Here is a 72089-nt window from a genome sequence, read left to right as displayed (position 1 = left end):
TATCTTTACTTGTATATGATACTAATGTAAAACGAGTTTTGATTGATCCAGGGAGTTCCGTAAATATTATACTACTATGGGTATTACGTGAAATGTAAGCTAAATACAAAATGATACCCAAGGCGCATACTTTGTCAGGCTTCGACAATTCAAGTGTGGTAACAAAAGGAGATGTAATTCTAACAACTTTTGCTGCAGGTGTTGTTAAAGAAACTAAATTTCAGGTAGTTGATATGGAAATGGCCTACAATATGATCATGGGGAGGCCTTGGATCTATGATATGGATGTTGTTCCATCAACTCTACATCAAGTTATTAAATTTCCATCATCGTGTGGGATTTTTCAAATTCGAGGGGATCAGCAAATAGCCAGGAGTATCAACGCTGTAACAGATACGAGCACCGTAAACAAAGAAAAATAGCAATTACAGGAAACAGTTGAAGGTGTCAGCAATCAAACCTCAACTGAGCGAGAGAAAACAGATTTAGACTCGAGACCTGATACAATTCAAAAACCTTAGGAGAATGAAAATATCAAAACAACCATCGAAGAACTCGAGGCTGTGATATTATTTGAGTAGTGGCCTGAACGGAAAGTTTATGTTGGAGCTAATTTAAACTCAAACATGCGAGGTATGTTAATTGAATTTCTTAAATCTAACGTGGACTGTTTTTCTTGGTCCCAGGCTGATATGACAGGGATATCACCGGATGTGATGACTCACAAATTAAACGAAGACCCATCCTTTACACCAATAAAGCAAAAGAAAAGAAAGCAAGGAGCTTTCAAAAATCAGGTGATTCAAGATGAGGTCCAAAAGCTATTAAAATTGGGTCAATACGCGAGGTAAAGTATCCTAATTGGTTATCAAACACAGTTGTTGTACCTAAGAAAAACGGTAAGTGGTGGGTTTGCGTGGATTATACAGATCTTAACAAAGCCTGCCCAAAAGATTCTTTCCCTTTACCGCATATAGATCAGTTAATTGATGCAACTGCAGGACATGAACTTTTGAGTTTTTTAGATGCATATTCGGGGTACAACCAAATTAAAATGGACCCCAGTGACGAAGAAAAAACTTCTTTCATCACAGACAGGGGGACTTATTGTTATAAAGTAATGCCCTTTGGTCTCAAAAATGTTGGAGCAACCTATCAAAGGTTGGTCACCAAAATGTTCCAAGAACATTTAGGAAAAACCATGGAGGTATATATAGACGATATGCTCGTCAAAACCCAGCATTCTCATGATCATATTTCTCATTTATCTGTTACATTTGAAATTTTACGAAAATTTAATATGAAACTCAATCCAGAAAAATGTGCATTTGGGGTTGCCTCAGGCAAATTTTTGGGCTTTCTCGTTTCTAACCATAGTATTGAGGTAAATCCTTCTCAGATCAAAGCAATAGAGGAGATCCCTGATATCCTTACAAGTAAAAAAGAAGTCCAAAGGCTAACGGGAAGAATTGCAGCCTTGGGGAGATTTATTCCCAAATCTTCAGAAAAGTGCTTTAAATTTTTCTCCGCACTCAAAAAGCAAGATCATTTTGAATGGAATGAAGATTGTCAAAAAGCCCTTAGAAATTTAAAAGCTTACTTGTCAAATTCACCATTATTGGCAAAACCAAAAGAAGGAGAAAAGCTACTAATCTATTTGGTCGTGTCAGAAGTTGCGGTAAGTGCTGTTTTAGTCCGTGAGTACCAAGGTAAACAATCTCCTATCTATTATGTAAGCAAGTCTTTATTAGATGCTGAAACACGATATCCACAACTAGAAAAATTAGCATTAGCTTTGATCATGGCATCTAGAAAATTAAGACCTTATTTTCAATGTCATCCCATTGTTGTAGTTACTGTTTTTCCATTACGAAATATTTTGCATAAACATGAATTGTCAGGGAGGTTAGCAAAATGGGCTATAGAATTAAGTGAATACGAAATCATTTATCAACCTAGGACTGCTATAAAATCTCAAACCGATTTCGTAGCTGATTTTAGCCAGGGGATGCATTTAGAAGCAGAAAAAGAATTACAAGTTTTTAATGGTGCAAACTCGGGGACTTGGATTTTATTCACTGATGGTTCATCTAATATAAAAGGAGCAGGTCTGGGTATAGTTCTCATACCACCTACGTGTGAAACTATTAGGCAAGCTATAAAATGTCATTCTATAACTAACAATGAAGCAGAGTACGAGGCTGTAATTGCAGGTTTAGAATTGGCAAGAGAACTCGGCATAACACAAATTATAATCAAGAGTAATTCTCAACTCGTGGTCAATCAAATGTTGAGGACTTATACAGCCAGGGAAACTCGAATGCAAAAATATCTCGAAAAGGTACGGGAACTAATAAAGCAATTCCAAACTTGGAAGGTAATGCATATCCCAAGAGATGAGAATGTGGAGGTAGATGCTTTAGCTAATCTCGCATCTGCAGCTGACGTAGCAAATGACACAAATGCTTCAGTCATACATTTATTTCATTCCGTTCTCGAACCTGATAAGAATGAGGTAAATTTTAATCATTTAACATGGGATTGGAGAAACGAAATTATTGCTTTTTTACAGCACGGAACCGTGCCTAATGACAAAGGGAAGGCTCACGCGCTTCGCAAAAAAGCCGTTCAATATTGTTTATATCAAGGAAATCTTTATCGAAAGATGTTCGGTGGACCACTAGCAAGGTGTCTCGGACCCTCTCAAACAGAATATGTGATGAGGGAAGTGCACGAAGGACATTGTGGAAATCACGCAGGGGGAAGGTCACTGGTAAGAACATTGATTCAAGCAGGATATTATTGGTCTAATATGGAAGAAGAGGCAAACAATTTCGTGTCCAAATGTGATAAATGTCAAAGATACGACAATAATATGCACAGACCAGCTGAGTTACTACACCCTGTTATATCCCCGTGGCCCTTTATAAAATGGGAAATGGATATCGTAGGTCCACTACCACAAGCAAAGGGTCAGGTAAAGTTTCTACTTGTACTCACAAATTATTTCACTAAATGGGTAGAAGCAGGAGCATTTAAACAGGTACGAGAAAAGGAAGTTAAAGACTTCATATGGCGAAATATAATATGCCGTTTTGGAGCACCAAAGGAGATCGTGTGTGACAATGGACCACAATTCATAGGAGCTCAAATCACAGAATTTCTTCAAAGTTGGCAGATTAAAAGGATAACATCTACGCCATACCATCCAGTGGGTAATGGACAAGTGGAATCCACAAACAAAGTCATTATCAACAATTTGAAGAAGAGGTTACAGGATTCAAAAGGTAATTGGCCTGAGATATTACCTGGAGTACTATGGGCTTATCGTACAACGACAAAAACAAGCACTAGAGAAACACCATTTTCAATGGTTTATGGTGCGGAAGCCTTAATTCCAGTTGAAATAGGTGAACCGAGCACACGGTACATTCAGGCAACGGAGGAATCTAATGATGAAGAGATACGGGTCAACCTTGATTTGCTTGAAGGAAGAAGAGAAGCTGCATTGATAAGAATGGCAGCACAAAAGCAAGTAATTGAACGATATTACAATAGGAAAGCACGCCTCAGATTTTTCAAAATTGGGGACTTCGTGCTTAAAAAGGTGTTCCAATCTGCAAAGGCTGCTAATTCAGGAAAGCTAAGTCCAACGTGGGAAGGACCATACAAAGTTCGTGACATTGCGGGAAAAGGAGCATACGAGTTGGAGACAATGGACGGCAAAGTTTTACCCTCACATTGGAATGCCGTCCATTTAAAGAGATATTACTTCTGAGAAAGTACCCACGGTCAGGTATCGCCATGTTAAAATTTTTCTTTTGAATTATTAAAGTTTTACTAACGATTTTAGATGCTAGGCAAAAACCCTAACTCGTGCCAAATGATGAGTCACGACCTGCAAGGCAAAATGGAGTATTCTAAAATTCCCAGCCCAAAATTACAATTAATCTGATGAAAATACACACGAGTTAGGAAGTCTTCATCTATAATCGCACCTCCGAGTCCCATATATTTTTCTGTTTCAGGAAAAGGACCAAATTGAAAGAAATAAACAAGTGCTCGAGGCTTCATACTTCACCGCTCAAACACTTGGGGGACTACATATTATACACAGATATGTGTAGAAAAAAAGATACGAATATCGAACAAAAGTCACCCACAAAAAGACAAGTGTTGAGAAAAAGTTACGAAGTCTTCAGCATCCATCATAGTGTTCAACAAACACAAGACATTCATCATAATGTTTTTCCCATGAGAACAACAGAGTCATCTCTCAAACTCATAAACGAAGTCACCTCTCAAACCCTTCCTAATATATAAAGATAGGGTCATGACTATGTACTGAAACAGGTTATGAAGAAAAACCTTGTTTATTTTATATTTTGTAAAAATCTGTTACAAGAAAAATAGTTACGAGAAAGTTATAGATGTATTTTAATACATGTAATAGTCAAAAAACTTGTTAAAGTTCATGAATAAAAACTTGTCAAAGTTGTTTCATACAAAACATGTGTATTCCTATTTCTTTCATCGTATTATAACACCATTATGAAGTTGAGACGTCTTCTTCATTAAGTGTCGATAAAATAAAAGGGTCCTCTTTTATAAGCCTCATGTTGATAATCCATGAGAATAATCATAAAGCATTTTCAAAGGATAAAAATGCTAAGATATTCTATAAGTCCTAGATAAATAGGCAAGAATAGAATATACAGAAGTACCGATAAAACTTCTTAATATAAAAGACTAAGTACAAACTTAGTCAGCAAAATATTTATTTATTACAAATGCCCCATTATGATAACTGGGGACTTCATCAAAAGATCCCTTAAAGTTGCCAAGGGATAACACCACCAATTAATTAAAAAAAACAGTAAAGTTTGAAATACATTCAACTAGTCACTGAAGGGGTTGGAACATTAGAAGTTGCAATCTCATTTTCAGGGGCAGTCACAGGCACGGTAACAACTTCTGAGGGAGCAGCAATAGGAGTGGTTTCAACTGGGCCTAGAGTGTTAAAATCACCGAGGGAAGCAAGAGTCACGGGAGCTTCAGCTTCCATGGACTGTGTCATAGAAGTTTCACCCTCGGGAGCCGGAATTGCAACTCTAATTGCCGCAGTAGCCACTTCTTCATTTAAAAGCTCTTCTTCCCCAGGAGTTCCAAGTGCAAGAGAAGGAGTATCAACTGGTTGTTGGCTTTTTTCAATAATGTCTAAGACTTTGGCTAATTCAGATTGGAAATCAAAGTTTTCTTGAGTAGCTTCCATCAAAGCATCACGGCGAGATTTTAGAAAAGCCCAACTTACCTCTATGTTGAAGTTCTCCTCAAGAAGTCCATACTCCCTTTCCCACATAGCAAGATCGTTCTTCAATATCTGGTGTTCAGCTAAGTGGGAGTCAAGGGAAGCTTCAAGGGAGGCATGAGAACTCTTCAAAGCACGTATCTCGTCAGAGGAGATCCTTAAGTCAGCCTGAGCTTGAGTCAAGCTTTGCACTAACTCCTCTGGCATGAAGAAGCCTTGGCAATTACTAGCTCAGAAGTCAAACCACGCTTTTGCTTCTCCAGGTGATTTCTACTTTCTTGCAACTCCTCTATGGTCCCCTGAGCATTCTCAAACTGCTCCTTCCAGTTTGCTGCCTCAAGCTGGGTTTCCTTGGCTATTCTCCTAGCCTCAGAGATAGCCTTCGCAGACTCTCGATCCTTCTTCTCTAGAGTGGAGATTCTTCCCATTAACTCAGTACCAATAAGATTAGCCTACAAGGGAAAGGCATCAAATGTGAGAATATAGAGAGATATAAAAAAACTTGTAAGTTAAAAGAGAAGTACTTTCAAGGTAGAATGAACTATGTCATTCATCAGAGTCAAGCAACTGTGGCTCTCCATCTTCTTCTTCTCAATATCTCCGATTAGAGGCTCGAGCCAAACATCAGCTCCACCAGTCTTTCTCAAAAGGCTATGATTGGCAGGAACTTCAAGAGTAACACTTCTCATAGCCATGCCTCTGCTGCTAGAACCCGCCTCTGTATGCTGAACAGAGGGAGGGGGAACAATGGAAGGAGGAGTAGTAGAAGAGGTAAAAACAATGGGAGCTGTGGGAGTCAAAGCAGGGACAGTAGGAGCAGATATGGGAACCAAAACAGGTAAGGAAACAGGAGTCGATAAAATAGGCAAAGAAATACTCGTGGTTGTCAAAGGAATAGAAGGAATAGAAGAAATGGGAATAGAAGAAGAGATGGGAGTTTCATCAAGAACTGGTCCAAACTCTCCACTCTCAAAACCACTAACAAAGAGACGTCGAATTAATTCATTAGAGCCTCTTAGAATGGTATCCTCATCAGAAAGGATTTGAACAAGCTCGGAGATAGAGGCTCGAGCAGGAGTATCTTCAACTTCATCTCCATCAATGACGCGTCTCCTGGCTCTTGGCCTAGCTATCAAAGAGGTATTCTCTTCTTCCTCATTCTCAGAACTTTCTTCTACAACTTTTCTTTTCGGTAGCATGGCCCGAGTCTTTTCCAAATCAAGTGAAGCGGTTGAAGACGCTTGAATGGCAACGACTACCTCACCTGTCATACCCCTGATACCAAATCCTGATAAAAAGAGGGATAAAGAATTAAAATAAGAAAGAATTCAATATACGGCAAAGCATAAGGAAATACATACCATGGGTCTTCACTTTCTAACCATTCAAAAGAGAAATTGATTTCCAAGTTCTCGCCTCCATAGGCGCAATCTTCAAAATTGAATCTACCCAACCACGTAAGTTAGGAACGTGTTCCACATCTCCCATGGTTTCTACAAAAAGCCAAAAAGAGACGAGATTATAAAAGAAATAAAAATTCTTAAAAAATAGATACGGTAAGAAAAAGAAAAACTTACGTGCAAAATTCCACTTCTCAGGGAAGGGAATGTTTGTTTCACTCAACAAATCCACCGTACGTACAGCAACGTAACGACAATACCACCCTCGATCCTTGTCATCTTCGGGGTTTACCAAAACCTTCTTGCTTCTTGCAGTCAAGGTAAAAACTCCATGGCGGAATAATTTGCGGTGGTATAGGTGAATAAGATGGGAAAAGGTAAAATTAACATTGGCTTTGGTAGACAAATACCTTAAGCAATCCACAGCTCTCCAAACAAGAGGACCTACTTGTGCTAAGCAAATTTTGAAAAAGCGGCAAAATTCAAGTATAATTGGGTCAATGGCAGGATTAAATCCCAAAGTAAAGGGATACGTATAAACGAAAGAGAATCCAATTCTGAAAGAAGAAATTCTCTGGTTTGGGGCAGGAATCATTATACGAAGATTATCTCTCCAATTACAATTTTTCCTAACAGTGGGAATCACAAGTTCAGTTATTAAAGAAGGATAGGTGTCAGCTTTTTCTAAATTTTTAACTTGTTCTTGGAGAGATCTTCTATCATTCCCAAAAGATAAATCATTGGGTACGATTTCTTCAACTAAAAGTTCCTGAGTAGGTTTAGAAAGTTCTTTACCTTTAGAAGAGGGGGTCTTTGGGATAGAACTCCTAATACCAGAAGAAGAAGAAGCTGAACCAGATGAACCACCACGAATGGATCCTAGGCTCAAGCTCCGAAGCCCACCTCCTCTGTCTTACGGGGGCATTGGGGAAGTGATCTAGAATTAGAACTTTTCTAGGGTTAGGGTTTGGAGATGACATTGTTGAAGAAAGATGAACTAAAGGGGAGAAAAAGCAAAAGTGAATAATAAATTGCTTGTTGAAGATCTATGAAGAAGAAGACAAAAGAAAGAGGGTTAAATATGTTTATAATGACAACCGTCAAACTTAGAAGTGTAATGATGGAAAGCCTATAATAAAGGCAACTATCACTTAGTGAATAGTGGGAATGAAGAAGCCTTGAAAAAAGGGCGCACAATTGCAGAACCAATCAGAAAGTGACACGTGTGTAGAGCATTAAATAAAAGGTGACACGTATGCAAAATATTAATTAGAAGGGACAATTGAAGCGTCAGTACTGTCATAGTATTAATTACGGCAAAAATTTCTTTTTTATGAAGATCCACTTCCCAGATATTTAATTGATAAATAAATGGAAAGTGGGGGGGACTATCTGTATTGGGAAAAAACTGAATTTACATTGAAGGTGACGTGACATGACACGAGGACTGGTTAAATGGTCAAAACATGATGATCAGTTAAGAGGCATGAGTGACAGTAGATACGGGGAAAAGAAAGCTAAATAGGCACGAGAGGCAATTCGAATAATACAAGCTTCGTACCTATTTAGGTCATTTAAAGCCAAGAGATCAGAAGGCATTGAAGACATGAATATGATGACGAAAAGGAGTCCAAATTCAATATTAAATACCCAATACGTTAGAGAATTAGTATTAAATAGGAATGATTGTGTTACGTCTTATTTAATGTCATTTATTGCTCATAATTGTCTCATTAAGACTAAGGTATTACTCCTTTACTTAGAATCAACTATAAAAGAAGGAAGTCTCGTCATTTGTAAGGACAGAGGATATCATCAACATTACATTGGAATACAAACCTATTTACTGTTTATTTGTTATTCTCAAAAAGTCTATTATTTCTTTTTTGTCTCCTGATTATCAGTAGCCCGAATTTCTATTTGTCTTTAGCTTTGACCAAAGAATCATATTTTTTGTTAAACAATTTCCATTTCTGTGTCGTCTTATACATCTACGCCTCGTCCTGTTTCTGCTTGTTTGTTATTAGCAGTCCTTACTACAAGCTGCAGTGAATCAGAGGTTCCTCATAATTGAGCCTTCTCACATTTTTAATTTAACTTTCTTTTTTCTTTTCAGTTTTCAACTATTAGTAAAGTTTTATAAACAATATAATAGAGCAAGGCAAATGTTCACTAAGAAACCTCACAAATGAAATTAAATGTCATAATTCAAAAAACCAAAATAATACACTTCTGTTCCAGTTTATGTGAACCTATTTTCTTATTGGTCCGTTCCAAAAAGAATGACCATTTTCTAAATTTGGTAACAATTTAGCTTAAACTTACAATTTTACCCTTAATGAGAAGCTTTTATAGCCACACAAATACTCTGGATTCCTTTTTGACTTGTTTATGACCACAAATTCCAAAAGTCTTCATTTTTTCTTAAACTCCGTGCTCAGTCAAACATGCATAAATTGGAACGGAGGGAGTATAAGATACTTTTATTCATACACACACACATATTTGTATTTAGAATTATTTTCTTTCACACGCTACAAATAGCGGCGAAGCCAGAAATTTACTCAAGGGTGTTCAAACTTGAAAGAAGTGAAAAAAAAATTCCGAGAAAAAGTGTTCAATATATATTATATACCTCTAAAATCTAATATTATCTCTATATATACAGTGTAATTTTCCGACGAAAGGTGGCTAGTTGACCATCCTTTATAATATGTAGCTTCGCCCATGGCTACAAACAAGGCAATTCACGTGGTGGCAAAGTCTTAGTTACACGTAGCATCCAGTCAGCACAAAATTAATTAAGCCAGTTATATGCATCATCCATTAGAAAAATATAAATTCTCTTATATAATATTCTCATTTGTCCAATAAAGGATCACGAGGGGGCTTTGTTTATTCTTCCCTTTGCGTGTATATATCAAAAGAGGAAGGAAAAATATAATTGAAAGGCAATTCAAAATGAGATAGTATAAGAAACTAATAAGGCAAGAAGAAAAAAAGAGGCAAGAAGGAGAATGTAAAAGACGTAAAAAGGCATGAAGCGTAAAAAAAGAAAATAATCCAAAGAAAATTTGACCAAGAACTTTACCTAATATATACACCTAATATATATGGCATGCGTCATATATATAAACTTTTGCATTACAACATGATCAGAAAGTTAATAAATGTAGATTATAAATAAAAACTTCAAAATAAACTATAGTGTGATAAGGATATTAACCATACCCAATAAGAATTAAATGTAGAATATGGACATGAGTTAAATTAATTAAACTTGGTGTGATGCATTAAGTAAACTTTTCCCCCGAAATGATTGGAGAACAGCCGTATTTGTGCTACTTCCTATAAAATGATCTGGCAAGACCGTTCAATAATTTCTTTACCAACCAACAACGAACAATTAAGGTATATATTTTCACAACCTTTTTTAGGACATGCACAAAGGTTGTAAACGGACAGCTTGGCTTGGAATTTTCCCAGATCTTACCATCGGATCTTCCTAGCTAGACAATTCCAACGTGTTCATAACTTTTTCCCAACCACCAAATTAGAGTCAATATATATATTTAGTGGTATATATCCAGATCAACTATTCTTTAACTACCGGTGTACCCCACATTCCACCAATATATAAAGACCTCCGTTTCTGCTCCAAAGTCTTCTCTATATTCCATATATTCAACTCTTTTGGTTAATCGTTCTTAGGCTTTTCCTCTGCTCGCTGTTCTTCATCATACCAAGGTTTGTCCCCAGCATCTTTGCTGTTAATTCTTATGATGATAAGTGCGGATCCAGTATAGATGCAGTGGGTGCACGAGAGCCGCGTGACTGCACATGCACTTACTGTCTCGAGATATGTTTGTGTGTCTTACAACATTATAAATTTTAAATTTTGTATCCGTCTTTGGTCGTACTTGTTTCGTTCAATCCACCTTTCTAGTTTGTCTTGCTATGTATTGTTCTTGTTCCTTTTCCAATAGACTTTAATGATATTGTAGTGTATGTATGCCTGTTCAGTTTGTATTAGACACGATTTACACTGTAGTTATTTGCTCTGTCTCTGGCTTCTCGAGTATTTGCTGCGTTGCCTTCATCTTAATGAGAGAGAGAGAGAGAGAGAGATTTTGACTTGATTATGATTATGGCTAATTTCTAAAAATATGAACAAACTGGTGTTTTCCAGCTGGCTTCGAGTTATAACACATAATATTGTTCATTCTGATGCTTTCATACTAGTTTGCTTATTAAGGAAGTAAGTTGAGGTCTATAATCTGGAACTAAATTTTTGGTCAATACTGATGTCTAGCTGGTGCATTCCGAATAAAAGTTATATATGAATATTCCAATTCAAATAGAAGGATTATGTAGCGAACCCTAACTTGTTCAGGATTGAGACGTAATAGTTGTTGTAATTGATTCATGTGTCTGAATGTGATTAATAAACCCCATTCTCCCAAATACTTTCTGGTTGACTTTGAGATATTGCACTGTTATTACGTGATAGTCTTAAAAGATTGCTAATTCTATTGGCTAAGTGCAGACCTTGAAGAGGCAGTTCAAAATGCCTAGCACCGTGGATTCTGAGAATGGAATTGCCAAACATGTCGAGTCATCTCTTCCATCTTTATTCGAAATTGAGGAATCTGATGATTTGTCTAGATTGCTGGAAAAACCAAGAGCCATAAATATAGAAAGGAAAAGATCATTTGATGAAAGATCTTTCAGTGAAATGTCAATAACTCATTCGCCGCCACGCAATCTAGATGGGGTGTTTTCCCCAGGAAGGAGGTCTAGCATAAACTCACCCAGATCAAGCCACTGTGTTGAGCCACATCCCATAATAGGTGAAGCGTGGGAAGCCTTAAGGCGTTCTATAGTTCTGTTCCGTGGACAACCTGTGGGAACTCTTGCTGCTGTTGATAATTCTACAGAGGAACTCAACTATGATCAGGTACAGTTTTTTATCAAGTTCTAGTTCTTAGGTTGTTGCTACAACTTCATATACTCCCTTTTTTCCATGTTATGTCGCACTATTTCCTTATTAATTTGTCCGAAGAAGAATGTCACATTTTTATATTTGGAAGAAAATTAACCTTAAACTTCTCATTCTACCCTTAATAACATGTTTTTATAGCCACAGGAATTTCCTGACAAGTTTAATAGCCCGTTTGGCCAAGCTGCAAAAATAAACTTATTTTGAGAAGTGTTTTTTTTCAAAAGTGTTTTTCTCAAAAGTACTTTTGGTGAGAAGCAGTTTGTGTTTGGCTAATTAGTTTGAAAAGCACTTCTGAGCAGCAATTAGTGTTCGGCCAAGCTTTAAAAAACTACTTCTAAGTGTATTTTTCTCAAAAGTGCTTCTCAAAAAAGTGCTTTTGAAGAGAAACTACTTTTTTCTTCTTCTCCTCAAAAGCACTTTTTTTTCCTTCCAAAAGCTTGGTCAAACACCTCAATTTTTGGCCAAAAGTGCTTTTGGCCAAAAAAAAAAACACTTTTGGCCAAAAATAAGCTTGGCCAAACAGGCTATAAAACCAGTTGTTGAAAAAGTCTTTTCGTTCTTTATTATACTATATGTCTAGTCAAACATCACTACGTAAAACAAATAGGCAGTAGTTATTAAGAATGTTGAGTCAATGGTGTGATGCCCGTGACAAAGGACGGATAAGCTTCTAGGCAGGCAAACTTCTAAAGAAGGGGTGCACATGTTATCTTAGGCGAATCCCACGTCAAAATAAGAGAGGAAGGTGAAGAGCTTTATAAGGCATGACATAAGTTCACATGGTACACGTGCTTTTGAGGCTCGTTGTGGCGTAGCCCAAAAGACAAATCCGTACGGACCTAGCCCCAATGCGGACAATACGTGTTATGAGCTTGGGTCTGTCACAAGTAGGTTCAATTATCGCAATAATATGGACAATGAAGTTATTGTATTCTCACATCACAAAGATCAGTTTTCAATTCAACTGTTTGAGGTTGGCGGATAATGTCGAAGATTTAATTTAAGTTAATAAAAATGTATCGTCTTTAACAGCTTAAGCTTTGGATGAGATGGTGAACACCAGAATAATCCTGTTTGAGTAATGCTTGTAATGAAACATATTCGCATCTTCAATTTCCCTACTCATATTTGATCAAAACAAGAAGTAACAATTGCAGCCTAGAACAAGAAAGCCAGTTGTTTTAGCTGTCTCCGTTGCTTCTTTATACTTTCATTTTTTGTCTTTGCAAATTAAAGGGCAGCCTAGTGCACTAAGCTCCCACTATGCACGAGGTCCGGCCATCTTACCCTGCATTTCTACAAGAGGTTGTATCCACGGCTCGAACCCATAACCTCCTGCTCACCTGGCAGCAACTTTACCAATTACGCCAAGGCTCCCTTCTTAATGAACCTTGCAATTCTTGACTTTAAAAATTATGGCAGGTATTTGTGAGAGATTTCGTGCCTAGTGCTTTGGCATTTTTGATGAATGGTGAACCTGAAATAGTCAAAAACTTCCTTCTGAAAACGTTACGGCTCCAATCATGGGAGAAGAAGATAGACCAGTTCAAGTTAGGGGAAGGAGTTATGCCTGCAAGTTTTAAAGTAATTCATGACTCTGTTAAGAACTCTGATACAATAGCTGCTGATTTTGGGGAATGTGCTATAGGCAGAGTTACTCCTGTAGATTCTGGTTTCTGGTGGATTATACTGCTTCGTGCATACACAAAGTCTACAGGGGACACTTCTTTAGCTGAGATGCCCGAATTTCAAAAGGGTATACGCCTGATTCTGACTTTATGTCTCGCAGAAGGTTTTGATACATTTCCGACCCTGCTTTGTGCTGATGGATGCTCTATGATTGATCGCCGAATGGTTAGTCTCATGAACTCGATCTCTTCTCTTTTCTTTGCCATTGTTGTTGAGATAGAAACGGATTTAGGGCAAGTTCTGTGGGTTCAATTGAACTCAGTGTTTTCGGCTTGAACTAAAGTTAAAATATTGGAGTACTTACATCTTAAAAACGGGTATATGATTTGTTTTTTAGCCTACTGAATGATATTGAGATAGACTTTTGCCATATTGCATGTCTAAACTAAAACAAAATCTAACTTTTTTCGACTTCCTTTATAGCATCCACCTCTAGAGGCAGATCCAGAATTAAACTTAATGGGTTTAATCTTTAAGATTGTTAGCATTGAATTCATTGTACTATTAAACTTAATGGGTTCGGACTAATATTTGTTTATATTTTAGTAGATTTTTACATATACATCTATACTCTATATAAAAAATTATGAGTTCAAATGAACATTCCTTCAATATAAAGTTTTTTTCTTTTGAGATCTCCACTCTTTTCATCTTGTACTCCTTCCATTATTCTGAATGTAGTTTCGAATATGATCGTTTGTGTAAATTCTTTCTCTACTATTCAATTTCTTGTCAATACCAACTTATTACTTGTGTCTATTAAAGTTCCTCTTATCGGTGTTTTGCCAACTCACGAGTTCGACTACTCATGTCCCGTTGTCAATGTGTCAGGGAGTTTATGGCTATCCAATTGAGATACAAGCACTTTTCTTTATGGCCTTAAGATGTGCTCTATTTCTACTAAAGCAAGATGAAGAAGGCAGAGAGTTTTCTGATCGAATAATTAAACGCCTTAATGCCTTAAGCTATCACATGAGAAGTTACTTTTGGCTTGATATGAAACACTTGAACGATATACACCGTTACAAGACAGAAGAGTACTCTCACACTGCAGTTAACAAGTTCAATGTCATGCCAGATTCACTACCAGATTGGGTTTTTGATTTCATGCCAAGTCGCGGCGGTTATTTCATTGGAAATGTTAGTCCTGCTAGAATGGATTTCCGTTGGTTTTGTTTGGGTAATTGCATTGCAATTTTGTCATCTTTGGCTACACCTGAACAAGCTTCAGCGATAATGGATCTCATTGAATCGCGATGGGAAGAGCTTGTTGGAGAAATGCCACTCAAAATTTGTTATCCTGCTATGGAAACTCATGAATGGAGGATTGTTACGGGGTGTGATCCTAAAAATACTAGCTGGAGTTACCATAATGCTGGATCTTGGCCAGGTTAGTTCCTCCTGTTTTAAAATCCCTAAAGTTCATCTCTAGTTAGTGATTTATTATTTGACAAAACATATTGTGATGTATGCAATGTACTTGTTGAGTAGCTTAACTAACTAAATAGTGAATGGAGTGTAAGGTTTTGAACCTGATAAATTCAACCTTTGATGTGTTTAGCACTAAACTTATTGTACTTTAGAAATTATTGATTCAGAATTTAGTATTTCTTGAAATTTTAGTAATTTTACACATGTATATAGTTTTGTAAGAAAAATACTAGATTCAATTGAACTCCTCGGATAAAGGCTCCCTCCACCTTGCCTATGTGAGCAAAGCATAACATATTCCAAACTCGAATAAAGGAGGAGGGGTTGTGTTTTTTTTACCTAAACTGGCCCAATGATACTCTAAAGGGTTAAGCTTGCACCGTTTTTCCCAAAAAGCCTCACACCATTAAGAGTATCCACCATCTTATAAGTAACTTTCTTTTCTTTTCTACTTTTCATATGGGACTTTGTTCACACACATCCAACAGTGGTAAGTTGATGGTCAGTGTAATATAAACCAAATGATTCTTCTAAACCGAAATTGGCTTGGATAGAGCATGTGATACAAGTGATCCATATAGTTAAACTACAACTAATTTGAGATAGAAGTGTAGTTAAATGACACTGACTTGCTTGTTTTCTGTGTGTAGTTCTTCTGTGGCTCCTTACTGCTGCATGTATCAAGACTGGAAGACACCAATTAGCAAGAAAAGCTATTGAACAAACAGAAAATCGTTTGCTAAAGGATAGTTGGCCAGAGTACTATGATGGAAAACATGGTCGTTACATTGGTAAACAAGCTCGGAAATTCCAAACATGGTCCATTGCTGGTTATTTGGTAGCTAGAATGATGCTTGAAGATCCATCTCATTTGGGTATGATTTCACTCGAAGAAGACAAACAGATGAAACCTCCCATGAAAAAATCTACTTCTTGGTTTTGTTAATGTCCTTATAGTCACTTTCAATTGCTTAAAGTACTTGTCTTTTAGATTTTATTTTGAGTTTTTGACATTCTTTTTGATTTGTCATGAAATTTTCCTTATTAATGGTTAGAGTGTATTGTGTTTTTGTTTCTCCTCTTATATTGGTCTTGTCCTAAAGATAAACTTCAAATGATAATTATAATTTGTTATATACATATACTGGTAAGTATACATTAAGAGAAGTACAGAAAGACATCAATAAAAGTACGTTGTTGTAAGATGTTTATGATTATTCACCAAGAATTACATTATGTCGATGGAGGTTTACCAATTACTAGGTATTACTATTTGACTAGTTTTATACATTGGAGATTTGGGGTGATCACTAAAAGGTTTGGAAATCAAGATATTTGTTAAGCAACACGCAATGGCAAATTCATCTATCATAACATCTGCATTCTGATAGAGAAGAAAGACACTTCCAGAGAAATTCTTTACTAAAATAAGCAAAAAGAAAACCTCCTTTACATGTAAGAATGAAAGAAATGATCCACGTTCCAATAGATAACGGAAGCACAAGAACATTTAGATGTTTAACAGAGAAATACAGCCAGCAGAAAGAAGGTGTAAACTTTGGAGGCAAGGGAAGGTGCTTATCTGTAGCTGCCACATAAATCTCTATTCCTGCTTTTCCAACTCCCCCATTCTTTCTATAATTGCCTGCCATTTAAAAAAAGAGATTGTTCGGCAGCAAATTTTAGAAAACCACAGATTCTAGGAAGGATGAATAACAAGCGGAAGTTAGGGAGGGTTAACATGTGTGCGAAATCAATTAATTTTATTGCCATTATCTCAGGGATGAAACAATATCTAATCATCAATAGGTGCAGAAAATTGTCAATACTAGTGAAGCTTTTTTGGCTAAAAGTTGAAATTGACCACAATATTAGCATCCATCATAAGGACCAAATATTGTTCTGGCAGCTACAGGCTCTGCCTCTGACTATGGCAAAAGGTCATATGAGGAGGTGTTTTTCTATTAAATTTACCTTCTTACTCGTTTCTTGAAGTTCCCCAGCAAGAATGAACTCATCTAATATCAGATAAACCTGCAGACAGGGAAAATTTAACAAAGGGAAACAGCATGAGTTAGATGATGACCATCAAATCTACAAACAAAAAGCAATTTGGTGGTCATTATGTATATTTTTTCTGAAAAAAGCACAGTTTCACATCAACATATTCTCAATATTGTGACGACTGTAATTTTTTAATACAAAACTGTGCTGGAATATTGCTTTGCAAACTGGTAGCCTCATTTAGTGCATATGACTGAGCACAACAGAACTGTGACTTTTGCCTGCCATTTCATTGATAGGTTGGAAATAATTTCCATATATCCCCGGAAAACTAGAACACCAGACCTATTGTAATCCCTCTGAACCCCCGAAGTATTGTGATTCCATAAAGGATAAAAAATTATCACCGGACTTTGCGCAATCTTAGAATTGGTATTAGTTGTTAATTCTTGAGAATAAATGAGAGAACCAATAATATACATGGAGCTACTAATACTATTTTAGACACTTAATGGTAACGGTTTTCTGGTTCTTAACAAATCTAATTAATTCCAGCATAAGCTTAAAATTAAAATGGAAACAACATTCTACTGTGCTGACATATAGGTAGGAAAGAGACAATAAAGTGGATTCAGTTCCTTCATTTAAGGCTAGAGGAATAACTCCTATGACCTATGCAAACAGAAAAGACGGGGACCATCAATTCCAATGTGATAGGGGTAATGCCTCCAAGAGCTCCTAGGCTTAGATTGAGCATTTTCTTATTCCTACTCAATATAGGCCACTCACAGGTCTTCTAGTTCACTTCCTCTTAGAGAGGTTATGAAAAAGGTAGGGATAGCAGCTGCAGTCCTGAATCCTGATTGCAGATGAGGATGCTAATGATCAATGAAGAAACTAAAGGGGTGTTTTTGTGCATGGTAATACCTTTTTATTTTTGATTTTTTATTGCGCATGGTTATATTTAATAAACTAAGGTGGTGTTACTATCATTTAATTATTATTTATTTATTTATTTATTTATTTTGGGGGGGGGGAGGAGGGGGGATAAGGTACAATCGGTGCTTTTGTTACAAAAACTAAAATACATGTCTTATTTTAAGTTTCTCTGGAGGCACTTGGTGCATTTGTTCCCATATCCACCAGTTTTTCACCTAGTAAGAATCTATCTTGAAGGTATGTATCCTGCAGTAAACCGTTTAACTCAAGGAAGACCAAGCCACTACTGGGAGGGGAAAACTAAAGTAAATAAATACGACCCAAACTGCAGCAATCAGCAGATATCCCACCAGTACAGTTTCCAACTCAACAATTGACCAGCATATTGGCAATTCATTACGAGAGCCAACATAACAACAAAAGTTCAGCAGCACTTATCGGTAAGCTTCTAAGGTTCCACAGTGAGATTGTTGGATAGACTTGGAATTAATCAAAGCACCATTATGACATAAGGGGTGATGAAAAAAAAAAGATATTTAAAGAAAACCAGTCCTTCACTAAGTAGCAACAGATGCATGATAAGAAAATGTCTAACCTTGTGGAAGTTAAAAACCAAATCTAGTTCACAGACGTTGCTGAAGAAGTGATCCAAAATTTCGACAAACAAGTGGATGCTCTCCAGATAAGCTAACTCGTTGTCAGTAATATCAACACAGAGTGAGAAAAACAATCCTGCATACCTTCTGTATATAATCTTGTGGGTACGGAACTGAAAGGAAAAGAATCATGAACAGGGAGTGTTATTGCTTGTGAATGATCCAGGAAACACAGTTTAACAAAAATGAAGAGAAGTCGAAACAATAACAAAAAAGAGAGCTATTTGATGCTGCATCAGATGACAAACAGGAGTGAGAGTACATTTTTGACAAGTATAGCTTAAAAGATATTAAATGCCAATAAATCATAGTGCAATGAGACTCGTCCTGATATGCAAATATCATCATCAACCTAAAATACCAAAGAAAATAGGAGCAACTCCCTCTTCAAATATACTTCCCGCTGGATTCCTTTTTCTCTAGTATCCAGTTGAGGTTTAGCACAAAGGCTAATAAGTTTCCTCTATTTTCAAGTTTGACTAGCATACCTTGAATAAGAAGCAAATAGGCAAATTCAAATTTCTTTCACGCTTCTGTTTCCTTCTCTGTGAAATGAGTTCTCCTTAACTCTCCCCTAGATTAAAAGAAATTACTTACTAAAAACGAATTATCTGCTAAATTCTTGCTTTGAACTTTTATCTCTAAGGGATTTACACATCTAGTTTATGCATTTATGATGCATCTAATCAGTATTTTTAACAATATCACAGTAAATAGACCTTTAGTTGTTTTTGGAGGTTAAGTATATAATATATACCCAATTGTTCCGAGGAATCAAATCAAGACCTAGCACATCAATATGTTGAGCCCAGTACCACTGGAAAGATAATTGTGCTAGTTAGGTGTCACTTCGAAAATCATCTTACCACACATGACCCGAAGCCAAACCTGAACCTAGTGAAGGAGCCCTCCTCTTGCTTTCTCCTCCTCTCTCCCTCTCAGCCAACCCCAACCCCTCAGCTTTGCTTGTTGGGCTCAAAGATTGAACAATAAAAGGACCCACCAAGACAGAGAGAGTGACTTCAAAGCCAATCTTCCCCATCCATGATAAAGCTTTTCTCCCCCAAAAATTTTCCGCTGCACTATAGACTAGTCTTCATCCACAAACCATTTACTCATTTTACAGAAGTTCTTACATCCCACTAGCAGGTTTGCCCATTGAAGATCAATCCAAAATGCTGAATATTCCTCCCCAGTATATTGGAACAAGATAAAAAAGACATGAAAAAATGAAAGTAGAGGAAAAGAACTATCACTAGGCCATCTAAATATAATTGCACCAGAAACCGAAAAGGTTGGGACTTAGAATAATATTTTGCCTAATGGGAAAGGTAAAAATTTCCACCAAGACCACATCTTTCTTTTCACTAACATGACATAAGCTAAGATTGCTAAACACAAGAAGGAAAGTAGACACAGACAAGAATCTTAAAAATAAAAAATAAAAGAAATTACACCTACAGAAACCAACCATTGTACAGATAATCAAGTAAAACGATTTCCACATAAGTATGATTAAGAACTCAATGGTAAATAACTTTTTTTTGGTAGCTTATGTCATCGAAGCATAATAGGTTGACTGAACCTATCATGTACGGGAACTTAAAAGTAGAAAAATAGCAGCTTTTCAGCTAAGTCCTTAGAGTTATATGGAATTGGGACGGTTTTACCTCCACAAAGTTGGTGAATTTGGGATCTCTATTCACCACCAACCGATGAACCTACAGGACCAAATTGACATTGTAAGCAAAAGCCACAAGCGAAGAATTAACAAGATACAAAATTTCCTGAAAAAACGAGAAGCAAAAAGGAGCAAAATTATAATACCTCGTATTCGACCTTGTGCTTCTCGGATTCCTCGAGAGGAATGTAATATTTGGCCAAACGGGTCTTCCCTTGTCTGTTCTGAAGCACTATGAAACGGATCTGCCATTTAAAAAATGATCCAATTGAGAAAACAATCATCGAGATGATAAAGTTTTCTTGCAGCAAAATTACGCAGAAATGGAACACATACTGAAATTTCAATGAATTTACGTCCCCTAATTTATTATGTTTTATTTTCTAGAATGGAAGAAAAGGACTTGAATATTAAAATCACCATTTCTGACGAGTCGGAGGAGTTACAGATAACCGTTTTGATTTTTGAGTCGTAAACAACAGTGGGACTCGAGTTCAGAGCCGAGCTGCGAGACTATTAGGAAGATTTTCTTCTTTTATTTTAATACAGAAGGTAAATTAAGTATTATGAGTTCAGAAAATTTTAGCTTTCCTTTGGTTTAGAGTAATAATAACTCCCTTCGAAAAATATAACGGGTCCAAACTCCAAAGTCCTAACTTTGTAATTTAATCTATACTTTGAGTTTTGAGTTAGAGGCGGATCCAAAAATTAAGTATTATGGATTTAACTTTTAAGAATTTAGCATCAATTTTTTTTAAGTTATAGATTCTTATTTAATATTTATCAAAATTTTAATAAATTTTTATACAAAATTTTACTCTGCTCCGAAATTACTATGTTTGGATGACAAGTGTGCTGCATCTGCCTCTTGAGTCTCAAGAGAGGAAAAGGGAGGGAAATATCATCAATTCTACTCTCCTTTAATCTTCACTAATCACACAAAGGTAAATAAGTTTGTTCTCACATATCTTCGTGATCTCTTCTTATGCACCAATTAACTATATATAGTACTATTTAGCTCAGAATATTAACCACGGTGCTTGCATTAGTCTACATTTTCATTGGCTAGGATGATATTACCACTTTTAGCTCATGCCCGAAAGTATTTACATTCGAGAATCGAAAAAGTGTATAATTTGTGTATTTTTCGATTGTCGAATGTAAATAATTTCGGGCACGAGCTAAAAGTGATAATATCACCCCTGCCGGCCCATTGACCCATTTCCAATTATTTGCACTGATTGGCCTTTTTGAAGTCATTCTATAAATTTTGTCTCCGTTAGCATATTATATTACCCGAAATTGGTCAATTTTACCATCTGTTACATTTTTGGTATGACCAAATATCTGTTGTTGGCAAATCATTTTGTATTTTGTCTTACCCTTAACGATAATCTAGCTTAAAATGGGTGGACTCAGCACGTCCCGAAAAAAAGAATGCAAATTTACCCATTAACTTTTAATATGGTTTAGAACTACTCTTGATTATAAAATTCTTTTAGGTGCGCGTAAGTTGACTCTAATACCATAGTTATAAGACAATGATCCTAGTTGAACACTATAGTTATTTAAAAAAAAACATCCCAATTTGGAGCTAATCAAGGGTCTAAGTCAAAAGTGTAACGGTAGACAAAGTTGCTAAAATTTAAATGCTACATGGGCAAATTCCTACCTTCTCCCAAAATGATGTGAAAAAACTTAAAAGAATTATGTATGTATATCTATCTATATCTATATTATTATAAAAAGCATGAATCTTAATGTCGGATTACCAAAATAGCCTTAAAATATTAAGCATAATAACTCACTATAAAAGGACATAATCGAAATTCTAGACATTAACTTTGTAATCCTATTAGTTTTAGGACATAATACTACACGTTAAGAATTCTACATGATTACCTTTAGAAATCTTATTAGTATAATTATTTTCTGATATAGATATTAGCCTTGTATTCCTATTACTTTTAGGACATACTTATGAATTTTAATTAATATCCATGGAATTGAAAACAAGTAGGTCGACCATCATTGGTTACCAAACGCATAATAAAATATTTTAATAATATTTCTTTAGTTACAACTTGTAAATAATAGAACCTGATACAACCATAATATAACTACTGATACTAAGTTGTACATTAAGCAATTGAATTTAATCATTATATTCCACTTTTTTTTTTTGCATTTATTTAACAAGCGATTCTCTGAATAAAACGAAAAGAATGTGGAGGATTTCCATGAGCATGTCGGCCCCAAGCTTGCGGATGGAGAGTAACCATTGTTGATAGGGTAAAAATAAAAATAAAAATCTATCTGTCTATATCTATATCCATATCTATATTATTATAAAGGCATAAATAAAATATTAGATTACAAAAATAACCTTTTAATATTAAACATAATATCTCACAATATAATAAAAGAACATAATCGGAATTCTAGACATTAGCTTTGTAATCCTATTAATTTTAGGACATAATACTACACGTAATTCTACATGATTACCTTTAAGAATTCTATTAGTATAATTATTTTCGGACATAGATATTAGTCTTGTAATACTATTACTTTTAGGATATACTTCTTAAAAATTCCTATTACTAATTTAATTTGAAAATGTATTATATTATTTAAATTCATTTAGAAATAGGAGAGCCTATATTATTATAAAAGTACAAAAGTAATATTAATAGACCAAAATAGCCCTAAATATTAAATAGAAGAACTTGTGAGCACGTGATTTTTGCCCTATATATGAATAATTCCAACAAAATAATTTTTCCTTATTTTTATAATTTTTTGTGCATTTTGGTATCATTTTCTGATAATGGTTGCATTTTATTTGTGCATGTTAATTCATATAAAATACAAAAAATATGCATTTGCATTTAAGATATAATTTTATATTTTTAGGATCAATTAGGGGTTAGTTTATTTTAGAACCAAACATGAAAAATTACAAAATAGCTCACTTTCGCATTTTAATTATTTTAATCGTAAATTTGGCGTAAAATAGGTTTTAAATAATTTTAGAATTTAATTAGTTTAGTTTTGAAATATATTAGGACTTTATTTTAATTGTTGCAATTGTATAAAATCAGAAAAAAATAAAAACACAAAATTACAAAGAAGAAAACAAACAAGAACAAATTGGGCTTATCTCAAATTTAAACCCAAACTTCAGCCCGAATCAGTTTCCGACCATGCCCAGAACCCTCTCCCCATCCGGTCCAATTCGATAAAATCAAAACGACGCTGTTTGGCGTCGATTAATCCAAACCGTCGAGGTTAACAAGATCAACGGCTCAGAGGCAGGGTAGGCGTACTATAAGACTGTCCGAAGGTCCCCCCACCCCATTCATCATCGTCTTCCTCAACCCCCACAAACCCTAGCCGCGCCGCCCTGAAAACCCTAGATCGCCGGTGGCGGCGCCGACGCTAATCACCCCCAAATTTACACCCCTCGTCCTCCTCACTCTCCTCTTTCCATTCCTACCATTGGTTTCCCTCGAATATTGCCGGAGCTCGTCGAATCTCCGATTGAAGTTTCCGGCCAAGTTACAAGTTCATCCAAACCAGTCCAAAATCATACCACACCATCCTCAGACTTCCCTCAACCCAAATCCATGACCATCTTCCTTCGAATCCCGGCGAAGCGGCTCGAATTTCAGATCTAAGAATTTCTGGCCAAAACCCTAACCCAAAATCTTTGTGATTTTAGACCATAAAATTCTTAACCATGTGTTCTTTTGTGAAAGAACACATGGTTAGGGATGTTATGTGTCAAAAATCTGGAAAGATTCGGATGATAGCAATCGGCCGGAGTTTCTCGTGCTTCAGTGAGCTTTCTTGTTTCTTTTTACTTGCATAGTTATAGTTTTAATTATAAGTTTTTATTTCATTAAGGTGTTCTGTTAATTTTACGATTTTGTTTTTGTGTGTATTAGTATAGTTTAAATCTTCTTTGTTCCTTGCTCCTTGATCAGTAAAGCATCTTTGCATTTTAAATTTAGTTTGAGGCATGTGTCGTTTATTAGTTAATCACAATTTTAATTGTAGAATCGACATAATTAATTAGTTTGGATTCAGTACCATTTTTTTTTCTCCATTAATATTGACTGATCCTGTTTTTTTAAGTTGTTTGGGTTTGGGTGATTGAATAATTGGGATTGGTTAGATCAATTGGTTAATTTCTGACTTCTAATTAATCAGTCCTAGTTAGTTTTGAATTAATTCAGGGGATTGGTTATAGCTGTTGAGAATATAGGTAGAATCAGTAACTTGGAGGAGCTTTCAGAGGTAGTTTAGGCATGGAAAAGGGCAGTTTCTTTGGGAATAGTAATTTCAAAATAAGGGTAAGGGTAGTATAGGTATTTTAGGGGTAGAAGAGCATCCTAGGGCCTTCTAGAAGGGTATTTTAGTGTAGGTTTCAGCCAACTTAGGAGATTAGCTTGGGAAACAAGTCAAGAAATGAGGGACTAAACTGAAAATAGGGGAGGGACTAAAAAAAAACCAAAAATCTGATTAACTCTCTTGGATCACCTATAAAAGGGCATGAAGTGCCTTGAGGAAGGGGATCGAATTTTCAGCCTAGAAAAATTCCACTAAACATATTCTTCAGTCTCCAGATCTGAAATTCTATTAGCTGAATTACAACACTTTTCCTGGTTTAATTTCGAGTGTTTTCTAAATTCAAACAAGTCAAATTTGGAATCATTTATCTAGGATTTTTAATGGTTGGTATTCCTGAGTGTGTTTTGGGTTGATTCATTGGGTTTGCTCTGCATTTCAACTCATTTCTTCTGAATTGTTGAACCTGGGTGGACTGTATTACTCCTTTACTGACTGTGACTGGGTTATTACTCTAGTTTCTGAGCTGCTGCTGAGTTGTTACTGCTGCTAACCTCCCCTTCTCTATTTACATTCCAATTTCCAGGTACACTTTCAAAATCAACTTGATGTAATCAAAATTTTGGATGAAATGCAATCACCTTGGTCAATCTGTGCTCGTTGGATGTATATAGCTGTAATCAGTTGACTGATAAGTGATTATACATATCTGATTCGTTTGGGTTGAATCGTATTAGGGATTGTTAATTCAAACCATTTCCAGACTGTTCAGACTGTTGCATTCCATGTTTATGTAGCTGTAGCTTTCAGTTTGTTTAAGTTTAGCAGTTTGTTAAAGTTAAATTTGTAAAGTTACAACTGATTTTGAGTTCAATACGCGTGATTGGTTTCAGTTTTGGTTTTAATCTGAATTGCATATTCAATAGCTTCGTACTGTGCCAGTTTTCATTTGGGCCTGGGCGTATTAATAGGCAGCCCAGGTCTGTCTTGGACAAGTAGTGACTTGAATTGGGCCTAGGTGCATTAAAAGCCTGAAGCAATTAGTTAAACCGAAGGGTGCCCCAAGGGCTCGATCCCTGGGCTTTACAGATGCCTATCATTGGGTTTAAAATTTTGGCCTGCGTTAGGCCCAATGCTTGGAGCTGTAGGAGTTTGAGCTCGCAGCATGTGCAATTACATGATTTGGGCCTTATGGGCTCAAGACCAATTTTCTCTGCACTTTTTCCTGGATATTTGAACTCTGATTTGAAAAGTATTGGCCTTAACTAATCAGGATTCTTAGAGACAAATTAAGTAGATAACAACAGAATTATTTAAATGATTAAGTTTGGAAAGGTTGTTTAGTAAATTCCACCGCCTTCCCCAAAAAAATAATACGTTAGAATCTTTAGGCACGATTTAATTAAATCACTTTCTTAAATTCGGGCGCGCATTGATGCGGCCCAAATCCTAATCTCAACGAAGTTGAAGTGTGTTGACAACCACAGACGCCTTGATTGCGGCGCGGTTCGAAATGCATTTTCACGACGTTGCAATTCTTTTAAAAATAATTATAAAAGGCACATAAGCTAGCATGTATTAAGATCAGATAAAATTAAATACAATAGTTAAGCGACCGTGCTAGAACCACGGAACTCAGGAATGCCTAACCCCTTCTTCCGGGTTAACAGAATTCCTTACTTGGATTTCTGGTTCGCAGACTGTAACAGAGTCATATTTTTCCTCGGTTCGGGGTTCAACCGGTGACTTGGGACACCATTAATCTCCCAAGTGGCGACTCTGAATAATTAATAATTAAATCCCGTTCCGATTGCCCTTTAAATGGGAAAAACTCCTTTACGCCCTTACGGGTGTAATGAAAAAGGAGGTGTGACAGAACTCATAGGGAAAGGACATAGATGTAATAACTTATTTTTTTGGACTACAATAACTTCTATATAATTTTTTTAATATTTAAGATTTTAAAATCAATATAATCTTGTCTATTGAATTCTTATTAAAAATATGTAGGAAGATTTAATAAAATCAATTTCATAAGAATTCTCCATATTGGTAATACATTACCACTTTATAATATTCAATACCAAAAAAATAAAAGTAATGCTAAACAGACTGTAATAAAGCGTTGAAATTGAGAAAAAAATTCCCAAGATAATATATTACTATATTATATTTGAAGTGCTTTCTTATTCAAATAAAAAAAAATTATTATTAATTTTTTGTGTAATATAGAAAATTATACCCAATTATTAAAGAACAACTAAGAAAATATTTAGGAATATAAATGTGTGAGAAAAAAAAGAAAAATGTTAGTAAGAGGCAACACTACAATGATTTTGCAAACATAAAGATCTAAAAGCGGAATGTCATCTATCTTTTTACTCTTTGAAAATAAGATTTATGGTGGATAAAATTATAATCACGGTTAAATATTTTCAAATATGAGATGAACTAATATTAAGAATCTAATTCAACAGAAAATAAATTATATTTTATGTTAAAACCAAATAATTAAATCTTTTAATTAATTATTTAGGAAGAGAATCCAATTAAATTATTTTTTAAATTAATCGTATGAGTAAAATTATTTTTCAAGTTGAAAAAAATATAATATTAAGAAGGTCATACAAGTGTTTGAGGAAGCACAATCAAAGCTAAATCCTGAACAAGAATAAGCTTTCAAGACTATATTATAAAAAATCGATCCTGATATAGCGAGATTATCCTTTTCAGATGCCTCCACGTGGAATCGAAATGATATTGATATGTCATGCATTACTTGAAAATGTCAGGTCCGGAGGCATGATATTGTTAGCAATAAGAACAAGTGGTGTACCAACAACGATTTTATTATGAGATTATACAACTCACTTTAGATTAATATACCCTTTCAAATAACTGAAATAACCATCACAAATATATCAAATCAGATCTATAGTACTATTTCTATAAGGAAACCAAAAGTGATAATATGGGATGAAATGCTTTTGGCTAAGCGTCAGACGATCGAATCAATTGCCCATAGTTTTAGCAATATATTGGATATTGATGAACCATTTGGTAGAAAAGTAATAGTTTGGGAGGTGATTTTTGTCAAGTGCGATCAGTTGTTCCAAAATTGACCAAAGCAGAAACTGTACAAGCTAACTTGCCAAAATTATACTTATGATCTCAAATGAAAAATATTCAAATGACAAGAAATATAAAAGTAAGAATCGTTCCAACATTCAATGACTTATTGGCTCGCGTTTGAAACAAAGAAGAACATCCAATAAAAGATGATTTGGTTCTTCTAGAACACTTGGTTATCAACCCCAATGGTAATAGTAGTGCATTTAATAAAGAAAATATCTTCATCATTAGATTAAAACACAATTTGTGCAAATTACATAATAGAAATTAAAGAGCTATCTTAGCTAGCAGAAATTAATATGTTGATCAACTAAATAAAACGTTGATTGCTAAGTTTTATGGTAAAAACAAAATATTTTTTTAGTTTTGACTCAACAGAAGATGATACCAACAATAACTACTAAGAAGATACTTAAATACTTTAATACCAATTGGCCTTCTATTGTACATATTTGTTGTCAAGTTCATTATTTCTTACGTATATTAGTGTCACTATATATATATATATATATATATATATATATATATATATATATATATATATATATATATATATATATAAAATTAAAATTGATCTTCCATTTAATATAGGTTTATGCCCGTCATGCTAATGAAAGCTTAGATTCGCTAAATAACTTATATAATAATACACATATGGTATATAGAAGTCTTGACAATAACGTCATACATGTAGAACTTATGATATTGGTCAATGTGCGTCTAAGTATGTGTTTATCCCCAAAATCAACGTTCGTCTTCCGAAACTAAAGAATATCCTTTTGAATTTGTGTGAAAATAATTTTCAGTATGTTTATGTTTTGTAGTTATAATAAATAAAGCAGAAGGACAAACATCCTAAATATTGAACTATATTTATCACAATATATTTTCTTACACGAATAATTATATGTTGCATTTTTCAAGAGAGGTATCAACATCGACAACACGTGTTCTGATTTTAGAAGGAAACATATACAAAAACAAAATACCGTCTATAAAGAAGTGTTCGGTAAGACACCATCACATTAGATACATTTATATTACAATACATAATTATCTATTTAACATGACTAAAACTGATCATTTATGTAAGTTCCGATGATATCTTCATTTTGAATTCACGTATTATACTAATGTAATAATATTTTTTAGCATTTAAATTATTGTTGTAGTATTACATATAAATTTTCTCTCATTAATTAACTTTTATTGTTTTTTCATATAAATAAATATTTAAACCATCATGTGACATTATTAACGTGCAACGCACGTTTATAGATACTAGTACATAATAAATAGTTGAATACATAATAAATAGTTGAAAGGAAAGTCTATCTAGATGAAAAGGATTACATGAATACTTCGAAACCATTAATAGTTGAAAGGAAGGTCTCTGTACACGAAACTTAGATACAACTATAATAAAACATAAACGAAACAACACCTCCATAACCAAGCATCCTATCAAAAACCCCAATGAAATCAGTATAACGGGGAAAATTCCATCCACTATAAGGTGTAGTATGGTTTGCTACCCTTGCTTTTGCAAAAGAAACCAACTGATATAAGGATACAATTTGATCAATCTTATTGACTTCGAGTTATGTGTCATATCATCAGCCGAGTAGAATCTTGGTATTCAAAACACAATCTCACCAGGGATATATCAATACAAGTACAGCAAGTTTGATTTTCTCCGACATGAATATGTTCCAGTATATGTACAATATCAACCAACTACATACCAGTACAATATCAACCAACTACATACCAGTCTTCCCTGCCAATGCAAGGCATAGAAACAAAACAAACGCTGCAGAGAAAAGACTGTATGCATCTGATGATCATACTTTAACCAATACCACTTGATAAGTGTTCTCCGCATAGCTTTATTCATTTCGTGTCTCTTCTCACTCTTGCTCTTTCACCATCGAAATGGACATATTCCATTTGCTTTGATACCTTTGGACAACCAGTTTATGCTTATCTTCTTGGCCCAACATTTGGAAGGCTCTTGCAACTCTTCTGACTGTATCTACATTAGATTTTACCCCTAACTTCTCCATATCTGCGAACACCTGAAACTTCAAGGAGCATGCTTCAAAAAACAGCATTAAACTTTTAACAGTAGAGGAAATCCATAATGAAAAAGATAGAACAGAAAATAGTATATGGCATCAGGCTGCTCTGAAGGTCTAACTGAAAACCAATTACACTTGCACTAATTAGGAAGCATGCAAACAAGTTTCATTTACCTCAACTATCTTCTCTGGCACATGATGATGATCATACAATGAAATCATCCTGGAAAAGAGCCGTTTTGAGACAGACCGTGTGCTTGTATGCAAAATCATATTCCATAATGTTTCTGCTTCATCTACCCTTTTGTCCATATCAAATGCCAGTAGAAGTGTATCATAGGTTGCCATTGTTGCTCCTTGACCTTTGCTCAACATCCACTTAGCAACCTAAGCATAGAGTGATAGAGATCAAGCATTATTTGGTGAAAGATATGGCCATTCCGAAAGACTTGAGTATTGTGACGACCCAAAGGGTTCTGTGCTTTCGAGACCTTGAAAATCTCATTTAGAGTGATTTGCGTGCACAGTCCGGGCGCGTAGCCGGAAAGCTTAAATATGAAATTCTGTGAAAAATGATGAAATTTGAGTTTAAAATGAATAAATTTGACTTCGGTCAATATTTTGGGTAAATGGACACAGACCCATGATTTGACGGTCCCGGAGGGTCCGTAGAAAAATATGGGACTTGGGAGTATGCCCGGAATCGAATTCCGAGGTCCCAAGCCCGAGAAACAAATTTTTAAGTAAAATTATTTTCTGAAAATGTTTAAGGAATTTTGAAATGAAATCTGATTAGAAAGCGATGGTATCGGGCCCGTATTTTGGTTCCGGCGCCCGGTACAGGTCTTATATATGGTTTAAGTCATTTATGTAAAATTTGGTTGAAAACGGAGTCCGTTTGACGTGATTCGGACCTAAATTGCTAAAGTTGATGTTTTATGAAGTTTGAGAAAAATCCTTTGATTTTGAGGTTTGACTCATTGTTTTTGAGGTTAGTTTAGCGAGTTGATCGCACAGATAAGTTCGTATGAAGTTGTTGAGTTACTACGTGTGTTTGGTTAGGAGCCCGAGGGCTCGGGTGTGATTCGGATGTGTTTCGGAGGGTTTCGGACTTAGAAAATGTTGGAGGTTTCTCAGCTATTGGGTTTTTGGTACTTCCTTCTTCGCGTTTGCGAGAGTACCCATGCGAACGCGATGGGTTAATTGTTGCTGAAGGAATTTACTTCTACGCGAACGCATAGCTCAGGTCGCGAACGCGAGGCTTTGGGGGGAGGGGGATAACCCTTCGCGAACGCGGTCCTGGCCACGCGAACGCAAAGGTCAAATGGGCCTGGGCAGGGGGTGGGCTAGTTGTCTTACGCGAACGCGAACCCTTGGACGCGAACGTGAGGGCTCGAGGAGATTACTCTCCATGAACGCGACCCCGCGTACGCGAATGCAAAGGCTCACCCAGCCTGACCATCGCGAACACGAAGAGTATTTTCGCTCGGTGATTTTAAAAAGGCCAAAAACTATAACTTGTTTTCTTCATTTTCCATCAACACCCACTAGATTTTTAGGCCTAAAACATGTAATTAAGGGTAGAAATTAGGGATTTGGGTAGAGTTAGGGCTTTTTGATTATTTGTGATTTAGACCTCGTTTTGGGGTTGGATTTGAAAATAACTTATATATTCGGGCTCGTGGGCGAATGGGTGATCGGATTTTGGTCTGAACCTCGTATTTTGACCAAGCGGGCCCGGGGTCGATTTTTGGGATTATGGGAAGAATGAAAGGAAAGTTATAATTGAACATTGGAATTGGATTGTTTAGCACTTATTGATGATATTGTCAATTATGTATAGATTTGATTGGGTTGGAGCCGAATTTGAGAGGAAAAGTGGTGTTCGAGGTTTGAGTTGGCCGTGAAAGTTCGAGGTAAGTGTTCGGTCTAACCTCAGCTTGAGGGATTGGGAGTTGAGTCCTATTTGCTACTTGCTTCTTGTTGAGTGCGACGTATAGGTATGGTGACGAGTATCTATACATTGCTGTCGAGCATGACCGTGAGTCTTAAATTTGAACGTTGTTGTGCTCTTAGATGGCACTTCGGATGCTTTAATTAATGATCTCCTATATTGAGTATAGATTGATTTTATCCTCGTAGATCTTAGTTATGATTGAGTATTGTCATTAATTGAGATGAGTACAAAATGAGTTACAATTTGGTTATAGCTGATTCTCCCTTGCCGGAATGACTATTTCGATATTGTTGTTCCTTTGCCGGGAAGTTATTATATTATTTTTGTTCCCTTGCCGGGATTTCTTGTAATTTTGTGATGACCTGTAAATGGGAGCAGGTGGTACGCCTACCACAAGATATAATGAAATGGGAGCGGGTGGTACGCCTACCACAAGATATAATAAAATGGGAGCGGGTGGTACGCGTACCACAAGATATGATGAAATGGGAGCGGGTGGTACGCCTACCACAAGATCGAGGAAATGTGAGCGGGTGGTATGCCTACCACGAGATATAATGAAATAGGAGCGGGTGGTACGCCTACCACGAGATATAATAAAATGGGAGCAGGTGGTACACCTACCACGAGATATAATGAAATGGGAGCGGGTGGTATGCCTACCACAAGATATAATGAAATGGGATCGGGTTGCACGCCTGCAACAAGATGAAACTGAAAGTTAAAGTTGCCTTATTTCTTTTTATTTGTGTTAGAAGTTAAATTGTAGTTTCCTTATTATTCTTTGATATTCTGTTTTATCTGCTACCCCCGAAGCATGTTCCCCTTCCCCCAGCTTTGATTGCTTATTACCTATTTACTTTTTCTGCCATATATTATATAACTGCACAGGTTTATCTGGAGTCTGGTCCTAGCCTCTTCACTACCTCGCCGGGGTTAGGCCAGACACTTACCAGCACATGGGGTCGGTTGTGCTAATGCTACACTCTGCACTTATGTGCAGATACCGGAGCAGCGTTTGAGCATCAACATTAGATCGGGAGCCAGCCTTCAGTCTACCTAGACCGAGATAGCCTTGCAGGCGTCCGCAGGCCCAGCGTCTACTCTATCCTATTTTATATTCTGTTATCTTATGTATTCGAGACAAACAATGTTATCTTTCTTTCAAACTGATGTATGTAGTATTCTTAGTAGTCCGTGGATGATGTTACACCAGGTTCTGGGTAGAGACATGTATTGGTTTCTAGATATTTGGGTTTCATATTTATTTAAGACTTCCGCTAAATTTTATTTTCCGCTGTCATTTAAATGCTTAATCATTGATAATTTAACTGGCGAAACATGTATAAAAACGAATGAGTTAGTGGTTTCTAAGTTCATGGGTTGCCTAACTTCTACGAGTAGGCCCCATCACGACTCCCGAGGGTAGAAATTCCGGGTCGTGACAAGTTGGTATCAGAGCTCTAGGTTACATAGGTCTCACAATTCACGGACAAGCTCAGTAGAGTTTGAGGGATCGGTACAGAGACGTCTGTATTTATCCCCTGGAGGCTACAGAGTTAGGAAAATTTCACATTTGTTCTTTCCTGTTGTGCGGTTTTGTTTCTCAATACCGATTGCCTTCCTACTCTATTCTTTCGTAGATGGCGAGAACACACGCTTCCTCATCTACCGCTCAGCAGCCCGAGCCCCCAGCAGCAGCTCCTACGAGGGGCAGAGGGCGAGGCTGAGGCCGTTCTAGAGGCCGAGGTAGGGGCAGAGCTCAGCCTCGAGCAGCAGGATCAGTGGCGGAGCCTCAGGTTGATTTTGACGAGGAGGTTCCGACCCCTGCAGTTCCGGTAGGCCCAATTCAGGTCCCGAAAGGGTTTATTGCTACCCCAGTTCTTCAGGATGCTCTGGTCCGATTAGTGGGCCTCATGGAGAGTGTCACCTGAGTAGGTTTGCTTCCTGTAGCACCAACCGTCTCTTAGGCTGGAAGAGGGGCTCAGACTCCTACTACTCGCACTTCGGAGCAGGTGGCTCCTCAGATTTAGACTCCAACGGTTCAGCCAGTTGGGGCAGTCCAGCCGGGTATAGTAGCTCAGACAGACGATGGAGCAGCCATGTCTGTCGATGCTTTGTGGAGGCTGGATAGGTTTACCAAGCTCTTCACTACTACTTTCAGCGGTGCTTCTTCTGAGGATCCCCAGGATTTTCTATACAGTTGCCATGAGGTTCTTAGGAACATGGGTATTGTTGAGACCAATAGGGTCGATTTTGTTACATTTCGCTTGTCTGGATCTGCCAAGACTTGGTGGAGGGATTATTGTTTAGCCAGACCAGCCGGTTCGCCAGCCTTGACTTGGGAGCAGTTTTCAGTATTGTTTCTGGAGAAGTTTCTCCCCATTACTCAGAGAGAGGCCTATCGAAGACAGTTTGAGCACCTCCAGCAGGGTTCCATGACTGTTACCCAGTATTAGACCAAGTTCATTGACTTAGCTCGCCATGCTCTTGTCATACTTCCTACCGAGAGAGAAAAGGTGAGGATGTTTATTGATGGTATGATTCAGCCGATTCGTCTTCAGATGGATAGGGAGACTGGGAGTGAGATCACCTTTTAGGAGGCGGCCAATGTGGCCCGTAGAGTTGAGATGGTTCTGTCGCAGGGAGGTGGTCATGGGTCGGATAAGAGGCCCCGTCATTCAGGAAGATTCAGTGGTACCTCGTTTGGAGGTAGAGATTTATATGGTAGAGGTCATCCTCCTAGGCCCTTTCAAGTAGCTCTTCAGGTTTCTCACGGTGCTTCAGGTAGCCGTGGTCCTCCGATGCAGTATTCTAATCAGCAGTCCTTCAGTGCACCACCAACACCTATCAGTGCACCACCGCCTTAGAGTTTCCAGGGTCATCAGCCCCAGTAGCCGAGGGCTTGTTTTACTTGTGGTGACACGAGGTACATTGCTAGGTATTGCCCTCGAGCTTCGAGCCGTTCTCTACATCAGGGTTCTCGTGCTATGGTTCAGGCCCCAGGTGTTCCACATGCCACCCAGCCAGCTAGGGGTGGGGGTAGAGGTGCTAGAGGTGGAGGTAGAGGTCCTAGAGGTAGAGCTCAGGCTGCTAGAGATAGAGGTCAGCCAGCAGCAGGCCATCCTAGAGAGGTAGTTCAAGGTGGTAGGGCCCAACCCCGATGTTACACCCTTCCATCCAGGCCCGAGGCTGAGGCTTTAGATGCAATCATTACATGTATTATTCTGGTTTGTGACAGAGATGCTTCGGTGCTATTTGATCCAGGGTCTATGTACTCGTATGTGTCGTCTTATTTTGCACCGTATCTGATCATGCCTAGTGATTCATTGAGTGATCCTGTTTATGTGTCTACACCGGTGGGTGATTCCATTTTGGTTGATTGAGTCCATCATTCTTGTACTGTGGTGATCGGGGGTCTTGAGACTCGTGTAGATTTGTTGCTTTTAGACATGGTTGATTTCGATGTTATATTGGGGATGGACTGGTTATCACCTTACCACGCTATCTTGGATTGCCACGCTAAGACTGTGACCTTAGCTTTACTAGGTATGCCTCGTTTAGAGTGGAGAGGTAATCCCGGTTATTCTACCTGCAGTGTTATCTCGTATGTGAAGGCTCGGCGTATGGTCGAGAAGGGGTGTTTGGCCTATTTGGCATATGTTCGCGATTCTAGTGCTGAGGTTCCCTCTATTTATTTTGTGCCTGTTGTTTGTGAGCTTCCTGAGGTATTCCCTTTAGACCTGCCGGGAATGCCACCCGATAGGGATATTGACTTCTGCATTGATTTGGCTCCGGGCACTCAGCCCATTTCTCTCCCGTCGTATTGCATGGCCCCGCCAGAGTTGAAAGAGTTGAAGGAGCAGTTGCAAGACTTGCTTGAGAAGGGTTTCATTAGACCCAGTGTTTCGCCGTAGGGTGCGCCGGTGTTGTTTGTTAAGAAAAAGGATGCGTCAATGAGAATGTGTACCGATTACCGACAATTAAACAAGGTTACAATCAAGAATAAGTATCCATTGCTGAGGATTGATGATTTATTCGATCAGCTTTAGGGTGCCAAGGTATTTTCAAAGATAGACTAGAGATCTGGCTACCATCAGTTGAGGATTAGGGCCTCCGATGTCCCTAAGACAGCTTTTCGCACTCGGTACAGGCATTATGAGTTCTTGGTTATGTTGTTCGGGTTGACAAATGCCCCAGAAGCCTTTATGGATTTGATGAACCGAGTGTTCAGGCCTTATTTGGACTCGTTCATGATCGTCTTCATTGATGATATTTTGATATATTCCCGTAGCCAGGAAGAGCACGAGCAACATCTCAGAGTGATTCTTCAGACTTTGAAGGATAGTCAGTTATATGCTAAGTTCTCAAAGTGTGAGTTTTGGCTGAGTTTAGTTGCATTCCTGGGTCATGTTGTGTCAGTAGAGGGTATTTAGGTTGATCCGAAGAAGATTGAGACAGTCAAGAACTGGCCTAGACCAGCATCAGCTACAGAGATTCTAAGTTTCTTGGGATTGGCAGGCTATAGTGAGGCGAGCTTTTAGAAGCTCAAGACAGCTCTAACTACGACACCAGTGTTGGTTTTGACTACAGGTTCAGGGCTTTATACAGTTTATTGTGATGCATCTCGTATTGGGCTTGGTGTAGTGTTGATGTAGGATGGCAAGGTCATTGCCTATGCTTCGAGGCAGTTGAAGATTCATGAGAAGAACTATCCTATTTATGATTTAGAGTTGGCAGCCATTGTTCACGCATTGAAGATTTAGAGGCACTATCTGTATGGCGTGACGTGTGAGGTGTTCACAGATTATAAGAGTCTTCAGTACTTGTCAAGCAGAAAGAGTTGAATTTGAGGCAGATGAGGTGGTTGGAGTTGTTGAAAGATTATGACATCACTATCTTATATCATCCGGGAAAGGCCAATGTAGTGGCCGATGCCTTGAGTAGGAAGTCAGCTAGTATGGGAAGTCTTGCTTATATTCCGGTCGGTGAGAGACCGCTTGCCTTGGAAGTTCAGGCTTTGGTCAATCAGTTTGTGAGGTTGGATATTTCTGAGCCTAGTCGTGTATTAGCTTGCACTGTCGCTTGTTCTTCTTTTATTGGAGCGTATCCGTGATCGGCAGTATGATGATCCTTATTTGTGTGTCCTTAGAGACACGGTGCAACGTGGAGGTGCCAAGCAGGTTACCTCAGGTGATGATGAAGTTTTGAGATTGCAGGGTCGAGTTTGTGTGCCTAATGTGGATGGGCTTCGAGAGTTGATTTTAGAGGAGGCCTATAGCTCCAGGTACTCTATTCATCTGGGCGCCGCGAAGATGTATCAGGATTTGCGGCATCATTATTGGTGGTGTAGAATGAAGAAGGATATTGTTGCATATGTGGCTCGGTGTTTGAATTGCCAGCAGGTTAAGTGTGAGCATCAGAGGCCTGGTGGATTGTTTCAGAGGGTTGAGCTTCCCGAGTGGAAGTGAGAGCGGATAACTATGGATTTCATTGTTGGGCTCCCACAGACTCGGAGGAAGTTCGACACATTATGGGTCATTATTGATAGGCTGACCAAGTCAACGCATTTCATTCTAGTGGCAGTCTACTATTCATCCGCGAGGTTAGCTGAGATCTATATCTGGGAGATTGTTCGTCTTCATAGTGTGCATGTATCTATCATTTTGGACCGAGGTACACAGTTTACCTCGCGTTTCTGGAGAGTAGTTCAGTGAGAGTTGTGCACTCAGGTGGAGTTGAGTACAACATTTCATCCCCAGACGAATGACGGCCAGTCCGAGCGGACTATTCAGATTCCAGAGGATATGCTCCGAGCTTGTGTCATTGATTTTGGAGGCTCGTTGGATCAGTTTTTGCCTTTAGCAGAGTTTGCCTACAATAGTAGCTACCAGTCAAGCATCCAGATGGCTCCTTATGAGGCTTTGCATGGTAGGCGATGTCGATATCCGGTTAGATGGTTTGAGCCGTGGAGACTCGGTTGTTGGGTACGGATCTGGTTTAGGAGGCCTTGGACAAGGTCAAGATCATTCAGGATAAGCTTCGTACAGCTCAGTCCAGGCAAAAGAGTTATGCAGACCGCAAGGTTTGAGATGTGGCTTTCATGGTTGGTGAGCGAGTATTGCTCCGAGTGTCACCTATGAAGGGCATGATGAGATTTGGGAAGAAGGGCAAGCTTAGCCCTAGGTTCATTGGCCCGTTTGAGATTTTTGATCGAGTGGGAGAGGTAGCTTATAGACTTGCATTGCCGCCGAGCTTATCAGCCGTGCATCTAGTGTTTCATGTGTCCATGCTTCGGAAGTATCACAGCGATCCATCCCACATGTTAGATTTCAGCACTGTCCAGTTGGACAAGGACTTGTCTTATGAGGAGGAGCCGGTGGCTATTCTAGACCAGCAGGTTCGTTAGTAGAAGTCGAAGAATTTTCCTTCTGTTCGTGTTCAGTGGCGAGGTCAGCCTCCTGAGGCATCGACATGGGAGTCCAAGTCTGATATGCGGAGCCATTATCCTCATCTTTTCCCCGACTCAGGTATTTCTTTCTTCTATCCGTTTGAAGATGAAAGATTGTTTTAGAGGTGGAGAATGTGACCACCCAAAGGGTCATCACCTGTTTTTAATTGCATTATGTGCTTCCGAGACCTTGAAAACCTCATTTAGAGTCGCCTCGATTTGCATGCGCAGTCCGGACGCGTAGCTAGAAAGCTTAAATATGAAATTCTATTAAAATGATGAAATTTGAGTTTAAAATGAATAAATTTGACTTCGGTCAACATTTTGGGTAAACGGACCAGGACCCGTGATTTGACGGTCCCGGAGGGTCTGTAGGAAAATATGGGACTTGGGCGTATGCCCGGAATCGAATTCCGAGGTCCCAAGCCCGAGAAATGAATTTTTAAGTAAAATTATTTTCTAAAAATGTTTAAGGAATTTTGAAATGAAATCTGATTATAAAGCGATGGTATCGGACCCGTATTTTGGTTCTAGCACCTAGTACAAGTCTTATATATGGTTTAAGTGATTTCTGTAAAATTTGGTTGAAAATGGAGTCCGTTTGACATGATTCGGACCTAAATTGCTAAAGTTGATGTTTTATGAAGTTTTAGAAAAATCCTTTGATTTTGAGGTTTGATTCATTATTTTTGAGGTTATTTTGGCAATTTGATCATACGGATAAGTTTGTATGAAGTTGTTTAGTTAGTACGTGTGTTTGGTTAGGAGCCCTGAGGGCTCGGGTATGATTCAGATGTGTTTCGGAGGGTTTCAGACTTAGAAAATGTTGCAGGTTTCTCAGTTGTTGGGTTTCTGGTACTTCCTTCTTCGCGTTCGCGGGAGTACCCACGCGATCGCGATGGGTTAATTGCTGCTGAAGGAATTTCCTTCTACGCGAACGCGTAGCTCAGGTCGCGAACGCGAGGCTTTGGGGGAGGGGGGGATAACCCTTCGCGAACGCGGTCCTGGCCACGCGAACGCGAAGGCCAAATGGGCCTTGGCAGGGGGTGGGGTAGTTGTCTTACGCGAACGCGAACCCTTGGACGCGAACGTGAGGGCTCGAGTAGATTACTCTACGCGAACGCGGCCCGTGTACGCGAACGCTAAGGCTCACCCAGCCTGACCATCACGAACGCGAAGGGTCAGTCGCGAACGCGAAGGGCATTTTCGCCCAGTGATTTTAAAAAGGCCAAAAACAGAACACTTTCGGGATTTTATAAAAATTTCACAAACCTCTTCTTCTCCAAAGCTCTTAGGCGATTTTTGAAGCTTCTCTTCACCATAATCTCTTGGTAAGTAATCTTTAACTTGTTTTCTTCATTTTCCATCAACACCTACTAGATTTTTTAGGCCTAAAACATGTAATTAAGGGTAGAAATTAGGAATTTAGGCAGAGTTAGGGCTTTTCGATTATTTGTAATTTAGACCTCGTTTTGGGGTCGGATTTGAAAACAAATTATATATTCGGGCTCGGGGGCGAATGGGTGATCAGGTTTTGGTCCGAACCTCGTATTTTGACCAAGCGGGCCCGGGGTCGATTTTTGGGATTTTGGGAAGAATGAAAGGAAAGTTATAATTGAACATTGGAATTGGATTGTTTAGCACTTATTGATGATATTGAGTCAATTATGTATAGATTAGATTGGGTTAGAGCCGAATTTGAGAGGAAAAGCGGTGTTCGAGGCTTGAGTTGGACGTGAAAGTTCGCGGTAAGTGTTCGGTCTAACCTCAGCTTGAGGGATTAGGAGTTGAGTCCTATTTGCTACTTGCTTCTTGTTGAGTGCGACGTATAGGCATGGTGACGAGTATTTATACGTTGCTATCGAGCATGACCGTGAGTCTTAAATTTGAACGTTGTTGTGCTCTTAGATGACACTTCAGATGCTTTAATTAATGATCTCCTATATTGAGTAAAGATTGATTTTATCCTCGTAGATCTTAGTTATGATTGAGTATTGTCATTAATTGAGCTGAGTACAAAATGTGTTAGGATTTGGTTATAGCTGATTCTCCTTTACCGGGATGACTGTTTCGATATTGTTGTTCCCTTGCCGGGAAGTTATTATATTATTTTTGTTCCCTTGCCGGGATTTCTTGTAATTTTGTGATGACTTGTAAATGGGAGCAGGTGGTACGCCTACCACAAGTTATAATGAAATGGGAGCGGGTGGTACGCCTACCACAAGATATGATGAAATGGGAGTGGGTGGTACGCCTACCACAAGATCGAGGAAATGTGAGCGGGTGGTATGCCTACCACGAGATATAATGTTATGGGAGCGGGTGGTACGCCTACCACGAGATATAATGAAATGGGAGCAGGTGTACGCCTACCACGAGATATAATGAAATGGGAGCGGGTGGTATGCCTACCACAAGATATAATAAAATGGGATCGGGTTGCACGCCTGCAACAAGATGAAACTGAAAGTGAAAGTTGCCTTATTTCTTTTTATTCGTGTTAGAAGTTAAATTGTAGTTTCCTTATTATTCTTTGATATTCTGTTTTATCTGCTACCCCCGAAGCATGTTCCCCTTCCCCAGCTTTGATTGCTTATTACCTATTTACTTTTTCCGCCATATATTATATAACTGCACAGGTTTATCTGGAGTCTGGTCCTAGCCTCGTCACTACCTCGCCGGGGTTAGGCCAGACACTTACCAGCACATGGGGTCGGTTGTGCTGATGCTACACTCTGCACTTATGTGCAGATACCGGAGCAGCGTTTGAGCAACAACATTAGCTCGGGAGCCAGCCTTCAGTCTACCTAGACACCGAGATAGCCTTGCAGGCGTCCGCAGGCCCAGCGTCTACTCTATCCTATTTTATATTCTGTTATCTCATGTATTCGAGACAAACAGTGTTATCTTTCTTTCAAACTGATGTATGTAGTATTCTTAGTAGTCCGTGGATGATGTGACACCAGGTTCTGGGTAGAGACATGTATTGGTTTCTAGATATTTGGGTTTCATATTTATTTAAGACTTCCGCTAAATTTTATTTTCCGCTGTCATTTAAATGCTTAATCATTGATAATTTAACTGGCGAAACATGTATAAAAACGAATGAGTTAGTGGTTTCTAAGTTCATGGCTTGCCTAACTTCTACGAGTATGCGTCATCACAACTTCCGAGGGTGGGAATTCCGGATCGTGACAAGTACCCAGTCAAACTAGTCACCATGATCTGTCTAACAATTAAAACTCACATAATCTCAACCACACAGACTCATTTTTACCAAGTGGATTTAGTATGTACTGACAATTGAGAGGAGTTAAATTAAATCTCGGCATCAAGTTCAATTTCTACTTACATGAAGCTGGTAGTCAATACATTCGAGTAATACTCGTAGAAATGGTAATGAACCACAACTACATCAAGCTGGATCGCAAAACGAGTTGATGTTGATGGTGTATTGACGAGATAAATAACATTTCCACACAACTAAGAAAATTAAGAGTGCAACAGCATTAGAGTTCTTAGTCTTGCAAATGCAAGAGGAAATGGTAAAAGTTAAGAAACTAAAACAGAACCCTTTTGTTCTTAGTCAATTCAATAAGTAGTTGAATGTGATACTTATGAAGCTAAGCAAAGCTTCAAATGTCATAGCTTGTTGAGAAGTGATATTTATCACTACAAAGCTTCACAACTTATCAAGACAAGATGCTATCCAACATAGGTCATTTGCCATGCTAAAAATAAATAAAGTTCTCATGCATCGTACTTGAATTACTCGTTTCCGCATCCGTTGTTGCCTTAAGATTCTTAGAGCCTTAGCAGCTGCAATCAACGGAAACTCCGTCTCCCATGCAATCCATTTATCTAATGCACGATAAACATACTCTTTCTCATTTGGAAGTCCAGAAATCTATCCATTTACAGATCACAAAGATAACAGAAGGCAATGTCAAAAATACGTCTACTTCTGGTATAAGAGAAAAATATACCTTTAACATGAAACAATAATAATAAGCCATAATAATCTGAAAAAACTTACAATCTTCCTTGGCATCAAGACCCCATAAATTTTGACCTCGATCATTTCTCCTCTCATTTCGTGCAAAGCTTTGCCCAGACCCGCTACTTCTACGGTCTGCGTTATATGGTTGATATTGATCTCTATTCGACCTCGGCTCTCGATCGACGTCTCTTTTGATCCTACTCATGGGCCTGCTAGGATAGATGGACCGCGAAGGAGTCCCCAGTTGATCATCCTCGACTCTAATCTTCGACTGGTACTGATCACGCCCAACTATGCCTTATAAAAAGGACAATGCGGTCGTTGCAAATATAATCCAATTTACAAGTCCGGAGTCGAATCCCACAGAGAACTAAGGCTTAACTACAGCTGTTCACTATCACCAAGAAGACAAGCTTGAACAGTTCCTAACTTATAGATATTTAGATTCTTGTGTTTAACTAATTGATTAACAAATTAAAATAATAAATTAACAACTAAAGATACTAAGAGTTAGAGACAAGATTAAGGAGGTCTAGAGTTATGATTTCCCCAATTGTCGGAATCCTTCCCGCTATGTCTTCTATAATTTCGCCTAAGTATTCTCTACCGATCATGAGCACTCTTATTACCGTAAATCTCTCCCGAGTAATCACGACAATTTACTAGACGCACTCTCCCGAGCTACGCTAGCTGGCTTTTGATACAGCTCACTTCAGATCGCACCCAAGGCTTCGTTATCCCTAATCCCGCCTTTAAACCCTCGGTTATTGATCCCTCATATACTCTGGGAGTGGTGTTGTTCAACAATTACCTAAATATGCACTCTCTCCCGAGTTATGCATACTAAATAGGCACAGCTAATTGAGAGCTCTTCAATTAACTACAATAAGAACGTAGTTGAACAAATAGAGATTATACTACGGCTCAATTATATAAAAACATAACAAGAATTTATCCTACAAAAGGTTCTATCAAAACTTTAGATAACAAATTAGCTATTCATAATAGTATGTAAAACTACAATACTAAAAGTCATAACCAATAATGAAAAATAGGAAGAGGAAAGAAAAAACTTGTAGAAGAATTCCCAAGCCTTCCTCCTATTGTGTCTCTGCCTCCTTAGGTCAAATCTATGTCAAAAATATGTCCTCTCCAATTCTTGGCCGGCTTCCTTGGTTTAATATAGGGTTTAGGGCTTAAAATCCCGTGTTTTGCACTTTGGTCCCTGAAATTTACGCATCCTGCCGCGGTTCCACCGCGGTCGCGCCGGAACCGCGGCCAAACACCCTCTCAGATTCTTCAGTTGTCCGCGACTGCCCTCTGCCGCGGTTCTGCCGCGGTCGCGATTTTTGACCCTGTTCCATTTGAAATTTGGAAAAACGTAAAATATGAAAATTCTATCCCTTTGAGTTAGCTTTCCAACCATATATTGTGAAGCGCAAATGGAGTTCTGAGTAAGCAGTTATGTCTATTATACTTTACAGTGCACAATATGCCTCTTCGAGTTTTCGTTTTGTTGTTTTATCATCCGTTGATCCCCGAACGCGATCCCGGCTTAATTCCTTGAGCTATTACTCAGACTTCAAAGCTCCAAACCACTTAAATTCATTACATAACATCTATATAGCTCGGAATCACACCTACAAGGCATAAAACACACAATTAGTGCAAAACACTAGCGATTAAAGCGCAAACTCAACTAAAGTGCAGTAAATTAGAGTGTAATAATCGACTAAAATACGTAATTATAGCCTATCATCAACACCCCACACTTAAACCATTGCTCGTCCTCGAGCAATTAAACTACACACTTTTTTTATAGACACGACCTTTTTAAATAATTCTCCTAACTCATCACACCAAGAGTATTTAAAATAGACTAAGCACAAAAGCGTAACATCTTCACCTCAAGATTTGACTCATAAGTACCACGCATTATTCACAATTCACCTACTTACTCTAACATAGAGGTCACTGACATTACCTTTCCTTCATGAATCAAGTGCCCTCACACAACAAAAGAGAGTAGTTCCACACAATAAAATTTAAGAACACTTAGGAACTCAAGATAGAAAGAATTCACTCACTCTCAGAAATAACATTCATATGCCACAAAAGATGCACCATAAGCTTGCCCGTAGTGTACTACTCTACTAATGGAGCTCATTCAATCTAGGATCAATTAGGACTTTATTTGGTTGTAATGTAGGCTACGGGACGGGTAGGATACATTTAGATATAAGAGTGACTACACCTCCCTAAGCACTTTAATACATATACTTTAACATTCAAACCCCATACTTATGTCAAGCCAAACTCCACCTTCACATTAATATACATCAACTCCCAAATTATTTAAGCCCAATTAAATCAAGAGTCACCACTATCAAAGAATATATATTTTTTTACAGCAATACAACTTTTTTTTCTTTTTCAATTCAAGAGACTCTTGCTTTTCACATCAGTACACCCTTTCTCCTTATTTTATTAGTTCCACTCAAAAGCCAAACCAACCACCCCACACTTTAACTTTTAAAAGTTCATAAACAATTCAAGTGCTCATGAGAGGTAACAATGGTTCAATAGATGGTTAATTCAAACAAATGGGTAAGGCTTGTAATGTGGTTGCCAAAGAAATAAGATTATAGGCTCAAAGGGGTTAACTACGATACATAACAATTAGGTGAGTAAAATATACATATCTGGCTCAACAAAGATATGCCTATATCACTTCCTAGACTGAATAAAACTACTATTTCGCTTTGCAAACACACGGGGCAAGTTCTAGGCATCAAATACAATGCACAGAATATAACAAATCCTTACACACACATGGCACATGACTCACTCAAGATTGGATCATCAAGACACTCTAGTCAAAGCAGTTAAGCAAAGTTAAGATCATACAATTTAAGATACTTCTACAAGAGTAAAAACCTGAGCCTAAGCGTCACAACCAAAGTACTCATTATTCTCAAGGCATAACAAAGTCAAGAGATATTGCTTCACTTCAAAACACAACACAATGGCTCCTATTCCCAAAAAAAAAACTAACTACACCCGGTTCAAATAAAACCCTTGGAAAAGAACCGTGGTTTAAAGAAAAACCAAGGGGGAATTATTACACTACCTAACAAAAGAAAATATTTTTGTACTTTTTCTTTAGACTTAAATCCCTCAAAAAAATTGTCTAATAGATCCATCGTCCGAAAAAGTCCAATCTTTTCTATTTAAAAAAAATATTATTCAATTAAACTAACACAACTAAAATAGCATAGAAAGTCACCCAGAAAATCTCCTCACCCCACACTTAAAATTGTGCATTGTCCCCAATGCACACCATACTAATAAGAGGGTAAAAGAAACTCCCTGGTAGGCCAAAGACCGAAGCATTAACAGCTCATGGGGTACTCAGACTTCTCCCAAGCTTGGTCCTTTGTGCGGGTACCTCACACTTAGTTCCAACCATTTGGTTTGTTGTTGCATCATTCCAATACCTTTGCTTTCCATGCTCCTAGAAAATAAAAAATTGACACTACAATAATACAATTAAAAAAAATTAATACAAAAAATAAAAGAAAGCAGTAAAGCTGGATTGCCTCCCAACAAGCGCTTGATTTAACGTCGCGGCACGACGTGAATCACTTTCTGCCTCTACTTCGAACTTATGAATCGCACCCAAAGTTTTGCTTCAAGATTATGATTATGCTCTTGGGGCGGTACAAATTCTTGCGAGCCAAAAATTAGATAGAGTCTTATGCACTTTTTGGCTCTCGACCGAGGAGTTTCACCTTGCCTAGACGGCCTTGAGAATTTCAAAATAGAAGGCCCATCTACCTCTTCCTTGGACTCCTTTTTATGCTCGTAAAGATCCATTCCCATTTCACCGTCCGAACATAATGTAGAGAAGTGTTTGGAATGAGGTCCAACACGTTCCAATACATGAACTTCAAGATTTTCGACCTCCTCAACACCCAAAACACTAGAGTCAACTAAATTTGTATCTTCAACGTCCCTGGTTGACTCTAGTATTATTTCTTCAACATCGGCATCCTCAAATTCTAGATGGTTAGAGTGTTGGGGTTCTACTTTGGACCCCTCCATTGGCACCTCAATTTCCGTCTCTAATGCAAACTGTTCCTGGCTACTATCCATAAAATTCACATATTGAGCATTAAAAGCTTCAACTAATTGACTCACTTGAGCCTCTAAGTTGTAAATAGTTTCATCTTGCCTTTCTATCTGCAGCAGTATTTTACCTTGTTGTTCTATAAGACACTTTAACATATCTTCGATCTTCTTTAGGTCAGCTTCCCGAGGTTCTTTATTCCTATTATCCTCACAAGAAAACGTAGAATCATCATAACAAGGGGTTGAGGGAAGATAAGAAATATAAGCACAACCATGAAAGTGACCATCTTGACCACCACACATATCACACATATTCCACACATAAGATTGAGTTGGTGCACATAACTCGTTCTCGGGAATACTTTGATAATTTTGCCAAGGGTGGTTTTCATCACAATATGCATAAGGAGGATTAAAAGTAGAATTACCAATATCAAAACTTTCATAATTCCATGATGCCATGTTTTTTTTAAATCAACAAGTAAAACAAAAAAAAATATCAAATACAAAAAAAATAAAATAAAAGTTCAAACTTGAAACCTAGCAATATGTACACCTACAGCTACACCATTAGTTCCCCGACAATGGCGCCAAATTTGATCACGCCCAACTATGCCTTATAAAAAGGACAATGCGGTCGTTGCAAATATAATCCGGTTTACAAGTCCAGAGTCGAATCCCACAGAGAACTAAGGCTTAGCTACAACTGTTCACTATCACCAAGAAGACAAGCTTGAACAGTTCCTAACTTATAAATATTTAGATTCTTGTGTTTAACTAATTGATTAACAAATTAAAATAATAAATTAAAAACTAAAGATACTAAGAGTTAGAGACAAGATTAAGGAGGTCTAGAGTTATGATTTCCCCAATTGTCGGAATCTTTCCCGCAATGTCTTCTATAATTTCGCTTAAGTATTCTCTACCGATCATGAGCACTCTTATTACCGTAAATCTCTCCCGAGTAATCACGACAATTTACTAGACGCACTCTCCCGAACTACGCTAGTTGGCGTTTGATACAGCTCACTTCAGATCGTACCAAAGGCTTCGTTATCCCTAATCCCTCCTTTAAACCCTCGGTTATTGATCCCTCATATACTCTGGGAGTGGTGTTGTTCAACAATTACCTAAATATGCACTTTCTCCTGAGTTATGCATACTAAATAGGCACAACTAATTGAGAGCTCTTCAATTAACTACAATAAGAACGTAGTTGAACAAATAGAGATTATACTACGACTCAATTATATAAAAACATAACAAGAATTTATCCTACAAAAGGTTCTATCAAAACTTTAGATAACAAATTAGCTATTCATAATAGTATGTAAAACTACAATACTAAAAGTCATAACCAATAATGAAAAATAGGAAGAGGAAAGAAAAAACTTGTAGAAGAATTCTCAAGCCTTCCTCCTATTGTGTCTCTGCCTCCTTAGGTCAAATCTATGTCAAAAATATGTCCTCTCCAATTCTTGGCCGGCTTCCTTGGTTTAATATAGGGTTTAGGGCTTAAAATCCCGTATTTTGCACTTTGGTCCCTAAAATTTATGCATCCTACCGCGGTTCCACCGCGGTCGCGCCGGAACCGCGGCCAAACACCCTCTCAGATTCTTCAATTGTCCGCGACTGCCCTCTGCCGCGGTTCTGCCGCGGTCGCGATTTTTGACCCTGTCTCGTTTGGCATTTGGAAAAACGTAAAACATGAAAGTTGTCGCCCTTGGAGTTATATTTCCAACCATATATTGTGGATCTCAAATGGAGTTTAGAGTAAAATGTTATGTCTATTTTACTAGACAGTGCGCAATATGCCTCTTCGAGTTTTCGTTTTGTTGTTTTATCATCCGTTGATCCCCGAACGCGATCCCGGATTAATTCCTTGAGCTATTACTCAGACTTCAAAGCTCCAAACTACTTAAATTCATTACATAACATCTATATAGCTCGGAATCACACCTACAAGGCATAAAACACACAATTAGTGCAAAATACTAGCGATTAAAGTGCAAACTCAACTAAAGTGCAGTAAATTAGAGTGTAATAATCGACTAAAATACGTAATTATAGCCTATCATCAGGTACCGATTATGTACGTCAGCCCAAGTGACAGTCGGGTACTCGAGTAAACTTTGCTTCAACTGCTGTGAAGCTATTGAACTCCGAGTGTTGAGACCTTGAGTGAAATCTTGAACAACGCAGTCATCGGTGATAGGAGGCAAATCCATTCTCTCCGCTTGGAACCGAGATACGAATTCCCTGAGCATCTCGTTATCTTTCTGCCCTACCTTGAAAAGGTTAGACTTTCTCGTTGCAATTTTAATGGCACTAGCATGTGCTTTTATAAAAGAATCTGCAAGCATAGCAAACGACTCAATAGAATTAGGGGGTAAGTTATGATACCATATTAAGGCACCCTTGGATAGAGTCTCCCCAAACTTCTTCAGCACTACAGATTCGATTTCGTCATCTTCCAAGTCGTTTCCTTTGATGGCGCACGTATACGAGGTAACGTGTTCATTCAGATCGGTCGTCCCATTATACTTGGGAATCTCGGGCATACGGAACTTCTTGGGGATTGGCTTCAGAGCCGCACTAGGGGGAAGGGTCTTTGCACGAACTTTTTAGAATCTAGCCCTTCCAATACCGGTGGTGCCCCTAGTATTTGGTCGACCCGGGAGTTGTATGTTTTCACTTTTTTGTCGTTATCCCGAATCTTTTTCTCCCCGGACTCGATCCTCTTGGTGAGTCCTCGAGCATCCTCATAATCGTGGGGGATCAGTCCCCGAGCCATTACCGTTTGATCTCCCTGGCACCGACTCAGTAGGTAAAGTGTTTTCTGGTTCGACTATACTTGGAGTTCTATTCTGACTTTGAAGTTGAGCAATTGCAACTTGTTGAGCTTGTAGCATCTCGAATATTACTTGGAGGCTGATTCCCCCATCTCTTACACCCTTTGTTCCTTGGCCCCCAGAACGGGCTTCCCTGCATACACTTCCTCCGGGGTCTGCGCCTAAATCTGCATTCAAAGCAATGTGTGAACTAACATCAACTGGTTCCACATTTGGCACTTCCCCAGGGTTTATCGGTGGTACACCGACCCCTATATTGTTGTTTTCCCCATGAAATCCAAGACTTTCGTTGTCATGAACAGGTGCATTTTGCCAGTTTGACATGTTTAATCTTGAGAATCAAAAAATTCTTGACAAGAAAAAGTGTAAAATAACGTGTGTTATAAGAATCAGTAATGAAATAATCACTATTATCTTTAGCCCCACGGTGGCCGCCAAACTGTTTACCTCGAAAAACCGAGTAACAATTAAATTTGTTTTGTTGTTTTAAAGATATGTGATTTAGTTCAATACCAATTAATAATCAAGAAATATGAAGTAGAAATGAAAGAAATAAGTGGATCAAACCAATGTTACTCAGCAGTGGCGACCTCGAGCTTAGTGACCTCGAGATGAACTAAGAACAATAAAGTAAGAACAATAAATGTAAAAGACAATTGTGATGAACAATAAGAGAGAAAAGTAGGATAGTATATTCTTTGCCAATGATTAGATGATCTTTACAAATGATTAGGGTCCTCTATATATAGTAGGGGAACCCTAAATAAGATACATTTCTATTTACAGTAAGGAATCTTATTAGGACAACTGTCTAACCGCCTAGTACGGATTAGTACTAATTCGTACAAATCTATCCCGGAATTTACGCCATGATCTTGGAGACGTGGTGTGAATCTTGCTCTTTCTTTTACAAAACCACAACGACATTATTTCGAGGCCGGTCACGTTCGGCCTCGATATTCATCGGACACTTTGATCTTCGAAGCCTCCCATCGGGCCCGCTCCTGGTCTATTTCGATCTCGCTCTTAAAATGACCCTCGAGCCCACGAAATCGGGTAGACCCGATTTCTATCGTATACGGATAATCCCCGCATTCTGACCATTGAAAAATAATTTCAATTGATGGGCTTAATTTATTTTTTTCCTTACAATTATCTTAAACTCACTTTGTTTCATGTATTTGAGACTAACATGTAAAACCATTAATACTTTAATCTTTGAATACTCGAATCATTATTCTGCATCTCTAGTCAATTATGCTAGTTTACGGGTAAAAACTTATTGGCACCCAATATTTATATCAAATAAATAAATACATGATACATATTTTTACCATTCTTATCACTAAGTCATTGTTAATTAATTACACTCTCATCCTAATTTATAATATAGCCATGGTAAATCCGTAAGTTTAGTATAAATTCCGGTAAGTTTTTACCTTAATTTATATACCTTAATACCCAATTAAATCCCGGAAAAAATAACAGAAAGAAGCTTCCCAAAAGTTAAATGCATTTAGTATTTTACATTATATGGAAGGAACCTCAAGAAAAGAAGGAAACAAAGAAGAAAAAAAAAGGGTGTATAAGAGAATAAATCAAGTGAAGTGGACGCAAAGAAAAGAAGCTCCACTTGTTGCCATACTCTCTCTAGCTGCTCCCTCTTTTAAATCTCTACCTCAGCAAACGCATTACTCCATTACTACTTTACATACGAACTACCAAACATTAACAGTCTTGAAACTAGTAAAAGCTATATATTCATATCGTGTGAGATATATATAGCCATATTATTTCCTATAATGAACAAAATGGAAGTAGGATATTGTGAAGGTGATGTGAAGATGATGAGATCAAAGGCAGAGATAGACACAAGTGCACCTTTTCGTTCAGTGAAGGAAGCTGTCACGTTGTTTGGCGAAAGAGTTCTTGCTGGAGAACTCTATTCTCCTAACAAACTCAAACAGGTCCTTTATCTTCTCCCATTTTAATATTTTGCACCCAAATAACCGGCCACATTCAATATTTACTTTTTCTAACCATTATATATAGATTTTACATTAATTATACACAGTTATACATATGTTAAACGAGTTATACATATATTATACATCTGTCGGCTATTTTTAGTTTAAAAGATCAGGTGAACGAATATTTGGGTTTCAATTATTATTTGGTTATATTGTCATAAAATGAAAATTTATATGTCCAATTTGAATCAATCTCAAAGGATCCTTAATTAATACTCAGAGAAGAAGAATAGGAATGACATACTAACATGATTTTAATCAGTGACATCTTTTACGGTTTACCCAAAACGAAAGTGCATCAATATAATTCCATGTTTTCTGATTAGCCAGGATGCTTCTATTAAACTGATCTCATATGGTTTCAAAAGACAAACTTTTGCTGTTGCTTAGTACTCCCTTGGTCCCAGGTCCCACTTTATGTGACACAATTACTTTATTTGGAGAGTTAAAGTAGTTTTTCTTTTATCACAATTTCTGCATATGACTTTTAAATATTTTGAATTTTTAATCATTGTGATTTATTTGACAAGTAGTTTTTATGTAATTTTTAAATATATAAATTTTATTTCAAAACTTTAAAATTTTATATTTGAATTCACACTGAGATAGTTTGACCCTCACATATATTCCGTGTCACATAAAGGTGGACAGGTGATGGAGTTTATGTTGTAAGCCATCATGTCAACTTACGAATATTGTGTATGTGCTTTGGAAAAGAAATTAATTTTTTCCTTTAAAAAAAAGCTTTAATTACTTAGGCAGTAATACAAGTATTTCTTTCTTGTGTTAGGGAATAAAGGGATGACATAATAGAGAAAGAACTTGTAATAGCAATATTAGACGTCTGACTTATAAAAGAATTTAATAGTACGTAGTAGAGTATTGGAGTACAAGATTAATTAAGAAACAACCAGAGTGTAATTAAAAAGATTTCGAGGAATCCATTAAAGAGTACTAAAAAAATAGTAACAAGTATATTTATACAGTGAACTTTTCTCTTTTTTTTGTGTGAACAGATGCAAGATGGAGAGAGTGAAAGTGACAACGTCCCCTGTAAGCTAGGAATTGTAACTGCTGAACTAGAAGAGACAAAGCAAAGGCTGCAAAAAGCACGAGAAGAAAGCTTATTCATGGCTACTTGTCTCTCTTCTTTAGAAGAAGAACTCGAAAGAACAACGAAAGAGCTCGAAAATCTAAAGAATATTAAGCAACAATCTGAGAAATTACAATCAGAGATTGAAGATCTCAAGTTTGTTGAGGACATGACGACGAAACTAGAAATTAATATGGCATCCGAAAATATTGAATTTCAAAAGAAAAGATATGTGACTTTTGAAAATCCTCCTATATTAAGCCATGTTGTTAATATTCCAAAATTAGGTGATGATCATGTTATATTGCAGAGGCATCCCTCCCTCAAGAAGAAGAAAAAGAAATCCCTTATCCCATATATAGGGGGGATTTTTTCAAGGAAGAAAAGTGGCTCTCAAGTTCAATAAGCTAAGTCTTGATGAGGAATTTAATGCATATCAGCTATATATTCAATAATTTCCTATAATTTTGCTCAGTAGTGAAATGAGTTGAGCTAGTGAAGGCAAAGATATTTCTTGCTAAAAATCTCTCAATTTAATAAGGCTATACTGTCACTTGAGTGATAGTAGTACTTACTATGAACATCCTTGTAGTTCCTTAATTTTGCTTCTATACTGTAACGTAAAAATTAGTTTACCACCTTCAAGAAGTTATTATCATTTTTTTTTCTTCTGTTTACCATACAATGGATGCCAACATTAGTGTTTGATAAATAAATACTATTAGTAAGTTGGTACTACCCGAGGAGTTTAGGTGAATTGAACAGTTTGAACCGAATGCACAAATATACGACGAGTCAAACTAAACATCGAGAATACTTCGATAGATCCTCTTTAGAACCACCTGACCCTTCTGTTTAACTGGCACTTACTCAAGATGCCTGCGAGTGTTCTTCCCCGATCCAATTAAAAACAGTCCAATTTTTTAACAAGCGGACGTAAAATTCGGTTAGTTCCACTTATGGTCATTGAACTTTACCAATGTAAAGCTCAAATATAATTATAAAGCTCACATTAATACAACTGAACTTTACTCATTAAAATATATAGTAAAATTACCAAAATACACGGACCACCGATCATTAATTTGGCCGTTTTGAACCTCGATTGTATGATGTTAATATATTTGTGAATTGTGGGCAAAAAGCTTTCAGATGTGGCTCGAGTTTGATTCGTAAGATATCATAGAAAAGGTTAAAAAAGCCCGTTGTACGTTTGGAATAAACGTTAATTCTAATCCTGATTTTTCTTCCAAAAAATGATAAACTTCCTCAATTTTTTTCCATATGACACTACTTTTTTAATCCATTCCAAGATTATGGACACTTTTCTGTTTGCCGCTCTTTAATTTTAACCTTCTCATTTCACCCTTAATTATATCAACATATATTAATGACATGGATATTAAGCTTATTTATATTTATATTATTATAAAATATTGGTTTACCAAAATAGCCTTAAAACATTGATCAATAAATAGTTCAAAATTGGATAAAATCGTAAATTTTAAACTTTACTTAGAATTAATCGAATTTTGAGTTGAATGAGAATTATATCTACTTAGAATTTTTTGGGTAAAAAAGTATGGATTGATTTCATTCCTATTCAAATTAAATTTACCACGAACACATGATCACTCTTACATTAACCATATTGGCTGACAAGGTAATAAAAAGAACTTCTACTTCTGTAGACAATTTGGTAAAAATAACATACAAAGAAGAGAGTTCTATGTACCTAACTATTAAGCATTGCGGTCTCTGAATCTTGATTTGGTGTTACAACCCATATCCACATGTGTTAGTTCATGCCATATATTAGTTAACATAAATCCAAGAAGGAATTATCTTTGAGATGATAAGAAGTCAATCCTATTGGTCTTAAGTGATACAAGAGTGTATAAGGGTGATTAACCAGTATTAGAAGTTAAACGAATCAAGGATGTTGTAACTCGTATTTTCAGGTAATCTAGCGGTGCTTAATACACTCAAGAGGTCATTTATTAAGGTATTTTAATCATATAATATCCGTATCATAAGTCTTGAAGTCAAACGAGTTATGAAACAAAAGTCGACAAAAGTTGTCGCAACTTAGGTTCATAATTTTACTTAAACATTAGGTCAAATGTTTCTAATCTTTTCTCATAATTTACAAGGAATTATGGGGTGATCTACCAACCAAATTAAAGATCTATGAGTCTAGTTTCCAACGCATTAAACCGTTCATCGATACGATCTCGGAGTAGAGAGATATTCGCGTTTTCGCGAGACTGCGCCAAGCACCTCTCTATGGGGCCCACTAAGTCGGTTTAAGATATTTGGACCTATATAGGATGCCTCCAACCCGTTTTAAGTCATTTCTTCTCACTATTTTCAGACCTTAGAACCCTAGTAACATCCTCTCAAGGTTCTCTCAAGATTCAAGACCCAAAAAAAGGGCAAACAACACAAATCAAGTGTCGGGAATTCCGTGGCGCTAGTAAGTCTCTTGTTCTTCTTGTTGTTGCTCATTTTTGTGTCGTTCCAGCTCGTGTGGGAGGTTGTTTTAAAGGGTTTATGTTCTGTAAATACTCCCTCATGTTCTTAATATCAATCCTAGGTGATTTCAAGCCTTCTAAAGTGATTCTAGTGCCGAAAAACACTAATTGATCGCTAGTTTCGCTTTTTTGTTGTTGTGGCAGCATTGGAGGGATATTTCATGGAAATTTAAGGTCAAATTGGAGTTGTTCTTTCTGTATAAAGGTAAGGAACCTCTTACTCTATATGTATTTAAGATTATCCAAGTTGCAGCTAAGCCATTGAAGCTAGAACTTGTGAAATATATATCGAAAGGCTTGGAAGTAATGTTATTGTTTTGTGGACTGTTTTGCGTTGTTGTTGGGCTGCGTATTTTACTACTATCTTGTGGAGTTTTGGAGGAGGAAGGGTGTGGAGAAACACCATATATATGTAGGGTTATGGGCTGATAGTTATTCGTAATATTTCCAGGTTGTTTGACACGACTACGGTGGTCGTCGTATGTATGGAGTGATTAGGCTGTGTGTGGACTATTTTGGGAGGCTCAATATGTTTATTATTGATGTTGTTTGGGATGTTTGGTGACTGTTTTGAATGGTGTGAGGTCATATATATAGGGGAGGTGCTGTCCGTTTCATCGTAAAATAGGTTGTGGTCGATACATAATAGTTATGACGCTTAAATGATAACGATAGTATTGTTTCTCTTATTGTAGACTAAGGAGTTTTGACAATTGCATAGCTTGAGATTGGGGCAGTATATACAAGGTATGTGAGGCTATCCCTTTCCTTCTTTTGCACGACTCCGATTGTACATAATGTAATGAACGATCTTCCAAGATACTCTACTCTTAGAAGCTAGCAGTACTTACATTGTTTTCCCTCTTATGGAACGATTGATGTTAATGTTGCTTCTCTTAGTCTTATGTTATCAATGTTGTTGGTACTTCCTGATTCTTATAAGGTTCATAGTGAAGAGTTAGTCCTAATAACGTGTACAGAGGATACCGACCTTACGTCACTCCGAAAGGTTTAGAATGTGATTCCATGAGTCGAGCATGCATTATATATATGTATCTATTTTACTCTACCGAGCCACACTATAGTTGGCCGGGTACGACACCTATTGTGCAACCACTGATCAGTTGGGTTTTACCGAGCTCCACGTGGCCGGGTACGATTCTACCGAGCCTATTATGGCCGGGTACGATATGATGATGATGATGCCCATAGAGGCGAATGCTTTAAAGGTTTATGTATTTATACATATGTATCATGCATTTCATGTAAGTAGCCCTCAGAGGTACTAAGATGTTACAGGTTGTATATTCTCTATCCTTGCTTACATTACTGATCGCATTTATGGTTCCTTGCCTTACATACTCAGTACTTTATTCGTACTGACGTCCTTTTATTTGTGGACGCTGCATGTCGTGCTGCAGGTCCTGATAGACAGGCAGGTGCAGCTCCCCCACCACAGTAGACTGTCCAGTTCAGCGGTGATTGGCGAGATCCCTTCTCCGGACTTGCCTTGGTCTTGGTATGCAATTTTTGTTATAGACATTATGGGTATGTCGGGGCCCTGTTCCGGCTATGTTGCAACACTTATGTTCTTTTAGAGGCTCATAGACAGGTGTCGGCTCATGTATAGTTTGGTATGCCTTGTCGGCTAGTTTTTGTTGTATAGTCTTTCATAGTAGCGTGGTAGCTCATACCTTATATGTAGTTTCTTGATTGTCTGGTCATCCCCTGCTATGTATGTTCATGCCGTCATATTTTATTGCTGGTTGTCCATGATCTAGGTCTACCATTTATATTGATCTCGTCAGCCCTAAAAGATAATAATGAAGGTTAGATGAAATGTGCGTTGGTGCTCGGCAAGTGTGGTCGGGTGCTAGTCATGGCCCTTCAGTTTGGGTCGTGACAAACTTGGTATCAGAGCAAGTCTGTCCTAGGGGTTGTCTATGAGCCGTGTCTAGTAGAGTCTTGATTATGGATGTGTAGCGCGCCACATTTATAATCAGGAGGCTACATGACATCTAGGGTTGTTACCTTCTTCCTGAATCTAGATCGTGCATAGAGTTGAGTCATAAGTGTTCGTCTCTAATATTCACCTTGTTTTTTTCAGTGATGCCTTCGACTAGGAAGCAAACGATTAGTAGACAGCTTGATACAGCAGCGGGAGAGGGTACCAGTCAGGTGCCCCAAGTTAGAGCAGGACAAAGTGAGGCTCAAAGTGAGATGCCCTCTCATACCTCATCTACTCCATCTCCTCCAGAGGATATTAGAAGGCACCCAGCGCCTCCAGTTCCTCCGTCTGGCACTCCAGACCAGGATATGCGGAGTGCTTTGCAGTTATTGACTAGCTTGGTAGCTGCTCAGGCTCAGAGGCAGAATACAGGTGCTGCTGAGAAACCAGTTAGTACAAGAGTTCGTGATTTTATTAATTTAGACCCTCCAGTGTTTACCGGATCAGACCCCAAGGAGGACCCACAGACTTTTATTGACCAGGTTCATCGTACACTTCGGGTTATGCATGTTAGTGATACAGAGGCAGTAGAGTTGGCTTCTTATCGGCTACGGGATTTAGCGGTTCTCTGGTATGATAGTTGGGAGAGATCCAGGGGTCCGAACCCTCCTCCAGCTGTGTGGAAGGAATTTTCTGAGGCCTTTCTTCGTCACTACTTGCCAGTTGAGATACGACGAGCTAGAGCTGATAAGTTCTTGAACCTTAGACAAGGTAATATGAGTGTGCGAGAGTACAGTATGCAGTTTGATTCTTTGGCAAGGTATGCTCCCCATATGGTGGCCGAGATGAGTGATAGGGTGCATATGTTCGTGAATGGGTTGGGACCACATCTGATAAATGAGTGTACGACAGCCTCCTTGGTGGAGGGCATGGATATTTCCCGTATTCAAGCTTATGCCCAGACCCTAGAGGATCGTAAGCGCCAGCAGAGGGCAGTTAGGGAGCAGGATAGGGGCCAGCATAAGAGGGCGAGATTTGCAGGGTATTCTGATGACTTCAGAGGCCGCATCAGGCCACAGTTTTCGAGGAGTTCGGCGCCACCTGTAGCTAGTGCTCCTCCACAGTTTCAGAGGCCTCGATATGATCGATCCTATTCTGGTCCAGGTCAGAGTTCGCGGGCATCTGGCTCGCAACATCACAGGGATACTAGTCAGATGAGACCCCCAACACCACATTGTGATCAGTGCGGCAAGGCCCACTTTGGACTGTGTCGTCGAGGTTCTGATGCATGCTATTCGTGCGGGCAGCCTGGCCATATGATGCGGGATTGTCCTAATAGAGGAGGTGATGGTATGGCTCAGCCGACTGGATCTGTGTCTGGTTCTTCCTCATCAGTTCGACCTCCAGCACGGGGTTTTCAGCAGTCGACAGGTCGTGGTAGGGGTAGAGGTGCAGTGCCGAGTTCGAGTGGTGCTCAAAATCGAACCTATGCTCTAGTAGGTCGACAGGATCTCGAGTCATCTCCAGATGTTGTTACAGGTATTATATCTGTGTTTTCTTATGATGTATATGCGCTGATTGATCCGGGATCTACATTATCATATGTTACACCCTTTGTGGCTAATAAGTTTGGCATTGAACCTGAATTGATAAGTAAACCCCTCGTGGTATCTACTCCGATAGGAGATTCTGTGATTGCTAGAAGGGTATATAGAGGTTGCACTGTGATGATTTGTAGTCGTCAAACCTCGACAAATTTATTTGAGTTAGAAATGGTTGATTTTGATGTGATAATGGGAATGGACTGGTTGGCCTCATGCTATGCAAATGTTGACTGTCGTACGAAGATGGTTAGGTTCCAATTTCCGGGTGAACCCGTCATTGAATGGAAAGGGAACATTGCTACACCGAAAGGTAGGTTTATTTCCTATCTTAAGGCAAGGAAAATGATCTCAAAAGGTTACATTTATCATCTCGTTCGCGTTAGGGATGCGGAGGCGAAACCGCCTACTTTACAATCAATCCCTGTGGTCAACGAATTCCCAGATGTTTTCCCAGATGAACTCCCAGGCCTTCCTCCTGAAAGGGAGATTGAGTTTAGCATTGATGTGTTGCCTGACACTCAACCGATCTCTATTCCTCCATACAGAATGGCCCCGGCAGAGTTGCGAGAGTTGAAGGTGCAGTTGAAGGACTTGCTGGATAAGGGCTTTATTAGGCCTAGCACTTCACCTTGGGGTGCACCAGTCCTATTCGTGCGGAAGAAAGACGGGTCGTTACGGATGTGTATCGACTATCGACAGTTGAATAAGTCTACTATAAAGAACAAGTATCCACTTCCAAGAATTGATGACCTGTTTGACCAACTCCAGGGTGCCAAGTATTTCTCTAAGATTGATTTACGTTCAGGGTATCATCAGGTGAGGGTTAGGGAGAAGGATATTCCAAAGACGGCCTTCCGGACAAGATATGGGCACTTTGAGTTCTTGGTGATGTCGTTCGGGCTAACAAATGCCCCAGCAGCTTTTATGGATCTCATGAATACTATATTCAGGCCCTATCTTGATGTGTTCGTGATTGTATTCATTGATGACATTCTAGTGTATTCTCGTTCGGAGGCGGAACATGCGGGCCACTTGCGGATAGTATTACAGACGCTTTAGGATCGTAAGTTATATGCTAAGCTCTCCAAATGTGAATTCTGGCTGAACTCAGTAGCATTCCTTGGCCATGTGATATCTGATGAGGGTATTAGTGTCGACACTCAGAAGATCGATGCAGTAAAGAATTGGCCGAGACCTACAACACCATCAGAAGTCCGCAGCTTCCTAGGGCTAGCAGGATATTATAGGCGGTTTGTAGAAGGATTTTCCTCTATATCATCACCATTGACTAAGTTAACACAAAAAGCTACCAAATTCCAGTGGTCTGACACTTGTGAACGTAGTTTTCAGGAGCTGAAGAATCGATTGACATCTGCACCAGTGCTCACTCTTCCTGAAGGAACAGAAGGTTATGTGGTATATTGTGATGCCTCAGGTATAGGTTTGGGGTGCGTATTGATGCAGCGTGGGAATGTGATTGCTTATGCATCAAGACAATTGAAGAAGCATGAAAAGAATTATCCAACCCATGATTTGGAATTGGCTGCAGTAATATATGCTTTGAAGATATGGCGGCACTACTTATACGGCGTCCATGTTGACATCTACACAGATCACAAGAGTTTACAATACATCTTCAAGCAGAAAGAGTTGAATTTGAGGCAGCGTAGGTGGCTTGAATTATTGAAAGACTACGACGTCGAGATATTGTATCATCCCGGTAAAGCCAATGTTGTGGCAGACGCTCTCAGCCGTAAATCAATGGGAAGCTTAGTACATATTGAGGCAGGTAGATGGGGGTTGATTAAAGAGCTTCATCAGCTAGCCAATATGAGAATCAGATTGTTAGACTCTGATGACGGAGGTGTTACTGTACAGAATACATCAGAATCATCTTTGGTAGCCGAGGTAAAAGCACGACAATATGAAGATCCTATCTTAGTACGATTAAGAGAAAGCATTCAACAGTGTAAAAGTATGGCTTTTGGGATCGGAAAAGACGGGGCACTGAGATACCAGAGCCGATTGTGTGTGCCTAATGTGGCAGGGTTGCGAGAGAAGATTATGAATGAGATTCATCAATCCCGATATTCCATCCATCCCGGCTCGACAAAGATGTATCATGATGTCAAGGAGCAGTATTGGTGGGATAATATGAAGAAGTCTATTGCAGAATTTGTAGCCCAGTGTCCCAATTGTCAACAAGTAAAGATAGAACATCAGAAACCCGGTGGATTGCTTCAAAATATAGAGATTCCGACCTGGAAGTGGGAGGTGATTAATATGGACTTCATTATTGGATTACCTCGCTCTTATCATAAGTTTGACTCCATCTGGGTGATAATTGATCGACTTACAAAATGTGCCCATTTTCTGCCAGTGAAGACAACTTACACGGCTGAAGATTATGCAAAGTTGTATATCAAGGAGATTGTTAGGCTTCATGGTGTGCCCATATCTATTATATCAGACCGAGGAGCTCAATTTACGGCTAACTTTTGGAGGTCTTTCCAGAAGGGTTTAGGCACACAGGTAAATCTCAGCACTGCATTTCATCCGCAGACTGACGGACAGGCTGAACGTACCATTCAGACACTGGAAGATATGCTACGAGCATGTGTTCTAGATTTTAAGGGGAATTGGGATGATCATCTTCCACTCATAGAATTCGCCTATAACAATAGCTACCATTCCAGTATTAAAATGGCCCCATATGAGGCACTATACGGGAGGAGATGTAGATCACCAGTTGGATGGTTCGAAGTCGGTGAAACAGAATTATATGGGCCAGATTTGATTCACCAAGCTATTGAGAAGGTGAAAGTGATACAGGAGCGATTGAGGACGGCACAAAGCAGGCAAAAATCTTATTCTGATGTCCGACGTCGTGATCTAGAGTTTGAGGTTGGTGATTGGGTTTTCCTGAGGATCTCACCAATGAAGGGTATTATGCGTTTTGGGAAGAAAGGTAAGCTGAGTCCAAGGTATATCGGGCCGTATAAAATTCTTCGACGAATTGGACAGGTTGCTTATGAGTTAGAATTGCCATCCGAATTGGAATTTGTCCACCCGGTATTCCATGTATCTATGTTGAGAAAATGTATTGGAGACCCTTCTCGAGTCGTCCCTATCAAAGATGTACAAGTTACAGAGGACCTATCATATGAAGAAGTGCCAGTGGCGATATTAGATCGGCAAGTCCGCAAGCTGAGAACAAAAGATGTAGCTTCCGTCAAAGTATTGTGGAGGAACAAAAATATGGAAGAAATGACATGGGAAGCAGAAGAGGAGATGAAGTCTAAATACCCTTACTTATTCCAGAATGAAGATAACAAGGATGCTGGTGGAAGACAGGATACATTGGAAGGTGAAACGGCTCTATGAGGTAAGCAATAATTTGAGAATACTCCTCCTTAATACAAAATGGTGATATGTAGATAATGTAAATACGCATAATGCTTTGTGTAGCCTTGTGAAGCCATATGTTGGGCTTAATTACTTGCAAGTTTTGCTAGTGACCATTTTATAGGGGAAAATTGATCGGAAATTTCCATTGGAATCCACGATGATTTAAACTCCCCATAAACCCTTACATTCGAGGACGAATGTTCCTAAGGGGGGGAGGGTGTTACAACCCATATCCACATGTGTTAGTTCATGCCATATATTAGTTAACATAAATCCAAGAAGGAATTATCTTTGAGATGATAAGAAGTCAATCCTATTGGTCTTAAGTGATACAAGAGTGTATAAGGGTGATTAACCAGTATTAGAAGTTAAACGAATCAAGGATGTTGTAACTCGTATTTTCAGGTAATCTAGCGGTTCTTAATACACTCAAGAGGTCATTTATTAAGGTATTTTAATCATATAATATCCGTATCATAAGTCTTGAAGTCAAACGAGTTATGAAACAAAAGTCGACAAAAGTTGTCGCAACTTAGGTTCATAATTTTACATAAACATTAGGTCAAATGTTTCTAATCTTTTCTCATAATTTACAAGGAATTATGGGGTGATCTACCAACCAAATTAAAGATCTATGAGTCTAGTTTCCAACTCATTAAACCTTTCATCGATACGATCTCGGAGTAGAGAGATATTCGTATTTTCGCGAGACTGCGCCAAGCACCTCTCTATGGGGCCCACTAAGTCGGTTTAAGATATTTGGACCTATATAGGATGCCTCCAACCCGTTTTAAGTCATTTCTTCTCACTATTTTCAGACCTTAGAACCCTAGTAACATCCTCTCAAGGTTCTCTCAAGATTCAAGACCCAAAAAAGGGCAAACAACACAAATCAAGTGTCGGGAATTCCGTGGCGCTAGTAAGTCTCTTGTTCTTCTTGTTGTTGCTCATTTTTGTGTCGTTCCAGCTCGTGTGGGAGGTTGTTTTAAAGGGTTTATGTTCTGTAAATACTCCCTCATGTTCTTAATATCAATCCTAGGTGATTTCAAGCCTTCTAAAGTGATTCTAGTGCCGAAAAACACTAATTGATCGCTAGTTTTGCTTTTTTGTTGTTGTGGCAGCATTGGAGGGATATTTCATGGAAATTTAAGGTCAAATTGGAGTTTTTCTTTCTGTATAAAGGTAAGGAACCTCTTACTCTATATGTATTTAAGATTATCCAAGTTGCAGCTAAGCCATTGAAGCTAGAACTTGTGAAATATATATCGAAAGGCTTGGAAGTAATGTTATTGTTTTGTGGACTGTTTTGCGTTGTTGTTGGGCTGCGTATTTTACTACTATCTTGTGGAGTTTTGGAGGAGGAAGGGTGTGGAGAAACACCATATATATGTAGGGTTATGGGCTGATAGTTATTCGTAACATTTCCAGGTTGTTTGACACGACTACGGTGGTCGTCGTATGTATGGAGTGATTAGGCTGTGTGTGGACTATTTTGGGAGGCTCAATATGTTTATTATTGATGTTGTTTGGGCTGTTTGGTGACTGTTTTGAATGGTGTGAGGTCATATATATAGGGGAGGTGCTGTCCGTTTCATCGTAAAATAGGTTGTGGTCGATACATAATAGTTATGACGCTTAAATGATAACGATAGTATCGTTTCTCTTATTGTAGACTAAGGAGTTTTGACAATTGCATAGCTTGAGATTGGGGCAGTATATACAAGGTATGTGAGGCTATCCCTTTCCTTCTTTTGCACGACTCCGATTGTACATAATGTAATGAACGATCTTCCAAGATACTCTACTCTTAGAAGCTAGCAGTACTTACATTGTTTTCCCTCTTATGGAACGATTGATGTTAATGTTGCTTCTCTTAGTCTTATGTTATCAATGTTGTTGGTACTTCCTGATTCTTATAAGGTTCATAGTGAAGAGTTAGTCCTAATAACGTGTACAGAGGATACCGACCTTACGTCACTCCGAAAGGTTTAGAATGTGATTCCATGAGTCGAGCATGCATTATATATATGTATCTATTTTACTCTACCGAGCCACACTATAGTTGGCCGGGTACGGCACCTATTGTGCAACCACTGATCAGTTGGGTTTTACCGAGCTCCACGTGGCCGGGTACGATTCTACCGAGCCTATTATGGCCGGGTACGATATGATGATGATGATGCCCATAGAGGCGAATGCTTTAAAGGTTTATGTATTTATATATATGTATCATGCATTTCATGTAAGTAGCCCTCAGAGGTACTAAGATGTTACAGGTTGTATATTCTCTATCCTTGCTTACATTACTGATCGCATTTATGGTTCCTTGCCTTACATACTCAGTACTTTATTCGTACTGACGTCCTTTTATTTGTGGACGCTGCATGTCGTGCTGCAGGTCCTGATAGACAGGCAGGTGCAGCTCCCCCACCACAGTAGACTGTCCAGTTCAGCGGTGATTGGCGAGATCCCTTCTCCGGACTTGCCTTGGTCTTGGTATGCAATTTTTGTTATAGACATTATGGGTATGTCGGGGCCCTGTTCCGGCTATGTTGCAACACTTATGTTCTTTTAGAGGCTCATAGACAGGTGTCGGCTCATGTATAGTTTGGTATGCCTTGTCGGCTAGTTTTTGTTGTATAGTCTTTCATAGTAGCGTGGTAGCTCATACCTTATATGTAGTTTCTTGATTGTCTGGTCATCCCCTGCTATGTATGTTCATGCCGTCATATTTTATTGCTGGTTGTCCATGATCTAGGTCTACCATTTATATTGATCTCGTCAGCCCTAAAAGATAATAATGAAGGTTAGATGAAATGTGCGTTGGTGCTCGGCATGTGTGGTCGGGTGCTAGTCATGGCCCTTCAGTTTGGGTCGTGACATTTGGTGCCCAACAAACAATTACTACTAAATGCTCAATAAAGTTTTACCTATTTATAGAATGAAAATAATATAATTAACAGTTTGAAAGGTTTTATAAATTTTACTATGTGCAGTATAATCCCTTTATGAAGTCAAAAACAAACAAGACATATGGTTAACAAACCAAGTTAAAAAAAATATGCAAATTTATTCGCTTGTGTCCCTTTTAAGATATTTTTAAAAATAAAAATTCATATGCAATCCAACTTTTAGTAGAAATAAAAGACTTTGTTGGAAACAGTAAATGCAAACTACAACAAATCTGCCTCTCTTAGAGTAGTTTGGCACAAAAAGATGCACTGAAGTTAAAGAAAGAAAACAATCCCATCAATAATTTCTTAGAGATAATAATGCATCTCTCAATGATCGAGATAATATCCAAATTAAACGAGCTTAGGATGAATCATATCGATCAAGTACATTGAAGTTAAAGGAAGAAAATCATCATACAGGTCAGGTAAATATACAAAGTAGCATCTTTAATATCTTCATATGTAACTTTCATGAAATTATCAATATATTTTCTCCTTACAAGTATTCTCCTATCTTGTGTGAACCGTTAATTAGTCGCGTATTGTTATACGGTCCTAATATCTATAGTATTATTCCATACCATAATATGACTTTGGTTTTCTCATCTTTCTCTTCTCATGTCTGGAGGCGTTACGTATACATGAGGCATGTAAATATTTTTTTATTGTTTTCTTTACTTAAATTTACATTATTTATTGATCGATGTATGTTTTAGGCATGATTGTAAAACTTCGTTGTACTATATATTACTATCTTTATATACAGATATGCTCATATGTAGCAAAGACTGCAGAGGTAGAGCGAGTTTATGGTTTTTAGATTTTAAAAAGGATAATTTATTGGATTCTGAATAAATTATTTTTATATATTAAGTGAATCTTTTAACACAAATACAAAATTTGAGTCAAAATTAATCACTTAATTCTGCCGAACCCGTAAGTCTAAGGGTAGCTCTGACCTGACAAAGGAAACAAATATCGTCGTGCATGTATCTATATGCCTAACCATACTTGAAACTGATTATCTCTTATAGTTATTCCGTATGTTCTTGGTTTTTTTCATAATGTTCTTAACTTTGTAATTTATATTGTTTACCCTTGTGTTATCTTCTTCATGAGTTCTACGTTTTAGAATCTTTTGGATCTTTAAAAGCCAATGCTATCAAATATATTTTAGCTAAACTATTATTTTATATTCTTCTCCCAGCACTTTCTACATGTTATTTACTTATGTGCTAAGTGATGTTATTATTCAAAAATCATCGCTTGGTTGCACATAATATTTTGAGACATGGCATAGAAAATATAATTTTCTGAAAAAGATGTAGAAAATGTATATTGTCTAAAATTAAATAAAAGTTCTTTTTTAAACATTAAGTTGGAGGAAAACAATATTTTTTTAGGAGCGAGAGATATATGTGCGAGGCACGTACATAGAAACTAATATATATATTTACCTTATGTTTCATTAAAAAACTTTCTTTTTTTTTCTTTTAAATTTTATGGGCAATCAAATACAGTCAAAAAATAAAACCGAGGGAATACTATTTACTCCATGATATTATATTCCTTCAATTTTGGGAGAATATTTTACATGCAAGAACAGATCAGAGAAATTTTGGAACTCCTATAACACATATGCCACCATGAATATGGACCTCAAAATTTATACCTCTCTGCAGAAAGAAAAGAAAGAACAAATAATCGAACATATCAAATGCACTAATTGAGACATAATTCACAACACGAATTCAAAAGCAAAAACAAGTTCCAAAAAAAAAAAAAAATCGAAATCACACGACATGAATAACATTGGATTTCCTACCAGTAAAGCCTCCCTGATCTTGTGAGGACTTGTTCAAGAAGTCGATACAATCATCAATAGCTTCATTGTAATGAGAAGTTGATGAGTAATAATAAGAACTACACGACGTCTTGGGCGGATCAGGCCTATCACACGACCCACCGCCTTTCGCTCCCTGAGTATGAGTAGATCTGGATGATACAAAAATTAAACGCATGAAAATCTTGCGAAAGCGATCAAAAATTTTCATGGCTGAGATCAGCTTCGACCTATTAGTGTTTAAGCAGTACTCTGAAATATTTCTAAGTCTTCTCTACTACTATTGCCTTGAACAGAAGCCTTAATATTAGAGTACATTATTATTATTATTATTGTTATTATAACTCTTAGAAAATTAGAATATTACAGCCCACAAGAACACAATTTTAAGCCTCCGGGAAACGCAGTGTTATCATGTCTGTCGTATGCTGTTGCAAAAAGAGAGTGAAGTTTCCCAAAATGTTAAGAGTATATTGTCCAATTCTAGGTATGAGGATATATATTCACAAGGAAAAAATGATGTTTCAGCTTTCAGCCATGTGACCAAATCATTCGTATGTGCTTTTGATGTCTTCTCCCAATTGTTTATTCAGTTTTTTTCATTAACTTCAAAGTAATTAATAATCAAGTCTTATACCAAAACATTCCCTTTGGAATTCAAAGAGTTCATTTGAATAATATAGAATCAATCACCGTGTCTCTTAACGGCCTTTCTCTCTCTATATATATTGTATACGGTCAAAATCGGACTTGGCTAATTTTGTACGACTGACCGAAATCGGGAAGAAAGATCAAGGCTCAGTCTCGGTTATATCGGAATATGGTACGGAAATGGATTGGTAAGCTCGTGGACGACCAAGATCGAGACCAGCCGTGATCGAAACCGAAGTGAGAAAGAGATCGAGCAAGATCAAAGGAAGCATGCTACGTCGAATAACAGAAAGCCGAGATATCTGTGATCGGGCAAGGATCATGGTGGAAACTCTACATGTATCGAGTCAGGATCGGTTATTTAGCCTATCATGACATTTGCTTCTGTAATTAGAATTATACCATAAATAAGATTCCCCTACTATATAAAGAGGGTCTTAATCATTTTGTAATCATCATATATTTATGCATAATCAAGCAATATACTATATTTTTCTCTCTTAAACTCTCTTAAGCTCTACTGTTCAGTTCATACTTTTTCAATAGCATATTCATTTGGTTCGAGGGCGATTTAGCTCGAAGGCCACATTTGCTCATCACATTGGTTTGCTTTATTTTACTGTTAATTTTTAGCTTTAATTCTCATATTTATCAGTTTGTGCCAAGTGAAATCACATATCCTTAAAACCACTTATAAGTTTATTTGTTATCCAATTTTAAGGGTAAATAGTTTGTCGCACACCGTTGGGCTAAGGATAATAGTGATTGCCTAGTACAATTTTAGAAACGCACACTATTTTACGCTTGTTCTTTGAAGTATTTTTAATTCCACGATCAACATGTCAAGCTCTCAAGTAGCGCCCATATACACAAACAATGTCCTTGGTCTTCATGGCGAGAATGAAAACATAGCCGCCCCAGGAAACAGAGTACCTCCATTCAACCCCGATGGAGCTCCGGCCGTGGACCCAATCGACGTCATCTCCCATAATTTAGGCGTCGATCCTGAAAATAGCATCCGCAGAGATGTTCGAGCAGCCGATCAGAACGCACAGAGCAGTGAAGAAGGCGGGATTATCCTTCGAATGATATTCGAAATATTGCAGACTCAACAAGCTGCAATAGCACAACTCCAAAATCAGAATCGTGCACCAAGTAGGATCGAGATTGAGCCATCACAATAAGTTGTTCATAGAGCCTAATTGGTGCCAAAGAGATTGAATAGAGGAGAATTAGAGACTAATCGTGCTATCGTAAAGATGCTCGAGGAACTGACAAAGCGAAGCGATACTGGGGAAAAGAAGATCGAGAAAAATGATAAGAAAGTGGAAACTTAGAATTCCAGGGTCGACCAAATCCCGGGTGCATCCCCGATATTGAAAGGGCTAGATTCTAAAAAGTTTGTACAAAACCCTTCCCCCCAAATGGGCTCCGAAGCCAATCCCTAAGAAGTTTCGTATGCCCAAGATTTCAAAGTATAGCGAGACAACTGACCCGAATGAACACGTCACCTCGTATACATGTTCCATCAAAGGAAATGAATTGTAGGATGACGAAATTGAATCTGTATTGCTGAAGATATTCAGGGAGACTCTATCAAAGGGTGCCATGATATGGTACCATAATTTACCTCCTAATTTTATTGATTCATTTGCTATGCTTGCAGATTCCTTTGTAAAGGCGCACACCGAAGCCATTAAGGTTGCAATAAGAAAATCGGACCTGTTCAAGGTAAGGTAGAGAGATAACGAGATGCTCAGGGAATTCGTATCTCGGTTCTAAACAGAGAGAATGGATTTGCTGCCAGTCACCGACGATTGGGCTATTCAAGCCTTCACTCAAGGTCGCAACGATCGGAGTTCCATAGCTTCACAACAATTGAAGCAGAATTTGATCGAATATCTAGCTGTCACATGGGCCGATGTACATAATCGGTATCAATAGAAGATCAGGGACGAGGATGATCAATTGGGGGCTCCAACCGATTCGGTTTATCCTAACAGACCCGTGGACAGAGTTATAAAGGGCTTTGACCGGGAACCACAGTCGAACAGAGACCGATATCAGCCATACAGTAGAGATCGAAGAAATAACAAGCCTGGACACAATCCTGTATGAAATAATAGAAGGAATGATCGGGGACAGAGCTCCCGAGGGCTCATGAGCAAGAGTGGTTTCGATAGGGAAGTCCAAAGAAGCACCTCGATTGTCAGAATATAACTTCAGTGTAGATGCTTTAGCCATAGTATCGGCCATTGGGCATATCAAAGATACCAGGTGGCCTCGACCTCTGCAGACTGATCCGATCTAAAAAAACCCAAACCAAATATGCAAGTATCATGGCACCCATGGCCATAAAATAGATGATTGTAGACAACTAAGCGAGGAAATAGCCTAATTGTACAACAAGGGGCATCTTCGGGAATTCTTAAGTGATCGGGCCAAGAACCACTTCAAAAATAGAGATTCAAACAGACAGAACGAGCAAGAAGAGCCACAACACTGAAAGTACGGGGGGGGGGGGGGGGTGCTAAATTTCTTATTTTTAACAACTTTTATCATTAGTTGACTAGATCAACAATTAGTCGACTTGAGGTAATGATAAGATAATAATAATAAATGCAGAATTTAAATGTAGGAAGTAAACACAATGAGATTTTTATACTGGTTCAGATTTAATGTGAATCCTAGTCCAGTCCCCTTGGGTTGCAAGAGTGTTCTCTTTCAGTGATCGTTGTTTCATGAGTACAAATTGAATGACGTAGCTTTACACCAATAACTTAGTCTCTATATCTCTCTTCTCTTTTCTTGATGCAATGCCTCACCAATGTTTATCTCTTTTTCTTCTCTCACTTAGTTACACAGCAGATCTAATGAAACTATATTGTTGTTTGGAGTAGAACAAAAAGAGGGTAGATGGTTCGATCAAAGTATATGTCTCCAAGTCTTAAGGTTGCGTATAAATACTTTGTTGGAGACCGTTGAAGCTGAAGAGATTTGCTAACCTAAGAGATTTGATCCTTGGAAGAAATTGATTCTTTTCAAGAATAAGGTTTATTTCCGTTACTCTTTCTTAATGTGTGAACTTTGACAGCTTTCCATCTTTAAGTCTTGATAGTTGTCGGATTTGCTCCTTAAATCTGGATCCTTCCAGTAATAACTTCTGATTGATTATCATGTCGGATCATTAATGCTTCTTTTCCTTTTTAACGCTGATTCCTTTCCTTTGATTACTTCAATCAATCATTTTGAATGCTTCAATCAATCTCTAATTGATTTCTTCCTATAGCTTTGATTGCTTCTCTTTTTGCACTTCGATCTTGGTTGATTTCCTACACGAAAAGCAACTGTATTATTTTTCATCATTAAAACTAAAATCTAACAATTTCTCCCTTTTTGATAATGACAAAAAATAATATATATAAACACAAGTTAATTTTCCTGTATTTTACTACCCCTCAATGAGTGCAGTTGACTCCCCCTCAATAGGTGCCATTGGGACTACTTCTTTTAGTCGACTTCTCCTATAGGATATATAGTCGACTCCCCCTGCAATAGATGTACCTGCACGAATATGTATAGCCTTCTCCCTCTTTTTGACATAAAAAAAGAGGGGATAAAAAACAAGAATACACCAGATACTAAAGCAGAATATATAGCATAAGATGCATGAGAGGCATGCAGAGTTATAGAAAAAAATCATCCAACGACTGGTTATCCATTCCAAAACAGCACAGCAAAAAAATTGTTTGAAACTTCCTCACTAACGATGCAAGAAATAAGTAAGAGTGTTTCAAATTGCCTCCTTCAGTTGATCAAAGCTGGCATTAGCTGAGACGGTCACTCCATCAAGCCTGTCGTGTACTTCCTTGAGTGCCTGCGTTTTCCCTAACTTTAAGAATTGCAACCCTTATCTTTGAAACATCAGACCCTGTCTCTTTGGAGATTGCATGTATGTCTCCAACAGTGGACTGAGTAGCAGCAAGAAGATCTTTGATGGTGTTCATCTGGTTGTCAATGGCAGTCAGTTTCTCAGCAAGGTCAAGATTACTAAGACTGTGATGGGAAATCGAGGCTTTAGTCTTGGGATCATGTTGAACATGCTTGACTTCACCGTCTTGTTTCTTAACTCAGGAGCCCTTCACACACACATACCCCATACTAGCAAACGCCCTAGAATTGTAAGATTTTGAAACAGAGATGAAGGGATATTCAGAGATAGAGATATTGTCAGCTTCCAGAATGTGATTGATGGCCATGCCATAGGGCAAATTGGTGGGATCATCAGCACTTTCAATTATAAAATTTATGACCCAGGAGGACAGTTTGATCGAGTTTGGTCATAAGGCAGTAGACAAGAAAGGTATCTCGTTGAGAGAATGTGGAGAAAGAGCCAGTACGAGGGAGTAGAGTAGTTGCAACAATGTGGGCTAGAACACGAGTTTCAAAGCTAACATCACTTGGACCTAACTGGTTAGGGAGAGATACAAATGAACACTCAGCAATACAACGTTTTGCTTGATCAAAGGTGATTTCAAAGTCACCAGGCCAAGAATTTTTGAAAAGCATGGGAAAACCAGAACACTTAGACTGAAAAATTGAGTTCGACATGGCACAATCAAGAACGATGCGCTTTCCTAACACTAAGGATTCCAACTTATCAAACTTACTAGAGCGAAGACTGGCATAAAACATACTCACCAGGGGTTCATAGACTTTAGGAGGGGGAATAGATAGGAATCTTGACCAGCCTTGATAAACAAACAAAATTTTTTACCTTATAATTTAGGGCTTCCATGTCATCAAGGTCGACTACTCTCCCATGAGAGATTGGCTTGTCTTTCAGAGCAATGAAAAAATCCCTGTTTGGAGAATCACATAAGTTTAGGCCAGATTCTAAAGAACTTGAAAGATCTATTTTGGATTTCTTTGGAGTAAAGGATTCATGGGGTTCTTC

The 72089-nt window shown here is 38.1% G+C and overlaps 3 protein-coding genes across 3 annotated transcripts; 2 read left to right on the top strand and 1 right to left on the bottom strand.

The window, feature by feature from the left end:
• The first annotated feature begins 10348 nt into the window (after positions 1-10348).
• LOC104242482 (probable alkaline/neutral invertase D) lies at positions 10349-15900 on the top strand. The gene is made up of 5 exons (XM_009797539.2): positions 10349-10455; positions 11255-11665; positions 13133-13564; positions 14231-14789; positions 15481-15900. The coding sequence occupies exons 2-5, from the start codon at positions 11276-11278 to the stop codon at positions 15774-15776; spliced, it is 1677 nt and encodes a 558-aa protein (XP_009795841.1). The 5' UTR covers positions 10349-10455; positions 11255-11275; the 3' UTR covers positions 15777-15900.
• A 334-nt stretch (positions 15901-16234) lies between these two features.
• On the bottom strand, positions 16235-20650 carry LOC104242474 (AP-2 complex subunit sigma-like). The gene is made up of 6 exons (XM_009797530.2): positions 20531-20650; positions 20257-20355; positions 20100-20150; positions 18369-18542; positions 16805-16864; positions 16235-16475 (listed from the first exon to the last, which is right to left on the bottom strand). Exons 1-6 carry the CDS (start codon positions 20531-20533, stop codon positions 16434-16436), a joined length of 429 nt encoding a protein of 142 aa, XP_009795832.1. The 5' UTR covers positions 20534-20650; the 3' UTR covers positions 16235-16433.
• A 30124-nt stretch (positions 20651-50774) lies between these two features.
• Positions 50775-52821, top strand: LOC104212893 (WEB family protein At1g75720-like). The gene is made up of 2 exons (XM_009762259.2): positions 50775-51034; positions 52114-52821. Exons 1-2 carry the CDS (start codon positions 50870-50872, stop codon positions 52594-52596), a joined length of 648 nt encoding a protein of 215 aa, XP_009760561.1. The 5' UTR covers positions 50775-50869; the 3' UTR covers positions 52597-52821.
• The last annotated feature ends 19268 nt before the right edge of the window (positions 52822-72089 follow it).

This window comes from Nicotiana sylvestris, chromosome 8 (genome assembly GCF_000393655.2).
Source record: "Nicotiana sylvestris chromosome 8, ASM39365v2, whole genome shotgun sequence".
NCBI lineage: Eukaryota > Viridiplantae > Streptophyta > Magnoliopsida > Solanales > Solanaceae > Nicotiana > Nicotiana sylvestris.
This window is presented reverse-complemented; position numbering and strand designations above follow the sequence as displayed.

Excerpts from the sequence above, each read along its gene's own strand:
- LOC104242482 (XM_009797539.2), top strand. The coding sequence starts at position 11,276 with ATGCCTAGCACCGTGGATTCTGAGAATGGAATTGCCAAACATGTCGAG. Across the intron at positions 11,666-13,132 it reads AGGAACTCAACTATGATCAG|GTATTTGTGAGAGATTTCGT; the intron begins GTACAGTTTTTT and ends AAATTATGGCAG. Across the intron at positions 13,565-14,230 it reads CTATGATTGATCGCCGAATG|GGAGTTTATGGCTATCCAAT; the intron begins GTTAGTCTCATG and ends TCAATGTGTCAG.
- LOC104212893 (XM_009762259.2), top strand. The coding sequence starts at position 50,870 with ATGAACAAAATGGAAGTAGGATATTGTGAAGGTGATGTGAAGATGATG. Across the intron at positions 51,035-52,113 it reads CTCCTAACAAACTCAAACAG|ATGCAAGATGGAGAGAGTGA; the intron begins GTCCTTTATCTT and ends TTGTGTGAACAG.
- LOC104242474 (XM_009797530.2), bottom strand. Across the intron at positions 20,151-20,256 it reads AGCACAAGGTCGAATACGAG|GTTCATCGGTTGGTGGTGAA; the intron begins GTATTATAATTT and ends TTGGTCCTGTAG. Across the intron at positions 16,476-16,804 it reads TTCAAGAAACGAGTAAGAAG|GCAATTATAGAAAGAATGGG; the intron begins GTAAATTTAATA and ends TTTAAATGGCAG.